Source organism: Phascolarctos cinereus, unplaced genomic scaffold, assembly GCF_003287225.1.
Source record: "Phascolarctos cinereus isolate Bilbo 61053 unplaced genomic scaffold, phaCin_HiC Scaffold_2;HRSCAF=192, whole genome shotgun sequence".
NCBI lineage: Eukaryota > Metazoa > Chordata > Mammalia > Diprotodontia > Phascolarctidae > Phascolarctos > Phascolarctos cinereus.
In genome coordinates, this window is record NW_027555625.1 from 256,363,789 (window position 1) to 256,435,877 (window position 72,089).

A 72,089-nucleotide genomic window follows, 5' to 3' on the forward strand; every position below is an offset into this window, starting at 1 on the left:
TAATACAAGAAAATTATAAAAAGAGAATTAACAGCTTGTAAAAGAAGCTCAAAAAATACTGAAGAAAATAATACCTTAAAAAATAAATTGGCCTAATGGTAAAAGAGGCACAAATATTCACTGAAGAAAGGAACTCTTTAAAAAGCAGAATAGGTTCCCCAATTGATAAATGGTCAAAGGATATGAACAGACAATTCTCAGATGAAGAAATTAAAGCCATCTATAGTCATATGAAAAAATGCTCTAAATCGTTATTGATTAGAGAAATGCAAATCAAAACAACTCTGAGGTACCACATCACACCTATCAGGTTGGCTAACATGACGAAACAGGAAAATGATAAATGTTGGAGAGATGTGGGAAAATTGGAATGCTAATACATTGTTGGTGGAGTTGTGAAATGATCCAACCATTTTGGAGAGCAATTTGGAACTATGCCCAAAGGGCTACAAAAATGTGCATACCCTTTGATCCAGCAATAGCACTTCTAGGGCTATATCCCAAAGAGATCAAACAAATGGGAAAAGGACCCACATGTACAAAAATATTCATAGCAGCTCTTTTTGTGGTGGCAGAGAATTGGAAATTGAGAGGATGCCCATCAATGGGGGAATGGCTAAGCAAGTTGTGGTATATGAATGTAATGGGATACTATTGTGCTATAAAAAATGATGAACAGGTTGACTTCAGAAAAACCTTGAAAGACTTATATGGTCTGATGCTGAGTGAAGTGAGCAGAACCAAGAGGACTTTGTACACAATAACAGCCATGTTATGCAATAACTAATATTGTTAAACTGAACCTTTCTCAGCATTACAAGGATCTAAGACATCTCCAGAGGCCTTGGGATGGAAAATGCTGTCCACATCCAAAGAAAGAACTATGGAAGTCGAATTGCTATCACTTATTTTTACCTTCTGTTGAGTTTTTTTTTTATCTTTCTGATGGTTCCTCCTATTGGTTTTAATTTTTACTTACAACTTCACTAATGTGAAAATGTGTTTAATGGGTATGTAAATGTAAAGTCTATATCAGATTGTGCACAGTCTTGGAGAGGTGGGGAGAAAAATTTTCAACTCAAAAGCATAAGGAAGTGATTGTTGATAAATCAAAATAAATTAATAAAATTAAAAAAAAATAAAAAGCAGAATAGGTCAAATGAAAAGGCGGCACAAAAATTCACTGAAAATAAAGAACTTAAAAAGAAGAATTGGCCGAATGGAAAAAGAGGTATAAGAGCTCATTGAAAAAATAATTCCTTAAAAATTATAATTAGGCAAGCGGAATGTCATGACCCCATGGAACAACCAGAAAAACAAAATGAGGTCAAAAGAATGGGAAAAAAAAAACAGAGGAAAATGTGAAACATCTCAATGGAAAAATGACCTGGAAAATTGGTCCAGAAGAGATAATTTTGGAATTATTGGACTACCTGAAAGCTATGAAAAAAAAAAAAGAGCCTACACATCATCTTTCAAGAAATTATCAATTTTGGAGCCGGGGAGGCCTGCTGGAAACAGGACTTCTAGAACAGCATAATGTCTGGAAGATTGTGGTCCAAGGCCATTTTTGCTGGCTACAAGCGAGGCCTATGAAACTGGAGGGAACATAGAGCTCTTCTGAAAATTGAAGGAGTCTGTGCTCTGGATGACACTGAATTCTATTTGGGCAAGAGATGTGCTTATGTATACAAAGCCAAAAACAACACATTGACTCCTGGTGGGAAACCAAACAGAACAAGAGTTATCTGGGGAAAAGTTACTTGAGCTCATGGAAATAGTGGAATGGTTCAAGCCAAGTTCTGAAGCAACCTTCCTTATAAGGCCATTGGACACAGGACTTGAGTGATGCTCTATCCCTCAAGGATCTAGCATATGAAAACTGATCAAATAAAATTACAAAATTTTTGCATAAAAAAAAAGAAATTATCAAGGAAAAATTCTGTGGTAACATATCCAGAGGGTAGAATAGAAATTGAAAGAATCTACCAATTTCTCCCAAAAGAGATCCCAAAACAAAAACTTCTGAGAATATTGTAGCCAAATTACAGAACTCCCAGGTTAAAGAGAAAATAATTCAAACAGCCAGAAAGAAATCACTCAAATATTGTGGAGCCACAGTCATGATCACACAAGATTTTGTGACCCCCACATTAAAGGAGTGCAGGGCTTGGAATATAATATTCTGGAAGGCAAAGGACCTACAATTACAACCAAGAATCACCTACCCAGCAAAATGGAGTGTAATCTTTCAGGGGAAACTTTCAAGAATTTCCAATGAAAAGAACAGAGTTGAATAGAGTATTTGACAGCCAAACAGAAGATTAGAGGAAAGTATAAAAAGACAAACATGACAGAGTAATCACAAGAGACTCAATAAAGTTAAAATTTTCACATTCCTATGTAGGAAGATGATATACATAACTCCTAGAGACTCTATTCTTATCAGGGCAATTAAAAGGTGTTAACATAGACAGAGGGTAAGAGTGTTAGTTGATTATGTAGAAATTATCTCCAAAAAAATATTAAGGGGAGGGAAAGAGGGATGCATTAGGAAAGGAACAGGTAGAATAGGGGAAATTTTCTCACACAAAAGAGGCATGCAAGAAAGAGCTTTTACAATGGAGGAGAAAGTGGGTGGTGGTGGCAGACAATGCTTGGATCTCACTCCCATCAGATTTGGTTCAAAGAAGGAATAACATACACACTCAGTTGGGTATAGAAATGTAATTTACACAATAGGGAAAAAGGAGGGGAAGGGGATAAGAGAAAGGGGGAGATTATAAAGAGGAGGGTGGATTAAGGGTGGCAGTGGTTAGAAGCAAAATAGACTTTCGAGGAGAAGGAGGAGGAGGAGAAGGAGGAGTAAAAGAAGGAGGAGGAGGAGGAAGAGGAAGACACAGAGAGAGAGAGAGAAGAGAGAGAGAGAGAGAGAGAGAAGAAACAGAAAAAAATGAGATAAAGGTAAATACAGAGTTAGTAATCATAACTATGAATATAAATGGAATGAGCTCACCCATAAAACAGAAGCAGATAACAGAATGGATTAGAAACTAGAAAACAACAGTATATACATATTTTTTTTTACAAGAGAAAGATTTGAAACAGAAAGACTCACACACAGAATTAAAATAAAGGGCGAGAGCAGAATCTAATATGCTTCAGCTGAAGTAAAAATGGTAGGGATAGCAATTATGATCTTGGACAATGCAAAAGCAAAAATAGACTTAATTAAAAGAGAAAATCAGGGAAACTACATTTTGCTAAATGGTACAATAGAAAATGAAGCAATATCAAAAAATTATACAGCAAGTTTCTCTGCTAAAGACCTCATTTCTCAAATATATACTGAGTAGAGAACTGAGTCAAATTTATAAAAATAATGCCATTCCCCAATTGATAAATGATCAAAAGATATGAATACATAATTTTCAGAAGAAGAAATCAAAGCTATCTGTAGTCATAGGAAAAAACACTCAATCACTCTTGATTAGAGAAATGCAAATTAAAACCACTCTGAGGGGGGCAGGCTAAGATGGTGAAGTAAAAGCAGTGACTTGCTTGAACTCTCCCTCAAACTCCAAATACCTGTAAAAAATGGCTCTAAACAAATTCTAGAGCAGCAGTACCCACAAAAAGACAGAGTGAAACAAATTTCCAGTCCAAGACAACCTGAATGGTTGATTGGAAAGGTCTATCAAGCAGGGCTGGGAGAGGAATGCAGTTTAGTGTGGGCATGCAGGCAAAACATGCCTCAGCTAAACTGGAGCAGGCCTCAGAGAAACTGAAGCAGGCCTTAGAGGACTATATCATGGGTAGCAGTGGTGGTTTCCAGACTTCTCACCCATGAACACCAAAGAGAACTTAGAAGGCCAGTAGGAAAAGTCTGTGACTGTGGTGAGAGAGAAGCTCAGTCCCCAGAGCTCTCAGCCCACAAATGGAGGGGGAATTGAGTGGCTGATCAGAGGGAGATTACAGGGATCTCTTTGCTGGTGCTGAGGCAGGATTCTCTTGTTTTGCCTGTGCTTGGATCTGGGTCACAGTTCTGGGTGGCGGTCTTGGGGCAAGGAGGAGTGCTGGCATGGTGGAGCTTGTAGTGGTGGTACAGAGAGAATCCTCCTCACAGTTCCAAGGCAGAAAAGAGTGCCTGTGGCCACTCATAGACTGGAGGCCAGGCCAGGAAAGGAGCAAACACCTCTCCCTTGATCCTACCACCTTGGAAGAACTGAAAATTTACAGGTCCCTAGAAGTATCCCTGAAAACAGCTGCACAAAACCCCTGAAGCTTGGGACAGTACATTCTCCACACTGGAAACAGACCCATACATACCTTAACAAAGAGTTTATAACTTAAGTAATTGCCTGGGATCATAAGCAAACTGCACAAAAAAAAAGTCAGAACACAGAATCTATCTTTGGTGACAAAGAAGATCAAAACATACAACCAGAAGAAGACAACAAACTCAAAGCTCCTACATCCAAAACCTCCAAGAAAAGTATGAATTGGTCCCAGGCCATGGAAGAGCTCAAAAAGGATTTTGAGAAGAAAGTAAGAGAAGTAGAGGAAAAACTGGGAAGAGAAATGAGAGCGATGCAAGAAAATCATGAAAAACAAATCAACAGCTTGCTAAAGGAGACCCAAAAAATACTGAAGAAAATAACACCTTAAAAAAATAACCTAACCCAAATGGCAAAAGAGGTCCAAAAAGCCAATGAGAAAAATGCCTTAAAAAGCAGAATTGGCCAAATGGAAAAGGAAGTCCAAAAGTTCACTGAAGAAAATACTTCCTTAAAAATTAGATTGGAGCAAATGGAATCTAGTGACTTTATGAGAAATGAAGACATTGTAAAACAAAGCCAAAAGAATGAAAAAAATAAAAGACAGTGTGAAATATCTCATTGGAAAAACAACCGACCTGGAAAATAGATCCAGGAGAAAGAATTTTAAAATTATTGGACTATCTGAAAGCCATGATCAAAAAAAAGAGCCTAGACATCATCTTTCAAGAAATTATCAAGGAAATCTACCCTGATATATTAGAACCAGAGGGCAAAATAGAAATTGAAAGAATCCACTGATCTCCTCCTGAAAGAGATCCCCAAAGGAAAACTCCTAGGGATATTGTAGCTAAATTCCAGAGTTCCCAGGTCAAGGAGAAAATATTGCAAGCAGCCAGAAAGAAACAATTCAAGTACTGTGGAAACACAATCAGATGGGGGAGGGGCGAGATGGGGTGAAAATTTGAAACTCAAAATCTTGTGGAAGTAAATGTTGAAAACTAAAAATAAATAAATGTATATAAATTAAAAAAACTGTATTGTAGTGTCTGAGCTTTTTGATAGTGGTTGTTCATCCCTCAAGAGGACCAATGACATCCTGGATGAGGAGGAAGCCACTTTGTGAGAGAAAGGGAATGAGAAGCAAAAAATTGTTCAGGAGGTCCTTTTAGGTGAGAAGATTGGTAGCAGCAGCACAGGAATTAGTGTCAGAGAATGGTTTCCCCAACTTTGAATTAATCTGCTGACATTAGTCTTCTTACATTAATCATGGCTTTACTGGGACTCATAAGTTTTCTCTGACTATCCCAGTTGTAAGGGCCACCATACTCCTTTGTCACTGCCACTGAAATAATTTCCTTGTTTCTCTTCTGCTCAAAGTATTTCATGGCTTGTAAGGTAAATTCACACCTCTTTGTCTGATATTTTGAGGCCCTCCACAATCTGGTGCTACCCTATCACAAAGAAGTTGCCAGTGACCCACTACTAATGACTTCTGTTTTGCTCTTTGAGTCCACTTGCACAGCTTCACTCCAACTACTGCATTCCTTCCCTCAAACACTTTCTCACACCATGTATTAACAACAGGAAGCTCAGAAATGTATTCACTTTCCCACTCACAAGTGGATTCCCCCTTAGACATGGTACTCATTATGTCTATGCCCACTCAAAACCATAGCTAAGAAACTCCCTTTGCTGGCTTAGTTAATAAGAAGATAGGATTGAGCAAGGGCATTTAGTGAAAGAGCATAATAAGAAAGGTTGCAATAGAACATTACCCTACATAACCTAGTATATACTCTCCACAAATGTGCACATCATTAGTGGGAAGAGTGTGTACATCTAAGGAACATGTATGGAGAAGCACACATTTTTTGGGGAGGAGGGAAAGGGATTACAAAGAAAAGAACATGTGGTACCAAGTGACTGGTGCCCCTTGCCTGGAGGGGCACAAATGAAACATGGTGAATACACATGAAAGGGTATACATGAATGGAACCCTTCTGGTTAGGGTGATTACATAGAATGGCCCATAGTAGATGCATACATAGGCAACACACGTAGGTAAGGCATATGTGGCAATAGGCAACACCTGCCTCTACCTGTTGTCTTCTGGTGATATTTCTTTGCTTCCCCTATGTAATTATCCTTGTTCTCTCTTGCTGTTTTATGGTGTATAGTCTTTGCCAGGTGTGTGTGTGTGTGTGTGTGTATACAGATGAGGAATGGATGTAATCTCCATAAACTCTTGGAAATTGGTCCATATTGGCTTGAGGGTCCTCAGCTGGATAGTACTCTTTTGGTCCTGGGTTGCTGTTGGTTACTCCTGGGTGTGGTTCTACTTGGCATAAAGTTGTGAAGCCTCACTCAGCTTCTAGCTTCTGGCTTCATCAAGAGTCCTCCAGGAAGGTACCACCTCTTCAAATAGCAGTACTCCAACCAAGGGGTCAAGATATTTTTGCAACCAGAGCAGTCATGTACCTAAGTAAAACTTCCATGTAGGAAGTTTTTGTTTTTTTTTTTAACTTTAAGTTCCCATTCACCTGTTCCCTTGTCACTTTCTGACTTAGGGTCAGAAATTCCTTATAATTTCTACTTAATGTCTGACTGCACACCTTAAGGTGCGTTTTAGGAACTTCTGACAAACTGCTAAGATCTGTAGGAATGTGGCTTTTCAACACTAGAACTATTTTTGTTCTTCCATACAAATAAATAGGAAGAGAAAAGGGAAAGGAACAGAAAACCCTTAGAGTGATCATCTTGAAAAAAGAAACCTAACTAAATTATTTATTTCAAATTCCTGTATTTATTGTATTGTGACTAGGACCAATCTTTTCTAGGATGAGGCATGCTCTCCATCAGGAAACATCTAATAAGGGCTTACTATGCTCAAGGCATTGTGTCAGAAGCTGAGGATAAAAAACAAATAGAAACAAAATTAATCATTCTTTGTCTTCAAAGTTACGTATCCTCTGATTACATTCTACTTGCAGATAAAGCAGTTCTACACATAAATCAAGACTGGGTAATACATAGCTTGCAGAAACAGCTTAAGGGTCAGAGGGAGTTTAAGTGGCAACTGAGTTGAATCTTGAAAAAAATATTCAGGTCCTGAAAGGGAAAGAAAAAGAAAGAATGCAATGCACACATGGTAGAGTGGCTCACATTAAAGCTTTGGAAAGGGAGATGAAATGTGAAATGCATGGAACATCTTGCAGTTCAGACTATGTGAAAGGCATAGTTTCTGAAAAGGAGAAATATGAAATAAAGGCTTCTTGACCTTTCTGTAGTTTTTAAAAAAATATTTGATGTCATCTCTCTTAGATATTTTTTCCCTTGGTTTCTGTGATACCAATCTCCCTTATTTTTTCTCCTAACTGTCTGACCACTCTTACTTACTTTTCTTTGTCAAATTGTTAGGTTTAGGCATTCCACAAGGCTGTGTTCTGGTCCCTCTATGGTTCTCTCTCTCTCCATTCTCTCCTTTGATGGTTTAATTAGTTCCCTTAAGTTAAAATATTAACTATGTAGATGTCTTTCAAATCTGTAGAAGGAGAATATAAAATATGTTGTGAAAATAGTATGGACAAAATTTGCAATGGATGGGTTATCAAAGGTGAAAGAGAAGAAAAAATCAGGGGTGATTTAAAGGTTGTGAACCTGAGTGACTTGAAATATAGCAGTGTCACCAGTAGAAAAAAAAAAGAAGTTTAAAGGATGAATGTGTTGGGGGAAAGGAGAAATAAAATGTAATGATTCCATCTTGAGTTTGATATGTATTCAGGGCATCTAGCTGGTGATATCCAGTAGGAGCTGATTAAAGGGAGTTCAGGAGATAGATTATAGCCTGAAATATAGATTTAGGCATCATTTCAAGGAAATATTTGAAGTGAAGGGAACTAACAAGATAAACAAAGGACAGAGTGTAGTGAGAAAACAGTAGAGAGATCCATTATCTCCACTAAATATCATCTACCATAGTATAGGATCTTATCATCTCTTGCTTACATTATTTCAATAGCTTCCCAATTGACCTTCCTAGTTCTAGTCTTTTTCTACTTCCATCCATCCTTTATAAAAGCTGCCCAACTTGTATTCAAACACACACACACACACACACACACACACACACACACACACACACCCCTCTAATCACATCAGTGCCCCCAGCCCTTCCAAGAATTTTCAGTGGCAACTAGAAATATAAAATATAGGTCTCCTATGTAGATTGACATTTAAAACATACACTCCTTTGACAGTCTGGCTGCAGCCATTTTTATTTCATAAAACTTACCATTACATACTCTGCATTTCAGTCAAATTGGCCTGTTAGCTGTTCTCTATACAAAATATCCTTCAACTCCCATGACTTCGTATAGGGTGTGTAGGTATCAACATTGCCTATGTAGGTTCTGTGTACACCCTCATAGGTTTCTCTAAATATGGCTCACAGGGAGGCAGGAATAGATATCTCTAGAATCTTGGTGAATTTTCTCAAAGAGAGACTTTGATTCCTTCCTGGAGGGAAGCAGAAGATTAGGATCATGAGACTGGTCTATTCTGGTTTCTTCAAACAGTAGGTACTGTACTAGAACTATGTCTATGTATTCCCCTAATAATTATAGTCTTGTCGTTAGTGGACGTGATTATTTTTTAGGTTCAAGCCACTTTCCTGGTTGCTGTATCTCAGTGGGGAGGGAATACTACAAGCTATAACTAAAGGCTTGGCTCCCTTCCCATCAAACGCTAGTGACACAAAGACTGCCACAAATACTGAGTAGTAGATAAACCCGCTTTTTCAAGCTATTTTTTAAAAATCAGAGAAGTTATACAGATTATAATACACAGAAAGAATAAACTCTTGAAGCAGGAGCAAGATATCTCATCTCAGCTGAGAAAGAGTCTCTCATCTCACACAAGGAGAAATTACCCAGATTCTCTAATGTGGTGAGCTAGAAGTCAGGAATATATCAAGGAAACAGCAACTCTCCCGCTCCTTCTCAAAGTCTTTCTTTCTATTCAGGAGCCTTTTTCTGAAGAGAATCTGGAATTGCATTGTGGTGTCTCAAAGCTGAAAGCCAGGACATCCCTATTCTCCCAACCTCTCACAACTTTGACCCTTACGAAGTCATGTAGCATCATGGCAGTATGTTCTATACCAATGATAAGAGTGTTTGTGTTTTTTTTTATTTTATTTTTAATTTATGGAATAAAACAAGCATTTTCACAACATAGTACAATCAAAAAGACAATTAAACATGAAACTCCAAATCTACTATGCGCAACTTGCTATTCCTTTCTTTACTTCTCTCTCTAAATTTATATAACTGTGTCTACATATGTACATGCATACAAAAATATACATATGCCACAAAATAGAAAAACATGGTAGCAAGGAATTCAGGGTGCAAGATATTGTATAGTTTGAACTGGCTAACGACAAGGTCAGTACTGTGATGGGGGAAAATTAAAACCAGAATAAGGTGATGAGAGAGCTAGACAACCTGGGACAGAAAGAAGAGTAAAGGAGGAGGGAGAGAAGTATATTCCAATCTGATATTGATTGGTCATGATATAAGCACATCAATAACAAGGGATTCATAGCTCTTTAGTAGGACCAGAAATCCTTGGCAGGTTTTATCCACACCAAAAAGGAAGGTATCAGTAAGTCAGTGTCCTTGAACACCTTGTCAGGGAGACAATCATAGGAGAAACTCTGGACTTAGGTTCAGTCTTTATATTCTCAGTAATTGTCTATGTGACTCTGATCAAGTCACTTAATCCTTTTTTCTTAGTTATACTTCTTCAGCTTTGGACAGTAATATCTGCTCTGTTCACCTTCTTTGGATGCTGGGAGGACAAAATGAACTAGTGATAATAATAGTTCACATTTGTATAGTGCTTTCAGGCTTACAGAATACTTTTTCCTCAATGATTTTATGAGGCAGGCAGTGCAAGAATTATCATCACCATTTTATCATGAAGAATATTGAGGCTTGAGAGTTGAAATGATTTATTCACACAAGTCACTATAGGGATATAGGAGTATGAAAGGGGAGTGGAGTGGGGGGGGAGGAAGGGAGAGAGAGAGAGAGAGAGAGAGAGAGAGAGAGAGAGAGAGAGAGAGAGAGAGAGAGAGAGAGAGAGAGATGTTAAGTACTGGGCAAACAGTGCTTGTCCCCAGGGCATTGACTTACCAGGAGGGGTGTGGATTTACTGGGAGATGTACTTCCTGATTGGAAGGGGGAGGTGTTGGAGTGAGTTTCCTCCCCCAGTAAGTTAAGGTTCAGCCTTGCTTGATTGAGTAATGCATCCCAGGTCATCACATTTGTTCTACTAAACCATGTTTGAAGACATACCAGATGACCTTCTCTGGCCATGGCTACTTACTTCCCCCTTGTTAAAATATGCCTACTTATGCCTATTAACCAGGGATGCAATACAGAGGTGCTAAGTTTTCCTGAATGTAAGAAGAGGGACAAAGTGTGATAACAATGAGGTGTGTGTGTGTGTGTGTGTGTGTGTGAAAATTCATGTTCATTTCTGAAGGTGGTGACTGTGGACCACAGGGATTAGGGGAACAGGAAAGTTTACTAGCTACTAACAGAAGTATCAGCTTGTTTGATACAAATCTGCTTTCTAATATCTTGTGATTATAGAAGACTATAATCAGTGTGGAGTTTGGAGGGGAAGATGGAAGATATGGAAGGTGTTTGCTATACAGTATGAAATCTCTCTCTAAACTCTGGAGAACAAGGCGTAAGCATGGTGGGAATTAGACATTTGTCAAGGTCAGACATCATGTTGGACTGTTATCATTGATCCCCTTATCTACTATAGTTTCTACTATATCTAGTTGTCTATCTATATAATTATCAAATATATCTATAGTTATCTATCTATCTATCTATCTATCTATCCATCTATCCATCTATCTATCTATAATTGTCTACTATAGCATTAGTACCCAGAGTCCAGATACAGTCTCATAGGTTTCAAGGTTCAGGATTGGGGATGTTCCCCTTGCATTAATTCCATCTATTAATCTATTATTTCACCCTGTATTAAGCTCTTCCTGCTCACAGTCTCTCTTGCACACCTCACTGGGGCTCCCAAGCAACTAGACTTTCTCATGATGCATCCAACACTATTTTGTCTCTTGATGCATATTCAGGAAGTAGTCCATATTTTTTAGACATAGCCAGGGGCACAGTAGATAGAATGCTGGGCCTTTTGTCAAGAAGGCCTGAGTTTAAATCTGGCTTCAGATATTTTCTAGTTGTGTGATCCTGGGCCAGTCACAATCTCTGTTTGCCTCAGTTTCCTCAACTATAATGTCAGGAAAATAATACCTACCTCCCAGGGTTTTTGTGAGGATCAAATGAAATATTCATTTTTTTTTAAAGTTTACATTTATTTATTTTTAATTTGTAGAATAAAACAAGCATTTATAAAAACATGTTGTACAATGTGTGCTAAATATAGTAGATGGCATGTTGTTCAGTTTGGTCTGACTCTTTGTGACCCCATTTGGGATTTTCTTTGCAAATATGCAGGAGTGGTTTGCCATTTCCTTTCTCCAGCTCATTTTACAGATGAGGAAATTGAGGCAAACAGGGTTAAGTGACATACCCAATGTTACACAGCTAGCAAGTGTCTGGATCTGGGCTTGAACTCAGGTCTTCTTGATTCCTAGCTGCCCAGGCACTATATGAATGCCTATTCTTTTCCTCCTCTCCTTCTTGCTATAGAACAGTAAATAGAGCATTGCTGTTCTCTCTATCAGCTCCTGAATTATTCCTTCAAAACAATCTTGCACTTGCTCCATCAGACTTTCTATTCTTCCTTGATACATATGGCCTAATTTCCCCAGCTGTGTGTCCTAGCTTACCAACGTCAGTGAAATAGGCCAACACTGATATGGGCCCTGGAAATTACTGACAGCTGGGAGCAGCAGATGCTGCTGTGGCTTCAGAGGAACTCAGATCTTCCCCATTTACCAGCATTTTCAGGGTCTAGTAATTCGTTGTGATTTTAAATTGCAAAATATTTGCCTTGGTAGAGAAAGTTTCATCTCTGACTGTTTTTTACACCTCTGAAATCATAGATCCCGACTAAAAAAAAAAATTGTCAGTGGATAGAGCACTGGCCCTGAAGTCAGGAAGACCTGAGTTCAAATCTGTCCTCAGACCAAACAGTTGACGTTACCTAGCTGTGTGACTCTGGGCAAGTCACTTAACCCTAATTGCCTAAAAAAAAATTTGACTTAGAATGCATTCTTGTGTACTAGACTGTCAACTCAATGAAGACATATATTATCAAGGCTTATCTGAAATTTGCATGTTACCAAGTACTGTGTGCATAGAAAGCATTTCATACATGTTTGATGAAATCATACAAATAGACTATCAGCTCCCTCACAGAGAGAACTCATCCTTCTTTGAGTAGTCCTTGTAAATTGCCTAGAGCAGAGTTTTGTAGTCAACCAGCATTTATTAAGGCTTACTATGTTTAGGCTGTGACCTAATAGAAAGAAAGGCAAAAATAGTCCCTGCCCTCAAGAAGCTCACATACTTACTGGGAAAATAAGTGATTATTAAGTCACTGAACTTCCCAGGGACCAAACACAGAAAGTGGACTATCTGGGCTCATGGGAGCTCTACAGTTGATTCCAGGAAGTTAGCCCTATGTGACACTGGTTCTTCTTAGAAATTCACATTTCAGAAATGTAAAAATTCTGAGATGTTCTTGGGATAACTGGATAGTGGTAATTATTGGTGAAAGACTCTGAATGAAGTATTATTCAGTATAGTAGGAGGAGTTACCGTAGTGCCACTGTGTCACAGGAACTGAGGCCCATGTCGGAGAATAAAAGGAAGTGACCTAGGAACTCATAACATTCACCAGAATCATTCTCACATTCTCAGCTTCTGCTACAGGCACAGAGACCATCCCCAGAAAGATGAAGCTTCTGCTGCTGAGTGTGGGCTTGGCCCTGGTCTGTGGCCTCCAACCTGAGTATAGCAGGTCAGAGGAAGACCTATCAGATGAAAAAGAACAAAAATGGGCACAGGTAGGTGGGTGGAATGGGTTGGGAGGGAAAGTGGGGTCAGGAATAACAGACAAAGAGAACAGAACCCGTCTGCCCAACAGGACTGGTGGAACCAGGACATAGGGCAAAACGGAAAAGATACGTGAATGTGTGTCTTCTAATAGCTAGCACTTTAGGGGCAGGTAGGTGGTACGGTGGATAGAGTGCCAGACTTGGAGTCAGGAAGGCTCATCTTCCTCAATTCAAATCTGGCCTCAGCTACTTACCAGGTGTATAACCCTGGGCAAGTCGCTTAACCTTGTTTGCCTCAGTTTTCTCATCTGTAAAATGAGCTAAAGCAGGAAATGGCAAACCACTCCAGCATCCTTGCCAAGAAAACCCCAAATGGGGTCACAAAGAGTCGAACATAACTGAAATAACTGAACAACAATAACAACAAATACAGAATTTTAAGGTTTACAAAGGACTTTATAGATATTATCTCATTTGATTCTCACAACAGCTCTGCAAGGTATTCTGACTCAAAGCTGTCCTTCCCAATAGTTGTGCTGTCTGCAAATCTGAGAATCTGAAATGATGCATGATTGTATATATATTTGCCTATGATTTGCATATCCTTTAAAAAAGAATAAGGAGAAATGTTTCAGCCTCTCCTTCCTGACCACACAATCCTATAGGAGAGCTTTCTGTACTTGTCAAATGAAGCGGATAGACCAGGCAACCTCTGAAGACCCTCCCGTTCTAAAATCTTGTCATTCAATTATACTGCTCTTTCTAAAGGCAAATCTAATCCCAGGGACCTTGATTGAAATCTATCCTCTCAGCTTCTTATTGTCATACAAAATGAGCTAATAGATATTAGAAAATCTCACAGAGGAGCCAGGCACTCCAAGGCATAGAGCCTGGAGGTTTCCTTCACTGAGCTGCCATTTAAAATGATTTTGTCAATAGGATGATAATGGTAACTTGGGGCTTTGTTTCCGCATTTGAGCTGATTTTGAATGCCACATGGATTCTGTCATGGTTTGGAGAATGATCTCAGACCCAGTCAGAGAAGAAGGGAAGAGGATTTCCCCAGGAGGCCTTACTGATTAGAGTTAGACAAAGGACCCAAGATTAGTCAAAGTCTTTTATAAGTGAATGTTTCTGTTAAGATCCCAATAAGGATACTCCCTACTCCTTATGAAAATTTTATGTTTCTTTCCCCCTCCAAATTTTTTTAAAAGAAAACTAATTGGTTAGTTGTATCTAAAGACAAGATGTATAATAACTGGCAGTGAAAAATCAGATATCTTGCCAAAGGTCACACAGCTAAGTAGTGTTAAAGCCAGGACTGGAAGTCAAATCTCCTAACAACTGATTCTAACAATCTTACTGCTTTTCCGTGGTGAAAATATACATGCTAAGGCAGAATTGAAGTAGGGAACCTCAATTTCTTCATCGATAAAATGAAGGGTTTGGGCTAAGGTCCCTTCCAAGTCTGAAATCCCATGATCTTGTGATCAGGGTGTTTTCTTTGCTTCCATTCTCACCCAGACCTTTTCCCACAGCTTTCTAGACACTGGCACACTGTTGCATTGGCCTCAAGTGACAGAGCTCTGATTGAGGAGGAAGGTCCCTTTAGGTATTTTATCCAAAATATCACCATAGAGCATGGCAACTTGAATGTATACTTTTTGACAAGGTAAGTACTGCTCATGTTAGCTGGGGGAAGTAACAGACTTCTGGGCCGCAGCACTGGACTCTCTCTCCCAACACAGGCTGAACTTGTTTGTCCTAGGTATCAGTCAGTGACAAAGCTTCTGTGTAGTCTTGTAAACAGGAAGGGCCAGCTTGGAATGGAAACAACATTAATGTAAGCTCTTTTCAAAAAGGAATTATTTCATTCTTATTTGTTTCCCAGTTCCTAGAACAGTGCTTGGTACATAATAGGTACTTAATAAATATTAAGGGATTGATTGATAAAAAGGCAAAATACAGACTTGAAGTGTGTGTGCAAGGGAAGGGCAATATTGATTGCAAATGAGGTCTTTTGAACTACCAGCTAGGGAAGCCAATTCTTTCTTTCTCTTCCACACTCCCTAAATCACTCCTCAGCCATCCACCATAATTTGGAGGCAGAATAGGTTCACAGATATAGCTCTGCTGAGAGAATAGAGAGAAGAGATAGAGGAGAGAAGCAAATGTCACTAGGACACAGTGATGTCATACCAGACAATATCAACAGACAATATCTTTCATCCATAAGGCCTGAAATGCCTGGCATGCTTTATCGACATCAAGAAGGAATGTGTGATTATCAGTCCTCCCAGACTCTTGATTCCAGGAAGAAAATCATAGAAGAGAAAACTCTGGCCTGAGTCCTATTCTTTATTCATTCACTGACTGTTAGTGCTTAAATGACTGTCTCTTTTCAAGTTTGTGTTTCAATTATATCTTTTAAATGGGGACTATGCTATTGTTATTACTCTACTCATCTTTTCTGGATATTGTGGAGATGAAATGAGATAGTAATGGCATCATTTCATATTTACACAGTGCTTTCAAGTTTACAGAAAATTCTTTGCATAATTACACAGGGGATTTTTATCCCCATTGTATAAGTGAAAACACTGAATCTCAGAGGAATAAAGTGACTTGCTCAAGGTCACTTTTTTGGGGCAAGGAGAGACAATTTTCTTTTTATCCCAGTGCTTTGCAAAGTGTCTGGAACATAGAGTGTGCTTAATAAATACTTGTTAATTGACTGACAGTGAGGTTCAAAGCCAGATCTGATTTCTGACAGCATTCACCTGGGTACTGTTCTTTCACAAATGAAATCAATATCCCAAAATCTGCTTATGCAGACTTTCTGCATGAATATTTTACTTAACTGGTACATGTATTCTATATACTGATCACAGATTTTCAAAAAATAAGAATTTAATAAAATATATTCTTACCAATTTTAAAAATAGTGAGCATAGTTTTGTTTTGAGCAATTAGAAGTCACTCAGGAGACTTCATTGTTTATAATTTTATATTAATGACTGAAGGCACATAAGTAGTTCAGTGGATACAGTGCGAGGCCTGGAGTTAGGAAGACCTGAGTTCAAATCTGGCCTCAGACATAAGCTGTGTGACCCTGGGCAAGTAACTTAACTCTGTTTGCCTCAGGTTCCTCATCTGTAAAATGAGGTGGAGAAGGCAATAAAAAACCACTGCAGCGTCTTTGTCAAGAAAACCTCAAAATGAGTCACAAAGAGTCAGATATGACTGAAATGACTAAACAATAACAACAAAAATGGGCTGAAAACAATTTTCATAAATTTCTGGATTAGATTTTGAAAACAAAGTTCACTATGCAAAAATGAAGTGTTATTATAATACTAATCTTTATTTCCAGGAAAAACAGCCAATGCATTCCATTATCTCTTACTGCTTTCAAGACTAAGGAAGCACGTCATTTTAAATTGAACTGTAAGTGTGAGCAAGAAAAGTTCCGTCTTATTCACTGAAATGAATTAATGGACCCATTGATTAACCAGAGTACACAAACTAATGCTATCCTTCATTCCCACTCCTGTCCCTCTGATAGCTGTAGAGGCCAGATAAGCCTTGATGGGATTAAAATGGGAACTAAATCATTGTGCAACCTTGCACAAGTCCTTTCCGAGCTTCAATTTCCCCATCTGTAAAGTGATATACCTGGACTACATGGCCTCCCAATGTCCCTTTCATCTCTACCATTCTGTGACTCAGGAAGCTCGGGTGAGGGGAGGTATACCTTGAAAAAGGTTTGTGAACAAAACCATAGTTTGTTTGGGATTTCCGAGATGGCTGAGAAATTCCTTTACCTAACATGCAACTATAGATAGATATCGAGATTTTTCCCTAGTTCTTGTAGCATCAGAAATTTCAATCCCTACCCTCTCCTGATTTCACAGATTATGGAACTAATGATGTCTACTATGAAAGCTCTAAGCCAAATGAATATGCCAAATTCACCTTGTATAACTACCATGATGGGAAAGTGAACATTGTGGCAAACCTCTTTGGTATGTATTCTATTACCCTTCCCTGACACTCATTCACCTCTTCATTCCTTGAAAAAGGATGTGCAATGAAAGGAAGCAAGTGACCAAAACTGAGTCCAGCAACAATGTGCAGCGTTTAAGACAAAGAAAGCATTTTCCAGAACAGCAAATTGATCACCCTGAGACCCCTGGAGGCAGCCAGTCTTAGAATTTAATAGAATATAAGCTTGTTGAGGGCAGGAGGTCTATTTTTTGTCATTATATTCAGACACTTAGCACAGAATTTGGCATATACTAAGTTATTAATAAATGCTTATTGAATGAATGAATAAATGACCAACCTTATTTAGCAAATCCTTACACTGCTTGGGAAAGAATACAGAGCAGAGAGACTATTTAATAAAGACCTTACTTTATAGCAGAAGAAAGATCTGTTGATTCATTCACTCATTAATGAATGAAATTAACACAAAAAGTGATAAGGTAAAATGGGAAAGTAAAAAATATGTCATGATAGTTCCTAGGAGGGAGAGATGATGTCTGGTGGGGGATTAGGTAGAGCTTCATAGAGATGATATTTGAGCTGAAGGGGAGAATTGGAGGGATAGGTCTGGAAGGTCATTCCAAGAGAAGGGCACCAGGTAAACAAATGATAGTGATCAGGTCAGGTGAGAGATACTGGGAAGAATCAAACTCTTATATTCATACTCACAAACTTGTTAACCTTAACTTTAATCCTGAATTTCAAAACAGCTTCAGGTTCCATCAGACAGGATTGGCCAAATATTCCTCATCTTCCTCCTCCCCACTCCTTACATCATCTGAAGGAATCACATTTTCTTCCTCTGTGAAGTTAGGGACTTGGACTTATGATTTTTTATGCCTTATGGTTCTCATGTTGTAATGACTGCAATGCAGTGATTATCTTCTAAGTGATGAGAGACAGAGAGAGTGAGGGAGGACCAGGGTGGGACCAGGATCTCTCTGACAGGGATTTTCATAGTTCCTCCAATCACTGCTATACTCGTGAAAGGTTTGGGTTGAATCCCAGATTCTTATATAGCAAGCATTCCTATAGCTACTATTCTATATATCTCTCTCTCTTTTTTTTCGTAGCCAAACTCTTGTGGAAAAAAAAATATTGTCTCCACTTCCACACTTCCCACTCAGTTCTCATCCTCTTTGCAGGATAATTTATCTATGTTCCATTCCTATGTGCAGACGTACCCCAGGGCTACCATCTCTCTCTCCTCTCTCTCTCTCTCTCTCTCTCTCTCTCTCTCTCTCTCTCTCTCTCATACACACCCAATCAGCAGTCACAGGTTCTCTGTAGATGACACCCAAATCAATATACTCAGTCATTATCTTTTGCCCTGGAGTTCCCAGGGATCTCTATAGATGTCCCATTGATATTTCAAACTCAGTAAGTATATTCATTATATTTTTCTCTAAAACCATTCTTCTTTCTAATTTCTCTTTTCTAGAAAATCACCACTCCTCCAATCACATAGTATCACATACAAGAAGTAATTCTTGACTCTTCCTTCTCTCTCACCCATATATTCCGTCAGCTGCCTCCAAAATATTCTACCCTCAAAGTCTCTCTCTCTTTCTCTGTCTTTCTGTCTCTGTCTCTCTCTTTCTCCCTCCCATTCTCTTCTGTCTATTCAAAGTATACTTACCCTAATTTTTGTCCTCTTTACCTATGACCTAGAGTATTGCAACGACCTACCAACCTAACTGTTCTCCCTGTAGTCTGCATCTCCCATCTCAAACCTATTTTCTACAGAGCCACCAAATGGATATTCCTAAAACACAGGCCTAACCAAGGTACTATGCCACTCAGAAAGCATCAGTGGTTTTCTGTTACCTTACCTCCAGCACAAAATAGAAACTCCTCTTTTTGGCATTTAAGGTGGTTGATTAGCTAGCTCCAAGCCTGTTTCTCTAGGCTGATTACATTTGGAATATTCTATGTTCCAGCCAAATTGGTCAACTTGCTGTTGCTCATAGAAGACATCTTTTGCCTCTGTGCTCCTGCACAGCTTGTTGCACTTGTCTGAGATGCTTTTCTTTCTCGTCTCTATTCCTTGGATCTCCAAGTTTCCCTCAAGGTTTGTGTCAAGTACCACATCTTTCAAAAAACCTTCCCCTGATTTTCCCAGTTGCTGGTGCACCACTCAACAAAATTACTATTGTATTTGTCGTATCATATCTATAGCTAGAAAACTATCTTGTATTTACTTATCTGTGAAGATATAATATCCTTTCTATACCCTTTAGACTGCAAACCTGTGGGCTTTGTCTTTCTCTCATCTTTCTATCCCCAGATTCTAGCACAACATCTGTATATAAAGTATAATGGGTGCTTTATAAATGCTTGTTGATTGATTTACCAAGTGATTAGGGGATCCTCTCTCCTTCTTTCTTCAAGGTATGAAATGGCATACCTCATACCAGGCAGCATGACAGCTCCAATCCCCAAATTTGTATAATGGGCATAAACTCCTTCTCCATGTCTCTCTACTTCTCTCATGCAGCTATTTCTTTCCTTGGTATCTGTAAATGATCAGTGAGAGAGACTCACTAACCATTCTCACTCTCACCCTGACTGCAGGCCGGACTCCATATCTGAGCAATGAAATCAAGAAAAAATTTGAGGAAGATTTTATAAGCAGAGGATTTAGGAAGGAAAACATTTTAGACATATCTGATGTTGGTAAGTTCTGTTTATTCCTGTCTCCTTGTTCTCAATTTCTCTTGATGACATTAAGAAAGATTCTGTGGGATGGAAACTCTCTCAGATTTGTTTCCTTATCATTATCCAAGAAAGTTCTATTCCTCTTCCTTCCCTTTGGCAAACAAAAGCTAAGTAGGTCTTGGGTATAAATACTATTGGCATCTTGCGTTTTCTCCACAGATCATTGCTAGAAGCTTGACCAATAAGGAAGCTGACTCTGTCTGTCAGGTCTGTGATATTTAACTTTGTTGTTATTCCCTGGGAATCATGCTTCTTTAGAAAACCAAAACAGGGTACCTCAGGAGACAGCCACAAAAAGGGGGACAAATATAGATCAGGTTGGTGAGACCCTGTTTTTTTTGTGAGTCCCCAATGTCTTGGCCAGCCTGACATATTCCTTTAACACAAGTGCTTAAAATGGAGAAGTGAAGGTGATTAACATTCTCTTTCTGATTATGGTTACTTTAATTACTCTATATTTATATACATTATTCAATATTCCTTTTCTCTTCCTCTCCTTTCCTTGTTCTATCCTTGTCTTCTCTACCTTCTCCTTCCCTTGAAACTGATGTGAGTTTAAGGAGAGTGTGGAAGGGGATTAGTGCTGAAGATTGATGAGGATTGGAATAAGCTCAAGGCTGGGGATTGGGAAATGCAAGTCTGGAGGGAGATCAGGGCTAGGAATTGGGGTGAGAGTGGAAGTGGCATTCACACCGTGTGATTGGGAAATATTCTTCATTTTAGCAATCCATTTAATTATATTTCACCTCTGATTCTCCTAAAAAATATCTGTCCCTGTTTCCCAGAGGGGGTTACAGGAACAAGAAATTGTATTTTCCTGGTTTTTTCTTTTCTGGCCTCATCTTCACAATTCCACTTCCATGGACCATCCATTTATCCCAGATAGTATTTGCTCAATCTGCCACAGTTTATCTCTTGCCTTCTCATGGACCAAATTTGCCTCCACTATGTATATTTCTCTCTCAGGTTCCAAGCTTCTCTCCTTCCATTCTTGATAACTATCATCTTATATCTCTTCCTCTTTTGTAGCTAAACTAAAACAAAGCCTTCTATGATATGTTCCTCCACATTCTCTCCTTTCATTCTCTTCTTAATTCTTTACAATATGGCTTTTGCCCTTTTTATTCTCCAGAAACTACTCTCTCCAAAGTTACTATTGATGTCTTAGTTACCAAATCCAATTACCTTTTTCTTAACCTTCGTTCTCCTTGACCTCTTTGCAGCCTTTGAAACTGTTGATCACTCTATCTTCCTTGATACTCTCTCCTTTCTAGGTTTTTAGAATATGACTCTCTCCTGGTTCTCCTCTTATCTATGTGACTGCTCCTTCTCTGTCTCTTTTGCTGGATGCCCCTTTAGATCATGTCCTGTAACCATAGGTATTCCTTAGGGTTCTATCCTGGATCTTCTATTCTCCTTCTATACTACTTCACTTTCTGATCTCATCAGTTCCCATATATTTAATTACTGTCTCTATGCTAATGATTCTCAGATCCACCTATCCTGCCCTCTCAAGGTTTCTGCTGACCTCCAACCTTATATCTCCAACTGCCTTTCAGACATGTTGAACTTGATGTCCAGTAGGCATCTTAAATGCAATATGTCCCAAACTGAACTAATTATCTTTTCACCTAAACTACCCCACCTCCTACTTTCCTTATTACTGTAGAGGGCAACACCACCACCACCCCCGAAGTCCATCAGGATCACAACGTAGGAGTTGTCTGGATCCCTCATGATCTCTCACTCCTCATGTCCAATCTGTTGCCAAAGCTTGCCAATTTTATCTTGGCAATATCTCTTGAATAGGACCCCTTTTCTCCTCTGACACTGCCACCACTCTAGTGCAGGCTCTTATCACCTTAAACCTTTATTATTGAAATGACCTGTTGGTGAGTCTGCCTACCTCAAGTCTCTCTAAACTCAGCCACTAACGTGATTTTTGTGAAGCACAGTTTTGACCATATTACTTCTCCTCCCCTAATGAAATCCAGTGGTTACCTATTACCTCTAGAATCAAACACAAAACATTCTGTTTGGCATTCAAAGCCCCCTTCTACCTTTCCAGTCTTCCCAAACCTTACTTCCCAACAGGTACTCTTCAGTCCCATGACACTATCCTTCTGGCTGTTCCACAAACAAGACACTACATCTCTTGGCTCTGAACATTTTTTTTTCTGGCTGTCCTCTATGCCTGGAATGCTCTTTCTCCTCCACTACAACTACTGACTTCCCTGACTTTTTTTAAAAATCCCAACTAAATTTGTAGCTTCTACAGGAAGGCTTCTGCAACCCGTCTTAATTCTAGTGCCTTACCTCTGTTAATTATTTCCTATTTATCTTGTATATAACTTGTTTTGTATATTGCCCCCCACTCCATTAGACTGTAAGCTTCTTGAGGGGAGGGATTGTCTTTTTTTGTATTCCTAGCACTTAACACAGTACCTACCTGACACATAGTAGGAACCTAACAAATGTTTATTAAGTGGAATTGTTTCCCACCAATTCAATCTGTGACTATATTTTATAATCAGATTCCTATCTTTGTTCTTTTAGGGATTCCCAGGAGACTGTAACCTTTTCTTGCTGGACTCCCCACCTGCTTTCTCCAAAGAATTGTCAGCATGATAATCACAAGTTCTGGAGGCCTCTTTGTCTCTTCTCCAAGTTTCAAGGGAATTGTATCCTTCTTTGAGCTCTGACTCTTTATAGGCAGTACTCTTGGGTGACACTATTCCTGCAAAGTCCAATAAATGATTTACTCTGTGCATCAGTTGTCCTAAGTCTGTTTGAGAAGCATGGGGGCTAGGGTAGAGGATAAGGAATGATATCTGAGCAACAGTAGCAGGACTCTTCAGGTCTATGAGAGTTTATCCAAACACTTCAATTGACTTTTTGCTTTTAAACTGATTAATTTGTCTAAAAGATAAAGACATATATAGAAGCTGGAATTCAGTCCCTCTGCTGCATTAATTGTAATAAGTTAGGCTTTGAGCAAGGGAAAGAAAAAGGTTGATATCCTATGAAGTTTCTAAGTATTTTAGGGAGTCATCTGTCTGCATTTGCCTCTTCCAGTACCACTAACTCTAGTTGCTGTGACCTCTCCAACTCTCTCTGTGTCTCTCTTCAGAGAGATTTTTCAAACTACCATAGTAGTTTGCCCTCCATTTCTGATCCTATTATGAGTCTCCTCTTCTCATGCTTGGAAAAACTACCACTCCTAGAAACTGTAGTGACTGAGACCTCCTCAGAGGTAGTCTTGTTGGAAGGACTATTGCACTCAATAAAAGATTTAGAAATAAACTTAAAATATGCACCAAAGAGGAAATCTGGAAAATTTAAGAAGCAATAGATAAATTGGAAAACAATTACATATCATAAAATTAAAAGCTGCTTCTTTGAAAAAAAAAACTAACAAAACTGATATATCTTTAGCCAATTGGATTTTTAAAAAAAGAGGGAACAAAATCAAGGGAACAAAATTTAAAATGAATGTGGAGAAGTCACAAGAAAGATAAACTTTTGAAAATAGCTAACAGGGTCTACAATACACAATTATATACCAGCAAAAATGAGAACTTAAAGAAAAAAGAGTAATGCCTACAAAAATATAAAAATACCAAAAATAGTAGTGCACCAAATAGAGAACTTAAAAGATTCAGTTTCAGAAAGGGAAATTAAATTGCTATAGAGGAGAAAGCAAAAACAATAAACTCATTCATGTGGATTTATAGGAAAATGCGGTAAGACTTTCTTTTAAACATTTGTTTTTAAAACGTTAAGTTCCAAATTCTGTCCCTTTCTCCCTCCCCACCCACCCTCATTGAGAAGACAAGCAATTCCATATAGGTTATATATGTGTAGTCATGCAAAACATATCCATAATAGTCATGTTGTGAAGCAAAACAGACAAAAAAACTCAAGAAAAATAAAGTGAAAAAAACAAACAAACCCAAAGTTGCTTCAATCTATGTTCAGACACCATCAGTTCTTTCTCAGCAGGTGGATAGCATTTTTCATTCTAAGTCCTTCAGAGTTGTCATGGATCATTGCATTGCTGAGAATAGCTAAGTCATTGACAGCTGATCATCTTGCAATATTGCTGTTACTTTGTACTCAGTACATTTCACTTTGCATCAACCCATGTAAGTCTTTTTAGGTTTTTCTGAGAGCATCCTGTTCATCATTTCTCATAGTACAATAGTATTCCATCATAATTACATACCACAACTTATTCAGCCATTCCCCAATTGATGTGTAGCCCCCTCAATTTCTAATTCTTTACCTCCAGAAAAGACCTGTTGTAAATAGTTTTGTACATATAGGTCCTTTTCCTTTTTTTAAATCTCTTTTGGGATACAGACCTAGTAGTGGCATTGCTATATCAAAGGACATTCATGTTTTTGTAGGCCTTTGTGCATAGTTCCAAATTGCTCTATAGAATGGTTTAATCAACTCACAATTCCATCAACAGTACATAAATGTCTCATTTTTACCACATGCCTCCAACATCTGTCATTTACTTTTTCTGACCTATTGTTTTATCTAATATGTATGAGGTAATACCTCAGAACTGTTTGTTTGTTTTTTTTTCTTTTTTTTTGTGAGGCAATAGGGGTTAAGTGACTTGCCCACGGTCACACAGCTAGTAAGCGTCATGGTCGGATTTGAATTTGAGGCCTCCTGACTTCAAGGCCAGAGATCTATGTTACTGTGCCATCTAGTTGCCCCATCAGAATTGTTTTAACTTGCATTATTTCAATCAATAGTTAGAATATTTTTCATATGGCTATAGATAGCTTTAATTATTTCATCAGGAAGCTAATTATATCTTTTGATCATTTATCAGTTGAGGAATGGCTCTTATTTCTATAAATTTGACACAGTTTTCTATGTGTTAGAGAAATGAAGTCTTTATCAGAGAAACTTGCTTCAATTTTTTTTCACAGTTAGTATTGCTATTTGTATTTCTCTCCAGCCTATTCCCCCTACCCCTGTTTATTCTATTCTCACTCTCCTTTCAAAAGTATTTTGCTTCTGATTACTCTTTCTCCCAATCTGCCCTCCCTTCTATCACCTTCCGCCCCCCCCCTTCTTATCCGTTTCTGGGTCTATTTTCCTGTAGGGCATGATAGATTTCCATTGCCTGTATATCGTATTTCCCAGTTATATGCAAAATAATTTTTAACATTCATTTTTAAAACTTTTAGTTTCAAATTCTCTTCCTTCCTCCCTCCCCACCCACCTTCATTGAGAAGACAAGCATTTAGATATAGGTTATACATGTGTAGTCATGCAAAACACTTCCATAATAGTCATGTTGTGAAAAACTAACTATATTTCCCTCCATCCTATCCCGCTGCCCATTTTCTCTCCTTTCACCCTGTCCCTCCTCAAAAGTGTTTGCTTCTGATTACCCCCTCCCCCAATCCACCCCTTCTTCTATCACCCCCCACCCCAGCCATCTCCTTTCTTTCTACTTTCACGTAGTGTAAGATAGATTTCTACACCCAATTGAGTGTGTATGTTATTCCCTCTTTAAGCCAATTCCAATGAGAATAAGGTTAACTCATTCCCTCTTGCTTCCTCCCCATTTCCTTTCCACTGTAAAAGCTGTTTCTTGACTCTTATGTGAGATAATTTATCTCTCCCTTTCTCCTTCTCCCAGTACATTACTCTCTTACCCCTTAATTTCTATTTTTAAGATATCATCCCTTTATATTCAACTCACTCTGTGCCTTCTGGCTATATATAGTCCCTCCAACTACTCTAATAATGAGAAAGGTCTCATGAGTTTCAAATATAATTTTCCCATGTAGGATGTAAACAATTCAACTTTAATAAGTCCCTTATGATTTCTTTTTCCTATTTACCTTTTCATGCTTCTCTTGAGTTTAGTATTTGAAAGCCAATTTTTCTATTTAGCTCTGTTTTTTTCTCAAGAATGCTTTACATTCCTCTATGTTATTTAATATCCTTTTTTTTGCCTCATTGATTGTGCTCAGTTTTGCTGAGTAGTTGATTCTTGCTTTTAATCCTAGTTCCTTTGACCTCCAGAATATCATACTCCAAGACCTCTGATCCCTTAATGTAGAAGCTTCTAAATCTTGTGGTTCCACAATACTTGAATTGTTTCTTTCCAGCTGCTTGTAATATTTTCTCCTTGATATGAAAACTCTGGAATTTGGTTATAATATTCTTGGGAGCTTTCCTTTTGGGATCTCTTTCAAGGAGTAATTGGTGGATTCTTTCAATTTCTATTTTGCCCTCTAGTTCTAGAATATCAGGGCAGTTTTCCTTGATAATTTCTTGAAAGATGATGTCTAGGCTCTTTTTTTGATCATGGCTTTCAGATGGTCCAATAATTTTTAAATTATCTCTCCTAGATCTATTTTCCAGGTCAGTTGTTTTTCCAATGAGATATTTCACATTATCTTCTATCTTTTTATTCTTTTGGCTTTGTTTTATAATTTCTTGATTTCTCATAGAGTCATTAGCTTCCATTTGCTCCATTCTGATTTTTGAGAAATTATTTTCTTCAGTAAATTTTTGGACCTCCTTTTCCATTTGGCTAATTGCTGCTTTTTAAGGCATTCTTCTTCTCATTGGCTTTTTGGACCTCTTTTGCCATTTGGCCTAGTCTATTTTTAAGGTGTTATTTTCTTCAATATTTTTTGGGTCTCCTTTAACAAGCTGTTGACTCATTATTTATGAGTTTCTTTCATCACTCTCATTTCTCTTCCCAATTTTTCCTCTCCTTCTCTTACTTGCATTTCAAAACCCTTTTTCAGCTCTTTCATTTCCTGACACCAATTCATATTTTTCTCGGAGGCTTTGAATGCAGGAGCTTTGAATTTGTTGTCTTCATCTGGTTGTATGTTTTGATCTTCTTTGTCACAAAAGTAAGATTCTATAGTCTGATTTTTTTCTGCAGTTTGTTCATGTTCACAGGTAGTTACTTGACTTTTTAACTCTTTGTTAAGGTAGGGTTCTGCTTCCAGTATTGAGGTTGTACTGTCCCAAGCTTCAGGGTTTTGTGCAGTTGTTTTTAGAGATATTTCTAGGGACCTGTAAATTTTCAGTTCTTCCAAGGTGGTATGATCTAAGGAAAGATATTTACTCCTCTCCTGGCCTGTGCTCTGGTCTGTGATTGACTACAAGCACTCTTTTCTGCCCTAGAACTGTGAGGAGGGCTCCCTCTACAATTCTGCCACAAGCTCTGCTATGCTGGTGCTCCTCCTTGCCCCAGAACTGCCACCCAGTACTGCAACTCAAATCTAAGTATGAGCAAAGCAATAGAATCCTGCAAAATAGAAATGTAAAGAATCCACTCATGACCTCCTGAAAGAGATCCCCAAATGAAAACTCTTAGCAATATTATAACCAAATTCCTGAGCTCCTGCTTCAAAGAGAAAATACTTTAAACCACCAGAAAGAAATCATTTAATGCTGTGGAACCACAGTCAGAATCACACAAGATTTAGCAGGTACCACATTAAAGAAGCAGAGATTGGTGCATGATATTCCAGAAGGCAAAAGAGCAAGGATAGTCACCAAGAATAACATACTCAGCAAAACTGAATATAATTCTTCAAGGGAAAAATATGGATATTTAATGAAATAGGGAACTTTCAAGCAGTCTCGATGAAAACGCCAGAGCTGAGTAGAAAATTTGACTTTGAAATATAAGACTCAAGAGAAACATAAAGATGTAAACATGAAAAAGAAATCATAAGCAACTCAATAAGGTCAAACTTTTTACCTTTCTATATGAGAGGATGATATATGTATCATAACAAATTTATCATTATTAGGATTCTATGTAGAAAGATGCTGTGGAAGTGAGTCAATCATATTGGAATGATGTAAAAAAATGAATAGATGAGAAAGAGATATGCCCTGGGAGAAGGGGAATGGGAGAGGAAGAATAGGGAAAATTATGTCTTATAAAAGAGGCATGGAAGGAAAAGCATTTACAGTGGAAGAGAATATGGTGGGAGAGTGGCAGGCAGCATGTGAACCTTACATCTAAATTTATTCAAAGGTTAAAAACACATATACATACTCAAATGACAGTAGAAATCTATCTCACCTAATAGGGAAATGGGAGGGGAAGGTAGGGTAATAAAGAGTAGGCCAGACAGAAGAAGACAGTGGTCAAAAGCAAAACAGACTTTAGAGAAGAAACAGGAAAAAGAGAGAGAGAAGGATGGGGGGAGGAGAGAGAAAAGAAAGAAGAAGGAGAAGGGAAGAAAAAGGAGGAAGAGGAGAAAGATAAATAGGAGAAAAGAGTACAGAGGAAGCTACATAGTTAGTAATCATACCTGTGAACGTGAATGAAGTGAACTCATCCATAAAATGAAAATGGACTACATAATTGATTAGAAACCAGAATCCAACAATATGTTATTTATAAGAAACACACTTGAAACAGAGAGACACACACTGAGTTGTAATAAAGGGCTAGAGCAGAATCTATTATTCTTGAGCTGAAGTAAAAAAAAGGCAGGTGTAGTAGTCATGATCTCAGACAACACAAAAACATAAATACAGCTAATTAAAAGGGGTTAGTAAGGAATCTGCATCTTGCTAAAAAGGAACCAGAGAAAGACAATGAAGTAATATCAATACTAAACATGTATACACCAAAAGGTTTAGCATCTAAATTCTTAAAAGAAAAGTTAAATGAATTACAGGAGGAAATAGTAAAACTATATTAGTGGGGGACTTTATAACATTCCCCTCTCAGAACCAAATAACCCCAATAAAATAAATAAGAAGTAAAGCAGGTGAATAGAATCTTAGAAAAGTTAGATATGATAGGCCTCTGAAGCAAACTAAATGGAAATAGAAAGGAGTGTGGCTGTATGTGGCACCTTCACAAAAGTTGACCTTGTATTAAAACACAAAAAACTCACAACTAATGGTAGAAAAGCAGAAACATTAACTGCATCCTTTTCAGATCTTAATGCAAAAAAATTTTCATTTAATTAAGGGCCATGGAAGCATAGATTGAAAGTTGGTTGAAAACTAAATAATATAATCCTAAAGAATGAATGGGTCAAAGAACAAAGCATAGAAACAATCAATGATTTCACTAAAGGGAATGACAACAAGAAGAAAAATTCAAAATTTGCGGGATATAGCCAAAGGAGTACTTAGGGGAAATGTGTAGGTCAGTAAAAGAGAGAAAGAACAAATCAATGAATTGCCCATGCAACAACAACAACAACAACAAAAAACAAGAAAAAGAACAAATTAAAAATCTCTAATTAAATAAGAAAATGGAAATCCTGAAAATTAAAGATCTTAATTAGAATTGAAAGTAAAAAAAACACATTGAACTAATAGATAAAACTAGGAGCTAGTTTTATGAAAAACAACAACAACAACAACAATAAAAGAGATGAACCGTTGCTAATTTTATTTTTTATTTTGATTTTTTTATTAATTTATTTTGATTTATCAATAATCATTTCCATATGCTTTTGAGTTTAAAATTTTTCTCCCCTTTCTTTCCAAAAACCCTTCCCAAGACAGTGCACAATGTGATATAGGCTATACATTTACATTTCTATTAAACATTTTCACATTAGTGATACTGTAAGTAAAAATTAAAACCAATAGGAGGAACTATCAGAAAGAGGAAACAAAACTCAAGAGAGGAGAAAAAAATTGCAATTCAACTTCCATAGTTCTTTCTTTGGATGTGGATAGCATTTTCCATCATAAGTCCTTTGGAGATGTCTTAGATCCTTTTATTGCTGGAAAGGGTAAAGTGTATCATCACACAACATGGCTGTTATTGTGTACAACATTCTCTTGGCTCTGCTCGTTTCACCCAGCATCAGACCATACATGTCTTTCCAGGTTTTTCTGAAGTCAGCCTGTTACTCATTTCTTATAGCACAATAGTTTTCCATTACATTCATATACCACAACTTGCTCAGCCATTCCCCAACTGATGGGCATCCTCTCAATTTCCAGTTCTTTGCCACCACAAAAAGAGCTGCTATGAATATTTTTGTACATATGCATCCTTTTCCCATTTGTGTGATCTCTTTGGGATATAGCCCTGGAAGTGCTATTGCTAGGTCAAAGGGTATGCACATTTTTATAGCTCTTTGGGCATAGTTCCAAATTGCTCTCCAAAATAGTTGGATCATTTCACAAATCCCCCAACAACATATTAATGTTCCAATTTTCCCACATCTTCTCCAATATTTATCATTTTCCTCTTTCATCATGTTGGTCAATCTAATAGGTGTGATGTGGTACCTCAGAGTTGTTTTGATTTGCATTCCTCTAATCAATACTGATTTAGAGCATTTTTTTCATATGACTATAGATGGCTTTAATTTCTTCATCTGAGAACTGCCTGTTCATATTGTTTGAACATTTATCAATTGGGGAATGACTTGTATTCTTATAAATTTGACTTAATTTTCTATATATTTTAGAAAGGAGGCCCTTATCAGAGAGACTGGTTGTAAAAATTCTTTCCCAATTTTCTACCTTCCTTCTAATCTTATTTGCATTGGCTTTGTTTGTGCAAAAACTTTTCAATTTAATATAATCAAAGTTATCCATTTTGCTTTTCATAATGTTCTCTATCTCCTGTTTGGTCATGAATTCTGTTCTCCATATATCTGATAGGTAAACTATTCCTAGCTCTCTCAGTTTGCTTATAGTATCAGCCTTTACATCTAAATCATGAACCCATTTTGACTTTATTTTGGTATATGGGGTGAGATTTGGGTCTATGCTTAGTTTCTGCCATACTCTTTTCCAGTTTTCCCAGCAGTTTTTTTTTTGAAAGAGTGGGTTCTTATCACAGAAACTGGGGGTCTTTGGGTTAATCAAATAATAGGTTATTATAGTCATTGACTGCTGTGTCTTGCATACTTAACCTATTTCACGGAGCCACTACTCTATTTCTTAGCCAGTTACAGGCAGTTTTGATGATTGCTACTTTATAATACAATTTAAGATCTGGAATGGCCAGGCCACCTTCCCCTGCACTTATTTTCATTAATTCCTTTGATATTATGGACCTTTTGTTCTTCCAAATGAATCTTGTTGTCATTTTTTCTAACTCTATAAAATAATGTTTTGTAGTTTCACTGGTATGGCACTGAATAAGCAAATTAGCTTAGGTAGAACTGTCATTTTTGTTGTATTAGCTCGGCCTATCCATGAGCAACTGATGTTTTTCCAATCATTTACATCTGACTTTATTTGTGTGAAAAGTGTTTTGTATTTGTGTTCATAGAGTTATTGGGTTTGTTTTGGGAGGTAGACTCCTAAATATTTTATAATGTCTACAGTAAGTTTAAATGGAATTTCTCTTTCTATCTCTTGCTGTTGGGCTTTGTTGGTAATATATAGAAACGCCCATGATTTGTGGGGGTTTATTCTATAGCCTGCAACTTTGCTAAAGTTGTTGATTATTTTGAGTAGTTTTTTACTTCATACTCTAGGATTCTCTAAGTATATCATCATGTCATCTGCAAAGAGTGATAGCTTTCTTTCTTTTTCACCTATTCTAATACCTTCAATTTCTTTTTCTTCTCCTATTGCTAGAGCTAATGTTTCCAGTATGAATAACAGCGATGATAATGGACATCTTTGTTTCACCCCTGATCTTATTGGAAATGCTTCCAGCTTGTCCCCATTACATGTTATGCTTGCTGAAGGATTTAGGTAGATGCTAGTTATTATTTTAAGGAAGACTTCATTTGTACCTATGCTCTCTAGTGTTTTTAATAGCAATGGGTGTTGTCTTTTATCAAAAATTTTTTTCTGCATCTATTGAGATGATCATGTGGTTTCTGTTGGTTTTGGTGTTGATATGCTCAATTATGCTGATAGTTTTCCCAGCATTGAACCAGCCCTGCATTCCTGGCACAAATCCTACCCAGTCATAGGGCATTACTGTTGTGATAAGTTGCTGTAATCTATTTGCTAATATTTTATTTAAAAATTTTGCATCTATATTCATTAGAGAAATTGGTCTATAATTTTCTTTCTCTGTTTTGACTCTTCATGGTTTAGGTGTCAGCATCCTATTTGTATCATAGAAAGCATTTGGCAAGACTCCTTCTTCACCTATTTTCCCAAACATTCTATATAATATTGGAATTAATTGTTCTTTAAATGTTTGATAGAATTTGCATGTAAATCCATCTGGCCCTGGAGATTTTTTTCCTAGGGAGTTCATCAATGGTTTGTTCAAGTTCTTTTTCTGAGATGGAGTTATTTAAGTATTTTACTTCCTTTTCTGTTAATCTGGGCAATTTATATTTTTGTAAATATGTTTCCGCTTCACTAAGATTATCAAATTTGTTGGCATACATGTAGGGAGCTGCCCTTGTGGAAAATCTCTAAGCCCTTATAGACTTAAGGGGTCAGTACATATAGAGGCTTGCCTCGGGATAATGCTCCCACAAGTCTTGCCCTAATTCCATTTGTTATAGTTTGTTGATTCTAAATTCTCATTCATGACCAGCCTTGAGGCCAGGTGGCTGACTGGGGCAGATAATACTAAGAACTGGGCAGGGAAACAATAGCTATGAAATTTGGCATTGAAACTATTTTCTCATGAGAAAATGAGGATTGTTAGCTGCTTAGATTGTTAATGTTATTAATTAGCACTTGTAGATCATTTCTCATGGTACAAAGCTGTTTTTATGAGTATATAATCATTAAATACCTGAAATAAACTAGTCTTTGAGCATTAATCTCAGACTCGCCTAGCCCGACTTTTCTTTCTCCATTTCCTCTTCCCCATTTTTCTTTCACCGCTCTGTCTTGCACCATGCTGGCTGCTGGCACACACAGTTAGGCAAAATAGTTCCTAATTATTGTTTAATTTCCTCTTCCTTGGTGGTAGCTTCACCCTTTTCATTCTTGATACCAGTAATTTGGTTTTCTTCCTTTTCTTTTAATTAAATTAACCAAAGGTTTATCTATTTTATTGTGTTTTTGTTTTTTTATACAACCAGCTCTTGGTTTGATTTATTAGTTCAATGGTTTGCTTAACTTCAATTTTATTAATTTTTCCTTTGGTTTTCAATATTTCTAATTTGGTGTTTAATTGAGGATTTTAAATTTGTACTTTTTCTAGTTTTTTTTAGTTGTATGCCCAATTCATTCATCTCCTCTTTATCTATTTTATTTATGTAAGCATTTAGAGATCTAAAACTTCCCCTAGGAACTGCTTTCGCTGCATCCCATAAGTTTTGGTATGTTGTTTCATTATTGTCATTCCCCTGAATGAAGTTATTGATTGTTTATATGATTTGTTTTCTGACACAATCATTTTTTAGGATTAGATTATTTAGTTTCCAATTATTTTCTAGTATATCTTTCCATGGCTCTTTATTACATATAATTTTTATTGCATCATGATATGAATAGGAAGCATTTAATATTTCTGCTTTTCTGCATTGGACTGTGAGGTTTTTATGCTCTAGTACATGGTCAGTTTTTGTGTATGTGCAATGTACTGCCGAGAAAAAGTATATTCCTCTCTATCCCCATTCAGTTTTCTCCACAGGTGTATCATACCTATTTTTTATACTAGTATAGTTTTGCTGTCTGTTTCTTACTCTAACTCCCTGAAACTCCCCCTCTCAGCACTAGATAAATCTAACCACAAAATAAACAAGAAAGAAGTTAAGGAGGTGAACAGAACATTAGAAAATTAAGTATGATAGAACTCTGGAGAAGACTGAATGGGGATAAAAAGGAATGTACTTTTTTCTCGGCAGTACATGGCACATACACAAAAATGACCATGTACTGGGCATAAAAACCTCACAATCCAATGCAGAAAGGCAGAAATGTTGAATGCATCCTTTGCAGATCACGATGCAATAAAAATTATATGTAATAAACGGCCATGGAAAGATAGACTCAAAAAAAAATTGGAAACTAAATAATCTAATCCCTAAAAATTATTGGGTTAAGGAACAAATCATGGAAACAATCAACAATTTCATTCAAGAGAATGACAATAATGAGACAACATACCAAAACTTATGGGATGCAGTGAAAGCAGTTCTTAGGGGAAGTTTTATATCTCTAAATGCTTACATAAATAAAATAGAAAAAGAAGATTAATGAATTGGGCATACAACTAAAAAAACTAGAAAAGAATAACTTAAAAATCCTCAACTAAACACCAAATTAGAAATATTGAAAACCAAAGGAAAAATTAATAAAATTGAAATTAAGAAAACTATTGAACTAATAAATAAAACTAAGAGCTGGTTTTATGAAAAAAAAAAAAAATAGATAAACCTTTGGTTAATTTAATTTAAAAAAAGAAAGAAGAAAACCAAATTACTAGTATCAAGAATGAAAAGGTGAAGCTACCACCAAGGAAGAGGAAATTAAAACAAAATTAGGAATTATTTTGCCCAACTATATGCCAACAAATTTGACAATCTTAGTGAAATGGATACATATTTACAAAAATATAAATTGCCCAGATTAACAGAAGAGGAAGTAAAATACTTAAATAACCCCATCTCAGAAAAAGAAATTGAACAAGCCATTGATGAACTCCCTAGGAAAAAATCTCCAGGGCCAGATGGATTTACATGCGAATTCTATCAAACATTTAAAGAACAATTAATTCCAATACTATATAGACTATTTGGGAAAATAGGTGAAGAAGGAGTCTTACCAAATTCTTTTTATGATACAAATATGGTGTTGATACCTAAACCAGGAAGAGTCAAAATAGAGAAAGAAAATTATAGACCAATTTCTCTAATGAATATAGATGCAAAAATTTTAAAAAAATACTAGCAAATAGATTGCAGCAACTTATCACAAGAATAATACACTATGACCAGGTAGGATTTATACCAGGAATGCAGGGTTGGTTCAATATTAGGAAAACTATCAGCATCATTGAGCATATCAACACAAAACCAACAGAAACCACATGAGCATCTCAATAGATGCAGAAAAAGCTTTTGATGAAATACAACACCCATTCCTATTAAAAACACTAGAAAGCATAGGTATAAATGGAGTCTTCCTTAAAATAATAAATAGCATATATCTAAAACCTTCAGCAAGCATTATATGTAATGGGGACAGGCTAGAAGCATTTCCAATAAGATCGGGGTGAAACAAGGATGTCCATTATCACCACTGTTATTCAATATTGTACTGGAAACCTTAGCTTTAGCAATAAGAGAAGAAAAAGAAATTGAAGGCATTAGAATAGGCGAAGAAAAAAAGCTATCACTCTTTGCAGATGACATGATGATATACTTAGAGAATCCTAGAGAATCAAGTAAAAAACTACTTGAAATAATAAACAACTTTAGCAAAGTTGCAGGCTATAAAATAAACCCACATAAATCATCAGCATTTCTATATATTACCAACAAAGCCCAACAGCAAGAGATAGAAAGAGAAATCCCATTTAAACTTACTGTAGACATTATAAAATATTTAGGAGTCTACCTCCCAAAACAAACCCAGGAACTCTATGAACACAATTACAAAACACTTTTCACACAAATAAAATCAGATCTAAATAATTGGAAAAACATCAGTTGCTCATGGGTAGGCCGAGCTAATATAATAAAAATGACAATCCTACCTAAGCTAATTTACTTATTCAGTGCCATACCAATCAAACTACCAAAAAATTATTTTATAGAGTTAGAAAAAATAATACAAGACTTATTTGGAAAACAAAAGGTCCAGAATATCAAAGGAACTAATGAAAAAAATGCAGGGGAAGGTGGCCTAGCAATTCCAGATCTTAAATTGTATTATAAAGCAGCAATCATCAAAACTGCTTGGTACTGGCTAAGAAATAGGGAGGTGGATCAGTGGAATAGGTTAAATATGCAAGACACAGTAGTCAATGACTATAATAATCTATTATTTGATAAACCCAAAGACCCCAGCTTCTGGGATAAGAACCCACTCTTTGAAAAAAACTGCTGGGAAAACTGGAAAAGAGTATGGCAGAAACTAGGCATAGACCCAAATCTCACACCATATACCAAAATAAAGTCAAAATGGGTTCATGACTTAGATATAAAGGCTGATACCATAAGTAAACTGGAGAACAAGGAATAGTTTACCTATCAGATCTATGGAGAACAGAAGAATTCATGACCAAACAGGAGATAGAGAACATTATGAAAAGCAAAATGGATAATTTTGATTACATTAAATTGAAAAGTTTTTGCACAAACAAAGCCAATGCAACTAAGATTAGAAGGAAGGTAGAAAATTGGGAAAGAATTTTTACAACCAGTCTCTCTGATAAAGGCCTCATTTCTAAAATATATAGAGAATTAAGACAAATTTATAAGAACACAAGCCATTCCCCAATTGATAAATGGTCAAAGGATATGAACAGACAGTTCTCAGATGAAGAAATTAAAGCCATCTATAGTCATATGAAAAAATGCTCTAAATCATTATTGATTAGAGAAATGCAAATCAAAACAACTCTGAGGTACCACATCACACCTATCAGATTGGCCAACATGACAAAACAGGAAAATGATAAATGTTGGAGAAGATGTGGGAAAATTGGAACACTAATACATTGTTGGTGGAGTTGTGAAATGATCCAACCATTTTGGAGAACAATTTGGAACTATGCCCAAAGGGCTACAAAAATGTGCATACCCTTTGATCCAGCAATAGCACTTCTAGGGCTATATCCCAAAGAGATCAACAAATGGGAAAAGGACCCACATGTACAAAAATATTCATAGCAGCTCTTTTTGTGGTGGCAAAGAATTGGAAATTGAGAGGATGCCCATCAATTGGGGAATGGCTGAGCAAGTTGTGGTATATGAATGTAATGGAATACTATTGTGCTATAAGAAATGATGAACAGGCTGACTTCAGAAAAACCTGGAAAGACTGTATGGTCTGATGCTGGGTGAAATGAGCAGAGCCAAGAGAATATTGTACACAATAACAACCACATTGTGGAATGACAAATTGATAAACTTTACCCTTCCCAGTGATACAAGGATCTAAGACATCTCCAAAGGCCTCATGATGGAAAATGCTATCCACATCCACAAAAAAACTATGGAATTTGAATTCAGATTGAAGCATGCTATTTGCTATTTTTTTCTCTTCTATTGAGTTTTCTTTCCTCTTTCTGATGGTTCCTCCTATTGGTTCTAATTCTTACTTACAACATCACTAATGTGAAAATATGTTTAATAGGAATGTATATGTATAGCCTATATCAGATTGTGTGCCATCTTGGGGAGGGTGGTGCACAGGAAGGGGGAGAAAAATTTTAAACTCAAAAGCATATGGAAGTGACTGTTGATAAATGAAAATAAATTAATAAAAATAAATATCAAAGGGAGCAATGAAAACAATGTGAAGGATGGTGGCTTAACAGTTCCAGATTTCAAACTATATTACAAAGCAGTAATCATCAAAACAATCTGGTACTGGCTAAAAATAAGGTGGTGGATCAATGGAATAGATTAGGTACACTTAGGTAAAAGGGGAGTACATTCTAGGACAGGAAGTGTCCCAGCAAGCCAGCAGCAAGCCCCACCTCATCAAAGTAGTGGAAGATCCTGTGCCTCAGTGTGGTGGAGGAGGCAAATACCAATATTAGGACCTGCCATGTGCCATAGCATAGCAAGAGGAACTGGTAGACTCCAGCTCTGAGAACTTCCATGTGTTCCAGCCCAATTCTGGACAAACAGGCATCCTCCAGCAGCCAGACTTCCATGTGCTTCAGTGTAGCCACAGAGAAATGCAGAAACACACTACTGCACCTCCACACACACCAGACACCACCACTGGGATCCCAGCACAGCAGCAGATAAGCTGCCAGGCCCCTACTACCTCCACCCCACCCCTTCAGTAAGGCATTAGACAACAGGGTCCTTCAGGGGCCTCAGGGAAACATCAATGCTGTACCAGGTAAACAACCAGGGCTTGCAGCCACTGGCACAAGAAGCCTGAGACAGTGCCCTTTCTACCCTGGGTGCAGATCTCAAATTGAAAAGAATGGAAAAAATCTCTCGCCCACCAAAAAAAGATGAGCAAAAAAGCAACAACAACAACAAAAAAGAATTTGGCCATAGAAAGTTATTATGGTGAGGAAAGACCAAGACACAAACTCAGAAGAGGACAACAATGTCAAAACACCTATGGGCAAAACCCCAAAGAAAAAGAAGTGGTCTCAAGTCCAGAAAGAACTCATAGAAGAGCTTAAAAAGGAGCTTAAACATCATATAAGAAAGGTAGAAGAAAAATGTGAAAAGAAATGAGAGTGATGCAAGAGAATTATGAAAAAAAGTTTCAAAATCTTTGAAAACTGCTGTAGAATTGGCCAAATGGAAAAAGGAGATACAAAAATCCACTGAAGAAAACGACCCCTTTAAGAGTATAATTGGCCAAATGGAAAAGAAAGTACAAAAGCTAATTAAGGAATCCAACACTTTAAAAGTTAGAATTGGGCAAAGTGGAAGCTAAGCACTCTATGAGACATCAAGAATCAATCAAACAAATTAAAAGGAATGAAAAAAGTGGAAGAAAATGTAAAATACCTCATGGGGAAAACAAATGACCTGGGGGAATAGATCCAGGAAAGACAATATCAGAATCATTGGAAAGCCACAATCAAAAGGAAGACCTGGACAGCATCTTTAAAGAAATTATCAAGGAAAATTTCCCTAATATCCTAGAACTACAGGGCAAAATAGGCATTGAAAGAATCCACTGATCACCTCAGGAAAGAGATCTCAAAATAAAAACTCCAAGCATCATTAATTACCAATGGCTGGAAAGAAACAACTGAAATATCAAGGAATCACAACCAGGATCACATAGGACTTGGCAGTTGCAACATTAAAGGATTAGAGGTCATGAAACATGATATTCCAGAAGGGAAAGGAGCTAGAACTACAACCAAGAATCGCTTACCTGGCAAAGTTAAGCATAATACAGCAAGGGAAAAAAATAATCATTCAATGAAATAGAAGATATTTCAAGCTTTCATAAGGAGAAGACCAGAACTAAACTGAAAAACTGGCCTCCAATATCAAGACCCAAGAGATTCATAAGCAGGTGAAAAGGGAAAATAAAACATAAGGGATTCAATAGAGCTAAACTACTTACATACCTTCATGAGATGATACTTGCTATTCTTAAAATATCACTAATAGTACATCAAGAAGGGATATACATAGACAGAGGTCACAGGTATAAGGTGAATATGAAGGAATGACATCAAAAAATTAAAGGATGAGAAAGAAGAATACAATGGGTACAGAAGGAAGGGAGAGGTAGAATAGAGTAAATTATTTTACATGAAGAGATACAAGACTTATTACAGTGGAGGGGAAGATGAGAGGGTAGGTGACAACAATCACTTGATCCTTACTCTCATCAGCATTTGCTCAAAGAGCCAATATACATAATCAGTTAAATATAGAAATCTATCTTGCCCAACAGAGAAATAGGAGGGGAGGCTATCAACTAAAGGAAAAGTGGGGACTGACAGAAGGGAGAGCAGACCAGGGGAGATGGTAGACAGAAGCAAAACACTGGTGAGGAGGGAAAGAGGGAAAGGAGAGAGAGGACAAAGAGGAGGAAGACTGGGATGGAGGGAAATACACAGTTAGTAATTATAACTGTGAATATGAATGGGATGAACTCTCCCATAAAACAGACGCAGATAGCAGAGTGGATCACAAACCAGAATCCTAAAATATGTTGTTTACAAGAAACACACTTGAAGTAAAGAGACACACACTGAATAAAGGTAAGGGGCTGGAGCAGAATCTATTGTGATTTAGCTGAAGTAAAAAAAAAAAGCAGGGGTAACAATCTTGATCTTGGACAAAATAAAAGCAAAAATAGACCTAATTAAAAGAGATAAGGGAGGAAACTACATCTTGATAAAAGGTATCATAGAAAATGAAGCAATATTAATGCTAAAGATATATGCACTGAGTGGTATAACATCCAAATTCTTAAAGAAGTTAAATGAATTACAGGGAGAAATAGACAGCAAAGCTATACTAGTGGGGGCCTCAACTGTCCCCTCTCAAAACTCAATAATTCCAACCAAAAAATAAATAAGAAGGAAACAAAGAGGTAAATAAAATATTAGAAAAGTTATGTATGACAGACTTTTTGCATGATTTAGACACAAAGGGTGACACCATAAGCAAATTAGAAGACCAAGGAATAGTCTACCTGTCAGGTCTATGGGGAGTGGAAGAATTCATGACCAAAGAAAAGATAGAGAGCATTAGAAAATGTAAAATAGGTAATTTGATTTTATTAAATTAAAAAGCTTTTGTACAAAAAACCAATGCAACTAAGATTAGAAGGAAAGCAGAAAGTTGGGAAACAATATTTACAGCAAGTGTCTCTGATAAAGGTCTCATTTCTAAAATAAATAGAGAACTGAGTCAAATTTATAAGAATACAAGTGATTCCCCAATTGATACATGAGAAAGGATATGAATAGGCAGTTTTCAGATGAAGAAATCAAAGCTATCTATAGGCATATGAAGAAGTGCTCTCAATCACTTTTGGTTAGAGAAATGTAAATGAAATCAACTCTGAGGTACCATCTCACACCTACCAGATTGTGTAATATGACAAAAAACGAAAATGATAAATGTTGGAGAGGTTGTGGGAAAATTGCGGCACTGATGCGCTTTTGGTGGAGTTGTGAACTGCCCAAAGGGCTATAAAACTGTGCATACCTTCTGATCCAGAAATATCACTACTAGGTATACATCCAAAAGAGATCATAAAAATGGGAAAAGGACCTATATCTTCAAAAATATTTATAGCAGCTCTTTTTGTGTGGCAAAATATTGGAAATTGAAAGGATGCGCATCATTTGGGAGTGACTGAACAAGCTGTGGTATATGAATGTAATGGAATACTATTGTGCAATAAGAAATGATTAACAGATAGATTTCAGAAAAATCTGGAAAGACTTGTACAAACTGATGCAAAGTGAAATGAGTAGAACCAGAAAAACATTGCACACAGTATCAACAACACTGTGTGATGATCACCTCAGCTCTTCTCAGCAACACAATTGTCCAAGACAAGTACAAAGACTCACAAATGAAAATGCTATCCATATCCAGATAAAGAACTGATGGATTCTGAATGCAGATTGAAGGATATTTTTTCTTTTTTTTTGGTGAGGCAATTGGGGTCAAGTGACTTGCCCAGAGTCACACAGCTAGTGAGTGTTATGTGTCCTAATCCGGATTTGAACTCAGGTCCTCTTGATTTCATGGCTGGTGCTCTATCCACTGTATATTTTTCACTGTATTCTTTTTCATGTTTTTTTTTCTTCCTTTTGATCTGTTTCTTTTTCATGACTGTGACTAATATGGAAATATTTTTGTGTGATAGCACATGTATAAACTATTATTAAATTGCCTACCATTTTCAGAAAGGGGAAGGGGAGGTAGATAGGTAAAAAAGTTTGGAACTCAAAATCTTGTAAAAATGAATACTAAAAATTTTTCTTGATGTGTAACTGGGGAAAAATAAAATACTATTAAAAAAGAAAAACAACGCTGAAGGTTAATTAAGGTTTAAGAATTCTGATTGAAGCAATCACCAACCAGACTTCTAGAGGACAGATGATGAAGCAGATTACCTTTCTCCTGACAGCGAGGTCCAGAACAAGACACATGTTTTTGGACATGGACAATGCAAGGATTTATTTTACTTAATGTATATGTGTTATAAGAATTTCTTTTTATTTTCTCAAGTGGTGGGGATATACAATTTATATAATGACTACAATAATGTAAAGGAAAATAATGTTATAAGCCTTAAGAATTCCAAGTAATGCAATCTCTAATCATGGTTTCAGAAAACCAAAAGTGAAACATGCTTCTCACTTCTTGGCAGACAAGCAATGAGACTAGAGTTGTACAAAAAGACATCCATTTCTATACATGGCCAATGTATTATTTGTTTTGCTTAACTACACCTATGTGTTATAGTGGAAGGTTTCTATTTGGATTAAGCAGCAAAGGTGGCAATGCTTGGAGGGTGGTTACAGTGATACAAAAGAAAAGAAAGAAAAGAATGTCAATGGAACATTTAAAAAGTACATTGAAGAGAGTAGGAGGATATTCAGAAGGGCTATAGGAGCTCAATATCTTAAAGATTTATCCTATGCAGATTAGGCTACATATTATTTTAAAATTATACATGTTGGGATAATGATAGAACTTCTTGGAAAGTAAGTACAAAAAAAAAATCAAGAAATCAGAAACCTGTTCCTCTCTCAGGCTTCTGACCAGTGGACTAACAAGAAAGACAGAGGCAGGGAAGGAGGCACAGTGCCAAGTACATAGTAAACACTAAATAAATTCTCATTGATTGACTGATCCACTGAGTGATAATCATTAGACTGACAATGTTCAATTGTATTAATGGTGTGTCCTTGATGAATATCCTTTCCCAAGTCTGAATATAATTTTGTCGCTAATTGTTTCTAATTACTACATATTCCATGAGTATCTCATTTCATTCCAATCTTGAATCTCAGCTAGACTTCCTGAATCAGGAATACTACAGGAAGACAATCTTGTTGCTAATATGCTAAATGTTATATGTACTTTTAAAGAAGTACCAAGTGAAGTTCCTAAAGTTCATAGTTTCATGTACAATTCTTTGTTTATAGAATATTGAAAAATCTGTTCGTTGAATTACTGTAAAGAATAAACTTTAAAGTATAAAAATGAGGTGAAAAAAGATCCAAGAATAATAAGAACTTACATTGACATTATAATGCTTTCCTTAAAGAAACTCTTAGCATATTCTAATACTAATTAACATTTATCTATCAATTTAAGGTTTGCAAAATGCTTTACAAATATCATCTCATTTGATTCTCTCAATGACTCTAACAGGTAAGTGTTATTATTCCCATTTTATAGATGAGGAAACTGAGTCTCAGAGAAATTAAATGACTTGCCCTGGGTTACATACCACAATCATTGGCTGTTTTTTGAGGGAGCACTCTTTCACTAAATTCCTACTCTGTTGTTTCATCATCAGATAGAAGATACTCTAGGTCCTCAAAGTCTCAGCCATATAATCCTAAATTCTGGCACATTCTACCAAGAAGGAACAGCTTGGAGAAAAGGTTGAAGTTACTCAAGGCCCAAGCTTAGTTTATTTCAAAAAGGCCCATCAGTAGATTGTCCACAGGATGATGAATTTTTCCAGTCACACCAAGTCTCAAAGACCTGGTTAGTTAGGAAGAAGTTGGTGGAATGAGAACACATGAAATAACAGGGTATTATAGTGAAGTACTAGTATAAATTGAGCCAGAACCCTGTATAAGGCACCGTAGTAAGATACTAAATAATAAATTGAAGACACAGTCTTTTTCTTTCGGAGTTTTCTGTCTAATAGACAGGGTAGTTACATAGATGCACACACTCAGAGATGTACATCTCTTATGAGTTGTGACACAGTGATATATCACTAAACACAGAGAAACAGTGCAAATGGAGACCTGAAATCTGAGAAGATACAATAGAAAGAAATGATAATTCAAGTGGATTCAAGAAAGACTTCCCACTTTTTCCTTCCTTTAGTTCAGAAAGGCCTCAGGGATGGATCAGAGATTTAATCCAACCTCCTCAAATACAACGTGTGATTGAGCACAAATAATTATTTGGAAGTCAGCCCATTACAAAGTGTTCTGTTGGTCTTGGAAATGAACTTTGGAGAAAGAGAACAGTAGGTTCCGCAGGGGATGGACAGCTGCTGTCCTTGGAATTATTGAAGAATAGCTAATGATTGGCAAATTTCCAATGAAGGAAAAGCCATTATGGGGAATGAGAGGTCTTTCTGGGTTAATTTAGTGGGGAACCCAAGTCTCAGAGGGGATATAAAAGCAGAGGTGAGAGATAGCCGGGAACATGCACAGGATCCATATTTTATTCTTCCTTGGAGATAAAGAAATAAAGGCTCTAAGGATGAGACTTCTGCTATTGACTATGGGCCTGGCCCTGGTCTGTACCCTCCAGGTCAAGGCCACTGGTTCAGTAAATGACATCAATTTCAACAAGGTACAAGAGGGTAAAAAGAATTGCATAGATTGACATGGGATTGAAGAGGGGGTTTAGAGACATGAAACAAAGCAAGGCAGTACTAGAGTTAGTACCGAAAGCACGATCTGGGCTTTGGTTAGCATTTCAAAACCACAAAACATTTAAAGTCTGAACTTGTGTGTGAGTGCATGTGTCTTTGTATATATTTCAGTTACTGTGATTTAACCTTCTGAGGTACAAATGGATTCTTTCTCTTTGGAAAGGATGATTCATAATTTTTTTGTGTTTACTTCCAATTAATCCATCTTAAATGCAGCTGCTCCAAGATACTGAATGTTAAGTCTCCTTGACCTTGTTTAGTCATTTAAACCAGCCGTCTGCGTGTATGTCTATGCATATGTGTATGTGACCATAGCATATTTATAAACTTTGAGAATAATTTCTAATATCAACAGGTCAGTTCTCTGTCTTGGAGATTGACTGGAAGCTATGGTGATGTAAATCAACCTAGATAAATCATTTTTTAGCATTTTTTTCAGGGGGAGGAGAAGGGAAGAAGGGGATGTGAAGGTGATAATAGGTAAGAGAAGTTGTTGGCTACTGCTAAGGCCCCTTTGTGGATTATTTGTTTACAATTTTTAAACCTTGGGTAGTATTTTACATAATTCTACCGTTGTCTGCTCAAAGAATTGAGAGTAATTATACAAAATCGTAGGCAGCATGACGGAAAGAAAAGAACACTATTAGAGAAAGGCAATGTTATGAATTGGATAGAGAAGGAGAGTCCAGAAGACCTGGGTTTGAATTCTGACTAATACACTTGTCAGCATGATGAACCTGGGTAGTTCACTTAACCTCTGGACCTCCTTTTCCTCATTTGCACTTGATTGATGTTTGTAAATAAGAGCTTAATAAAGATTTCAACTTAAAGAAGGCCAGGTAAAAATAGCTTTTGCTCTGTTAGAGAGACCCAAAATGTCAGGGCAAGAAGGCATATCAAAGACCATATGGGTCAACCCTCCCATTTTATAGCTAAAAAACCATGAAGTCCAAGTTGGGGAATTGAGTTGCATTGTTAGATACATGACAGATCTAAGAATTGCTTTATGTCTCCTGGTGCCCAGATGAGTTTTCTTCCCACACTACAACACTAGCTAGTTTTTTAAAAAAATAAGGAAATTAAAAACAGTGTAGAACAAGACTTTTTTGCCCCTAGAACCATGGACGATGATGATGACCTTGGAAGTGACCTGGTGCAACACCCTGGTTTACAGCTGGTGCAGTGGATATAACATTGAACTAAGAGTTAGGATAACCCAGGTTCAACTCCAGACTCAGACATATACCAACTGTTGGACCCTGGGCAAGGCACTTTAAGCCTGTTTCCTCATCTGTAAAATGGGGACAACAATGGAATATGTTGTTACAAATCAATTGTGGCAAAATATGTAAAATAATGGGCAAAATTGTAAGCAATATAGAAATGTCAGTTATTATCATCATCATTATTTTTGTTATTATAATTATTATTATTATGGAAGCTGCCTACTGTGGTAGATAGAGAGCTGGGCTTCTAAGTTGAAGTATAGTCTCTGGAATATATTTATTCTTGACCCTAATGAAGTCACTATACTCTTCATCACCCAAAACAGGCAAGATGTTGGTCTGCCTTGAAAGAGGAAGTGACTTACATGGAGTACCTTCCACCAATAAAATTATTCTTTCTTGACCCAATGAGAGACTCTGGCACCTTAAAATAACATCAATTGGTTGCATCTCATTAACACTACAATTTCATTGTGGGCCCTTGTTTTTGGACTATCTCCACTGAGGTACATATGAGGAGAAATCCCTCTCTGACAAACAAAACATTTCCCCAGCCCCTGTACACTCAGAGGGCATACCTACCTGTACAGACAGCACTTCAGAGTGGGCAGAATCACTTAATAGGAAAATGAGGTTCCAGCTCCCATGTTGGCATGAGATCCTGCTGGTGCACAATGTCAGGGGACCTCAGAAACCATACGAGGAAATCTAGCTCTGTCTCTCTGTATCAGGCAAAGAATGTAGCATCCCTTGAATTCACCATACTGTATTTCTCCTTGGGGCCGTAAAGCCAATAGACATACCTGCCCTCAGAGATCACAAGAAGCAGGGTTCCTTCTAACTGGGTCAGAGCCTTATCTCTTCTTCTCAGACCCCTGCCACATTAGGGTAAGTCCACACAAAGCCTTCTCCCCCACTCCCAGCCTGGTGACTTTCTTCTCTGTTCATCCTTCCTTTCCACTCCTTTTACTAAAATATTTCTCCATAGCTTGTAGGAAGGTGGTATCCTTTATTCTTGGCCTCCAGTGAGGTGGGAAGCAACATTGCAGCTTTTATCCACAGTATTGACATGAAAGCAAACAATCTGATATTTTACTTCACCCTCAGGTATGTCTGATGAGAGAGTGATGACAAGCTGCTGGGTCATAGTTCTGGGCTTCCCTACACAAAGGCTAGTTCAGGGCTGAAGATGGGAAATCCCTTATCAACATTCCCAGGATTATAATGGGGCTGTAATATAAAGAGAATAAGTTACCTTGGGGGCTGGCATTGACTGATGACAGGGTAATTATGAGGAAGGGGAGAAGAATCACCAAAATAAGCGATAGCTTTCTTCCCAAGGCACGCTGGTCAGCAGGGTATCCCCAAGGCCCCTGACTTAAGTCTAAGCTCAAAGTGTTTTTTTTCCCTTTTCTAGGAGAAATGGTGAATGTAGTCAAGTGCCAGTGCTTGCTTACAAGTTGGAAAACAATAAATACAAACTCCGATGTATGTATCAATAACTCTTATTGTTGTTTTAGGCTCATGAATGTGTTCTTTTACTAAGTTCTAATCTTGTTCTTGGATCAAATGAGGTAACAAACTAAAAGTACTTTGTGTTTGAAAATATGAGCTATTATTATCATCCAAGAGAATTAAAAATAACACTTAGATACCATTTTATAGTTTACTAAATGCTTTACAAAAATTAATGTTTAATTCTCAAAACCATCCTGTGAGGTAGGTTTTATATTATTATATTTTTTCAGATTCATTTTTCAGATAAGAAAACAGGTTTAGAGAAGGAAAGTATCTTGCCTGAGATCATGCAGTTTGTAAATTGAAGAAGAATTGGAATGTCAATCCTAACCTTGTCTTCAAGTCTAGTACTCGTCCAACTAGATGCCAGGGTGTATTCATTAAATAGGCACATTTATTAATTTAATCTTGAAAAATTAATTTACAACAGAATAGAGAAACAGAAGACAGAACAATATTTTTCTATAGCTCAAATAGACACAAACAGCAACAGTACACCAGTATAGGAATGCTGGGAAAGCCTCTATCTTCTAAGGAAGATCTTTCCATTTCTTGACAATACAGATTGTTAGAATATGTTTCATTATGTAAGTCTAAATATGTCCCTCTGCAAATTTCACCCATTATTCTCAGTTCTGCCCCTTGGAGGAAAGCAGAATAATCTAATCCTTCTTCCTGGAAAAACCTTGGAAAAAATTCTCTAAGTTATACATCGTCAGGTCCATCAACCAATTCTTGATGGGTACAGACAAGTCTCCTCACTATCTTATCTGCTCTAATTTGTCAATGGCCTACTTAAAATGTTTCACTGATAAATGATCATAATAACTCTGAATGCAAGGTCCTTGTCATGGTGTAGGGCAGCGGTATTATCTTCCCCACTGATGAGGGGAATCAGGCCATACCCTAGCGAAGGGGCAGTTATTGAATATAGAACTTGTTTGTTCTCACTTCCGGTACTATCAAGGGGATTTTGATCTCACCCCATTACAGATCCAGGCAATAATGTAATCTATCTGGAAGCTGCTGATCCAAATGACTATTTCCTGATTTATACAACTAATGAGATTCATGGGATGGAAAGCAAAGGTGTGGAGCTCTACAGTAAGTGTCCTCTAGTCTCTCTCCCTGGAATTCTGTCCACAGCAGCAAATCCAGGTTTGCTTTCTCATTAATCCCACAATTCTCATCCTCACTCAGGGGATGATTTTTTGTCTCCTGCTTTACTGAAAATACCAAGACCTGTTATTTTCATAGTCTTTCTGGGATGTAAGACAGGGCCCATCTGTAGTCACCATTCCATCCTTGCTTTCTTTCCTTATTCCATTCCTTCCTTTATCCTATCTAACCACTATTAAAACATGCATCTGATATTAGAAGAAAAAGAAAGAGGAGTAGGTAAAATTTTTCCTAGATTTTTAGGCAAAAAGCAATGGAAAACCTGGTGTTTCTGCTTGGTGTTCTTTGTTTAAGGTGAAAGAAATGCCCACTGTTTGGCTTCACTGGTCCTTGAATGAGATGAGAAACATAAACTCTATTCCCTCTGGTAACATGGAGAACTATCAAGTCTTACCTTGCACTCTGTCTTTGCATCCTAAAACCTTCTAGATCTTAACATTGACCTTGTTTCTATTCCTTGCAGATCTCTAACACACCTATCTTTTCTTCTGACATAACCTTGGGCCTTGACATCTAATGAAATGTTATACCCTAAGGATTTCTGGGCTTTTCTATTCTCTCTGCTAAGAACTTTCTTTTTATGTTCTCTCTTTCCTAACTACAGCATAAGGAGTTCCTTGAAAGCAAAGACTGTATTTTCCTATTTTTATTGAAAGTACTCAGAGGACTGGTTGGAAAATATTAAGTGCTTAATTTGTTTTTCCATTCACTTATTAATTCATGACCTGTAGTAACAGATAATATTCTTCAAATACAGGCCGACAGAAAGGAGGGGATTTGAATCAAATCATAAAAAGTAAATTTGAAGAAATTTATACATTACATGGACTTAAAAAAGAAAATGTCATTGACTTGATAAAAACTGGTAAGTCTTTCTGATATTTGTCCCCCTTTGTTTCCAATTTCCCTGTAACGATGGAGATAATTCATTGGAAAATAAATATCTACAGATCAAAATATCATCCTAACAGACAGCTCTCTATTTATTTTTCATGCAGGATGGTGGCATACTGAATATTTGTGGGAGTTTGTGTTAGAGAATCATTGATATTTTGCTTTTTCTCCACAGATCCATGTAGCCGCCTCTTAGAGTAGGGAAGTTGGCACCAGCATGCAGGTTTGTGACATCTGATTTTAGGGCTATACTCTAAGAGTGGTGGTTTGTGCTCTGAAATCCAGCTGTGGCATTGGATGACATTATTGAATCATGGAAGACCTTGTTTAGTTCCAAGGCCATTGTAGTGCTTGCTGCTCTATCCTTCACTCCTCCCCAAAAACTAGAACTGAAAATAGGAATGGTAGTGCTTCTAGTATCGTTATTTCACCTCTAGTTCTTCTGAGCATCATTTTCTTCTTCCCTTCTATTTTTCCTCTTCTATTCACCTGGTTCAATCCTGTTCTTGGGTGCTCTTCCCCTTCTTCCTTCCTTCTCTCTATCTTCTACCAGACACCAAGAGGCAGCTGCCTTGGGGAGAGAAGACCATTGTCTGGATGTGGCTCAGGAATCCATCATTGTTTGATTTTCCATCTCAAAACGTGAATAAAGTGTCAGTTTAAGGGATGAAAACTTCTATTTTGCTCTTTTTTAGACATTCCCATTGCATTTCTCTCCTTTATAGTTACTATTACTCCCCTTTACAATTAGTATTATTATTATCATTATTATTATCCTGAAGAATCAGGTTAATCATCTGTCACAAATTCTTCCTCACTGAAAGGATTCTTACCTATATTGGATGGGAGATTGAACAAGGTGAAAGTCACCTTCCAAAGTCTCTTCCAGTTTTAAATTCCCAAGTTCTATATCTTTCTTGCTCTCTTCCTCTCCAGGTCAAACACCTGAAGGCTTTTTAACATTTCTTATAGAGCATGGTTTTTGGACTCCTTACAAATAAGTCATCACCCTCTCGTTAAAGAACTCCTTTAAATCAACATCCCCTTTAAAAGGTGGTGCCCAGAACTGAAAAAGTATCCAAATGTAGTATGTGCAAAGAAGAACCAAATGGAAAAACTAACACCAATGATCTGTATAACATTAGTATAACCACAATTGTATATATGTGTCTTATTTGTGTGTATATACATACACACAGACATTACAAGTTACATCATACTATTGATTTATATTAATTTTTGATCAACCAAGACCTAGAATGGAATTTGAAGTTAGATATCTTGTGTCCCCCTCCCCATATGTGTTTCTGCTATGCTCAATTTCCCTTGTACTTATGTAATTAATTATTTGAATCTTAATGTAAAGAATAAAAAATACATAATGCAAGATTTCCAGTTTGTATCTATACAATTTCTTTAAAAATGAATTCCTATTGACATCTTTTATTTTTGAATCACTTACATATAAACACATAATTCAGTTTCATTGTTTTGCTGCTGTTGTTATTTTGCTTATTTCACATTGCATCATTTCAGATGTCTTCCAATGCTTCTTTGAATCCACCATTTTCATTATTTCTTACAGAGCAATAATATTTCATTGCATTTATATACTACAACTTGTTCAGCCATTCCCAAATTGACAGCCATCTACTTTGTTTTTAGTTCTTTGCTACCACAAAAAAGTACTACTGTAAATATTTTGATACACATAGGACTTTTTCTTTTTGGTATATGCCTCATAATGAGATCTCTAGGACACAGAGTATAAATATTTTAGTCATTTTCTTAGTTTAATTTCAAATGATTTTGCAGATTAATTACACTGATTCCTAACTTTATCAACAATGAATTAGTGCTCTACGAACTTTATAATATTGACTAATCCTAGCATTCAATTATGAAGTGAAATTTCAGAGTTCTTTTGATTTGTACTTTCCTCATAGTTAGTGATTTAGAATATTCTCTTATAAGGTATTAATGGTTTGCAATTCTCCTTTTGAGAGCAGTTTGTTCATATCTTCAACCACATATCTATTGGGAAACAGGAATTGTTGTTATATCTTTCCATTAATTGTCTATCTATCTTAGTCATCATGCTCCTGTCAGGGATGTAATGCAATGGTTTTCCTCCATTAGTTGCTTTTCCTTATTTCTCCTGTTTGTGTTCATTTTATTTATGTAAAAGCTTTTCAATTTCATGAAATTAAAATTATCCATTTTTGTTTTCTATGATTATCTCTATATCTTGTTTAAGAATTCACCCTTTCCAGTCATAGCTGCAAAAGCTTTCTGATCAAGTTGCCTTCTAATTTTTATATGACCTTTAATATTCAGGTTATATCCATTTTGAGTTTGTTGTGGCAAATGATGCAAAATGTTGGTCTAAACTTAATTTCTATTAGATACTTGTCTAGTTTTCTCAGCAAATCTCAACAAATAGAGAAGTTATCCATAGCTAATAAGTTTGCAGGTGTATTGAATACTAGATTATTGCCATTGTTTCTGGTTCAATCTTGTCTAATCTATTCCATATTTCTACCTTCCTATTTTTAAACTTGTATCAGATAATTTTCACAAATACTGCTTTATAATTTAGTCTGAGATCTGGGTGTGCTATTCTTTCGTCATTTCTAGTTTCCTAAATTATTTTTTATATTCTATATATTTTATTCCTCCAAATAAATTCTAATATTATTTTATTTAGATCTATAAAGTGCCACTTGGCAATTTGATTGTTGTAGCATTAATTCTAGAAATTTATATAGGTGATAATATCATTTTTATTATATTGGCATTACCTGGTGATGAATACTGGATATTCCTCCAGTTACTTAAGTTATTCTTAATTTAAAGTGTTTTGCAATTTTATTTCTATGAGTCTTAGGTCTATGTTGTTATATTGGCTGTAAGATATTTTATACATTTTATAGTTATTGGTAATGGGACTTCTTATTTTTTGCTCCTAGATTTATTATTTCTTTATAGAAATCCTAGTGATTAAGGGGAGGCAGTTATTTTGTGGTCTTATGCTTTATCCTGTTGATTATCTCAATTAGTTTTCTTACTTCTTCCTTAGGATTTTCTAAGAAAAAAATCATCAGGAAATTGTGATGGTTTTTGTCTTCTATTTACCGCTCTTTATTCTTTTTACTTTTTTCTTTTGTGTTATTCCTTTTGCTAGAACCTCTAGTGCTATGAAGTATCCTGGTAACTACTAGATATTATCTGGCTTAGTTTGAGCCTAGTATACCAGCCTTTTGGAATGATTTTGAATATTTTTTTTCTTAGTTATGCCTCGAGATGAAATTTGGGATTCATCAGAGAACTTTCTCTGAAACCTTTGGCCTCAACTGAAGAAGTGGCCAAAAAAGGGTGGGTTTTGATAGGGTAACATAGGTGATACCAAGAAAGCATTTTACATGAGCTTCTAATGAACATCTTCATGGTGCATATACAATTTTAAATTCAACAAATATTTATTAAACATCTGTTATATACAAACAGTGTGTTATAGTTAAAATATGGTCCCTGCCTTCACAAAGTTTATAGTCTATAGCCTTATACAGGACCAAGGCACAAAGCCAAAATAAACAGAAATACTTGGAGACACTATCTTCAACTTGTATGTGGATTCTCCCAGAATATTATCACAGATTCAAAGTATTCCAGGCCCAAATTTATTGGAAAATCTTACCACTCCCAACCCCCATTTTTAGCTTTTTTGGGGGTCAGATTACACATTCAGTTCAAGCCAAGGTTTTTTTTTCCTAAATAGATAATATTGATTACATGAAATTGAAAAGATTATGCTTGAACAAAATTAATACAACTAGGATAGGAAGGGAAGTGATCCAATGGGAGAGAGGAATCAAATATCCCTGAGAACAGTCTTATAGCCAAGATATATAGGGATCTAATAGAAATTTGTAAAACCAATAGATAAGTGGTTGAAGGATGTGATCAAACAGTTTTCAAGGGAAGAATTGTAAACTACTAACAAAGAATTCTTTACATGACTAAATTAACCAGGAACCAACAAGTGCCACTATAGAGAAAAGAGTGTGGCTGAAGTAGGTATTCTTTCTTACCAATTTAGAATGGGAAGAGGCTGATTCCTCTCATACTGGACTGCTTCAAGGCTATAACCTTCCCTTTAGTCAGTATTCTCTCCAAAGGGTCCTCTCTGTTCTTTTCACACAGAAGGCTTAAGATTTGTATGGAAATCCAATGTTCAAGACCACCTGGTGATAGCCACAGAAAAGGAGCTCTTACAGTGTTAACCAAGGGAAAATGATGCAGCTCTATGTAGATTTCTTTCTTTACCACATTAGAATGCTTATTAAAATGAACCACAAGCATAAAATACTCTCAAACCTACCCAGCTTGTCAAGCCACCAGGTAGAAAAACCCCCCGCATATTTGGCCAGAACTGTAGATTTCCAACTAGGTTACATTATGTGTATTCAAAAAAGGAATTCTCCTTTTCCCAGCATGGAATAAGGATACACAGTTTGAAGCATATGTGATCAACCATGGATTTTATGAGAAGCAAGAAAGAAAAGGATAAATAAACAACTTTGGAGAGATAGAAAAATATCATATAACAATGCAAGTTAACAAATAAGAAGAAGAGAAGTCAAAGCCAAGATGGCAAAGTAGAGCAGCACTTGACCAATTTCTTCGAAATTTTCCTCCAAACAAATTGAAAATAACACTGCAAATCAAATTTTGGAGTGCCAGGACCAACAAAAGATAAGGTGAAACAATTTTTCCAGCCCAAGACAATTTAGGAGATTAGGAAAGATCTGTCTCACCAGGATGGTGGCAAGACTTGGGCATACAATGCAGGCAGCACAGACTACACCTGGGGGGCAATTGCATTGGCAGCATCACGTCAAAAGTTCTCAGTCCAAAGAATGTAGGGGTGGGACAACTGGTTGCAGAGGACCTTTGGCTGACAGTACATTTAGGACCCTGTTGCATTGCCATTAAGTGCTAGTTCATAGTCCTAGGGCCAAAAGGAGTGAGAGCACTCGTGGGAGTAGGGGCTTTGCAGTAACAGCGAAGAAAGGAATGTTTTTGGTAGCTCATGGGGAAATAGAGACTCTTGTCTCAATTCCAAGACAAAAAGGAGCACTAGCAATTGTAACTGGAGGACAGCAGGGGATCTGGTCGCAGTCCCAGGGCCAAGAGGAGTGCTAACATTTGGTGGCTACTGGGAAACAAAGTCTCTTCCTGGATAAGGACCAGACCAAAGAAAGCAATGACCACAACTCTCCTTGGTGTGGTTATAGCACATCATACCACACCATACCATACCATACTGCCTTGGAAATGCTTAAAATGTACAGATACTCAGTGCAAGCTCTGAAAACAGAGGCAAGAAAGGCCTGAAATAAAAAAAAAATTACAGAGTAAAATGAGCAAAAAAACAAACAAAAAAGAACCTGACTATAACAAGTTATTATAGCAAGAAGAAAGATTATGACATAAACCAGAAAAAGATAATGATGTCAAAAAAGCTACAAAGTCTGAAATAAAAATATGAATTGGATACAAACCCAATGAAAATTCCTGAAAGAGTTCAAAAAGAATTTTAAAAGTCAAATATGAGAGGTAAATTAAGAAAAATATGAGAGTGGTCCAAGGAAATTATGGAAAGAAAATTAGTAGCTTTGTAAAAGAGGCATCAAAAACACTGAAGAAAATAACACTTTAAAAAAGAGAATTGGCTGGGGCAGCTAGGTGGCACAGTGGATATAGCATCTGAAGTCAGAAGGACCTGAGTTCAAATCTGGCCTCAGACAAAACACTTGACACTTACTTAGCTGTGTGACCCTGGGCAAGTCACTTAACCCCAATTACCTAAAAACAAAACAAAACAAAAAAGAGAATTGGCCAAATGGTAAAGGAGGCACAAAAATCCATTAAAGAGAAGAATGCCTTAAGAAGCAAAATTGGTCAAATGCAAAAAAAGGTACAAAAATTCACTGAAGAAAACAACTTGGACAAATGGGAAAAAAAGAGGTACACTCTTCACTGAAGTAAACAATTCATTAAAAGTTAGAATTGGGAAAGCAAAAACTAATGACTCCATGAGACACCAAGAAATAGTAAAAGAAAATCAAAAGAATAAAAAAATAAGAAAAAATGAAATATTTCATTAGAAAAACAACTGACCTGGAAAAGAGATTGGGGAGAATGAATTTAAGAATTATTAGACTACTTGATAACATAATATTTCAAGAAATTATCAAGGAAAATTTCCTTAGTATTTGAGAACCAGATGGTAAAATAGAAATTGAGTGAATCTACCCAAAATTTAAACTCTGAAATATTATAACCAAATTCTAGAGGTCCCAGGTCAAAGAGAAAATATTGCAAGTAGCCAGAAAGAAACAATTCAAATATTGTAGAGCCATAGTCAGGATCACACAAGATTTAGCAGCTTCCATATTAAAGTATTGGGGGGCTTAGAATATATTCCAGGAAGCAAAGGAACTAAGATTATAATCAAGAATAAGCTATCCAATAAACTGGGTGTAATTCTTCAGGATAAAAATGGGTATTTAGGGCTGCTAGGTGGTGCAGTGGATAGAGTGTCAGCCCTGGATTCAGGAGGACCTGAGTTCAAATCTGGCCTCAGACACATAATACTTATTAGCTGTGTGACTCTGGGCAAGTCACTTAACCCCAATTGCTCTCAAGAAAAAAAAAATAATAATAATAAAAATAAATTAATAATAAATAAAATAAAAATTCTGTCCATAAGAAATGGGTATTTAATGAAATAGAGGACTTTTTTTTTTGGTTGGGCAATGGGGTTAAGTGACTTGCCCTGGGTCACACAGCTAGTAAGCGTTATATGTCTGGAGCTGGATTTGAACTCAGGTCCTCTTGAGTTCTGGGCTGGTGCTCTATCCACTGAGCTACCTAGCTGCCCCTTTAAATTATTATTATTATTATTATTATTGCTATTATTATTATTATTATTATTATTATTATTATTATTATTTTGGTTAAGCAATGGGGTTAAGTGACTTGCCCAGGGTCACACAGTTATTAAGTGTTATGTGTCTAAGACCAGATTTGAACTCAGGTCCTCCTGAATCCAGTGTTCTATCCACTGTGCCACCTAGCTGCTCCCTAAAATAGAGGACTTTCAAGCATTCCTGATGTTAGTAGAGCCAAATAGAAAATATAGAAATACAAGACTCGAAAGAAACATAAAAAGGTGAGCATGAAAGAGAATCAATAAGGTTAAAATATATGAATTCCTATATGGAAAGAAAATAATCTTAACTCATAAGAAATTTATCAATATTAGGGCAGATAGAAGGAGTAGACATGGAAAGGGGGCACAGGTGTGGTATATTATGATGAGATGATTTCAAAAATATTAAAGTAGCAGAAAATGAGGAAAGATGGCTACGTGATGTGAAATGAGGAGGTTGGGGAGACAGACAAACTGAAAGCAAGAAATGGTGGGGAACCATAAAAGATGAACCAGAAAGAATGTGTGGCATAGGGGCAATAGGCAAAAAGAGAAAGTAGCTGCAGCAGACAAGTGAAAACTGGAGAAGGCCACACATCTTGGAGTAAAAGATCTGAGCTAACGGTACTGGTTATGCTTCAACCTGGTCATAATATATAATCTTTTCAATTTTATGCTGTAACCTACTTACTAACATTTTATTTTAAACTTCTGTACTTATATTCATTAGGTATATTGCATTCTAGTTTTATTCTGGTTTTTTTTTTCTGTCTCTATCTCTTTCTGATTTAGGTATTAACTAAAGACTTCCATTTGAATTATAGAAGATAAAGAAATATGTTCCCAGATTTCAAGAATAATAGTGCTTAGTGAAGCCTGATGCTTATAATAATGACTCTCAGTCATTTTAAGGTCCTGATGACATAGGGCATATGTGGAAACTTTCTATGAGCCAGAATATCGGACTACTTATAACCCATTCATTCCATGTCAGTTCTGGATTACAAAGAGTTTAATGCTGTTGTTCAGGGACTTCACCAATGCATGAAATACTGTCAATATTTGGTCAACAAGTCTTACTAAGTCCCTTTATCAGAATATAGTTATCTCTATCCCTGTAATGAGAATGATGCAAAGATAATCCCTTTATGATGGTCCTTATAACAAATGAAACTTCTTCTGAGTTGGTCCATTGAGGTTACAGAATAGGGCCAGCTACAAAATCAGCATCAGAAATTTCATGTCCCTGGGATTTTCTCTGTGGTTTCAGTAGGGTAGGGGAGCCAAGAAGGGTTCTGATTTATTGAACCCAGTTGCCTCTATACTCCATTATGAGGCAGGTTTCCTGATAATGTGACATTTCAGAGATACCTCAAAATCCACCAAAAACACCCATTAAAAATTCTGATATATATATTATATGCATATATATATGTAATGCATATATATATATATATAAATTTTCATTTTATTGGATTATATCTTGTAAAAGGTTATCTTAAAACTAATTTCTAGAAGATATTTTTTCTAGCTTTCCCAGCAGTTCTTTTCAAATAGTGATCTCAACTACAGCTAATTTATATTTTCTAGTTTATTGAATACTGAGTTACTGAAATAAGATGGTTCTTCTTCTTCTTCTTCTAGTTTATTCCATTGATCTATTTAAAAAACAATACCCAATAGTTTCAGTGACTACTGCTTTACAATAAAATTTGGGGTCTGAAGGTGCTATATCTTCTTCATTCCTTCATTCTTCAATTTTTTTCCCTTTTATATTGTAATTTTTCCCCCTCTAAATAAATTTTGTTAGTATTTTATTTAGAGTTAAAAAATGTCTCTCTGGTAATTTGATTATTAGAACTCTCTAAACTGAGAAAGTATTGTCATTTTTTGTTATATTGGCATGGCTGAATTTTTGAGTTTTCTTAATTTCTTTTCCTTTTCTTTTCTTGTCTTTTCTTTTTTTTTTTTTTTTTTTTTTTTGGTAAGGCAATTGGGGTTAAGTGACTTGCCCAGAGTTGCACAGCTGAGTGTTATGTGTCTGAGGCTGGATTTGAACTCAGGTTCTCCTGACTCCAGGGCTGGCGCTCTATTCACTGTGCCACCTAGCTGCCCCTTCTTAATTTCTTTAAGGGCAGGTAGGTGGTGCAGTTGATAAAGTCCTGGGCCTAGAGTCAGGAAGATTCATTTTCCTGCATTCAATTCAGGCCTTAGACACTTACTAGCTGTGTAAACCTGGGCAAGTGACTTAACTCTGTTTGCTCCAGTTTCCTCATCTGTAAAATGATCTGGAGAAAGAAATGGCAAACCACCAAAATAACTCTGACAAGAAAACCTTAAACAGGGGCAGTAGAGAGCACTGTGTCAGACCAAACACTTGACACTTACTGGCTGTGTGACTCTAGGCAAGTAACTTAACTACAATTGCCAAAAAAAAAAAAACAACAAACGAACAAAAAAACACAAAACCGTAAACAGGATCATGAAGAGTTGGACACAACTGAAAAATAGCTGAACAGCAACAACAAAAACTTCTTTAATAAATATTTTGTAAGAGTGTCACTACAGATCTTGAAGATGCTTTGATTAATTAGTTGCTAGGTATTTTATAATTTTTGGAATCATTTGTAATGAGTCTTATCTTTTTATTTTTTCCTCCTCCTGGATATTGTGATAGCTATATAGAAATGTGATTAATTCATGTGGGTTTATTGTGTATTCTGCCACTTTGTTTTTCGATTGTTTCAATTAATTTCGTTGCTTATTCTGTAGGATTTTCTAAGTAAAACATCATGTTATCAGGAAACAGTGATGCTTGTCTTCTCTTTGCCTATCTTTATTCTTCTTAATTCTTTCTTGTGTATTATTCTTACTGTTAGTGTTTCTAGTCCAGTAACATTGGGGAAAAGGCGTTATTTTTGTTTTGTTTTTGTTTTTACTTCTAGCAGCTGTTGCATATCATTTGGTTTAGTTTCAGCCCACAATTCCCGCCTCTTGGAATCATTTTGAATCTTGATTCTTCTAATATCAGCTGAGGTTGAAAAGTGGTTTCTGGGAATCATAATACATACTTAGGGTATGCCATTCCAACTTGTACATGAATCCCTCTAGACAAACTAATGCAGGTTCAAGTTATACTGTGTGCTTAATGATACCAAAAACCTCACAAATCTTGAGCCTTTTCAAATATGCCAGAAAAAAATATTAAAAAATACATTTAATAAAATAATATAGGTTAAATGTATGCTCTCAATTACAAGAAACTGAAAACTTTTTGTGCAAACAAAATTGCATGATTAAGATTTTTAAAAAGCAGAAATGGGGGGAGGGAAGGGGAAACTGTATCAAATCTGCGTATCAAATACTGCTGAAGAGATTCTAAGCTCTAAGGAACGAAAATATATAAAATCAACATTATTTCCCAAAAGAAAATACTTAAAGAACATGAGCTAAAAGTCTTCAAAAGAAAAATTGCAAGCTGTCAACAACCATAGGAAGGAATGCTCCAAATCATAAATGTAACCAGCAAATGTCATTTTGGAGGGCAATGGTGGCTAAGCAGACTTTCTCTCCTCTGAACTGGAAAGAAGAGATGGTTTCTCCCAGAGCCAGATTATGATTTTTTCTCTCCCCTGAGTTGGTTCAGGACTTTAACTTTGCCTTTAGGCACAGTTCTCTCCAAAACCCTTCTCTCTTCAGTGAAGGATGAAGGTCTGGGACTCCCATGTTCAAGATGACTAGACATTGACTATAGACAAAGAGCTTATGTGGCTTTTGTTTCCTCCCTCAATGGCACAGACCCACCTGCATTCCCTTTCTCTACTATTTTACAGAACTTATTAATGTGGGCTATTAATAACAATTGCTACCACAAGATCCTCTCAAACCCATATAGCTAAAGCCCTCAGTTAGGGAAACCCGTAACATTTGGCCAGAGATATAGATAACCACCTGTTTTAAATTCTGTGTATTTGATTGGGGTTTTTTTTGTTTGGTTGGTTTTTAGATAATTGGGGTTAAGTGACTTGCCCAGGGTCACCCAGCTAGTAAGTGTCAAGTGTTTGGTCTGAGGTCAGATTTGAACTCAGATCCTCCTGACTTCAGGGCTGGCACTCTATCCACTGCACCACCTAGCTGCCTCCCTAAATTCTATGTATTTGAGCTAGCCACTGGAATCCAGCATTCCTCCTTTTCAACATGAAAGAAATAAATGTGAAGCAAACCCTCACCTCTTCTGAACATTCCTATTACTGTCAAGAACACCAACACTGCCTGGTGATCAAGGCTCACAATCTAGGTGTCATCCTTGCCTCTTTAACAGTCTCTATAGCCTGTCCAGTCCCAAAGCTAATCTGTTGCCACAGCCTCTTAATGTTACCTTTGTAACATTTCTTATATACGCCCCCTTCCTTGCTTTGATCCAACCTTGGTCACTTCACACCTGGACTTTTACCATAGCTCGCTGATTGTTCTGCCTCCCAGGAGTCTCCCCTCCCTTCCGTCCATTTTCTACTCAGTTATTAAATTAAAAAGTAGTTCTGACCACATCATCCTCCTACTCAATTAACTGTAGTAGTTCCCTATCACTTCTAGGACAAAATGTAAAATCCAATATTTCATGTTTGAAGCCCTCCATATCCACACTCTTCCCCATACCTTTTTTGTTCTTTTACGTTTCACTCACTGTTACATATTCCCTATTCCAGTGATAGTGATTTTCTTGCTGTCCCTCACACAAGATTTTCCATCTCCTGACATGGCATTTTTAGTGGCTCTTCCACATGCACGAAATATTCTCCATCTTTATCTATGCCTACCGATGTTCTTCAAGTTCCAGAAAAATCCTACGTTCTGTAGGAAACTTCCTGATTTCCTTTGATGTTAGTACTCACCACCTTTTGATTTTTTTCAAATTTATCCTGTACGAATTTTCTTTGTATATATTCACATTCCCTCATTAGACTGTGAGGTCTTTAAGTGCAAGTGCATGTTTTTGATCTTTTTTTTTTATGTTCCCAGAATGCCTGACACATAACAGCTGCTTAAGAAATATTTGTTAGTGACTGATAAACAATTTGGAGGAATAGTGCAAAATACAATATGAGCATCAGTTAAAAAATTAGGGCTTGTAGGGAGCTGTTAGAATGCATTGTAGACAATAAACCTTTTTCATAGCTTTTCCCAATTATTAAAGGAATGATCATCTAGCAGCTACAGCCCATTTCTTTGTTCCATTAAGGAGGGACTGGGTAGATGAAGACAACATGTACATCGGGTCTTCAGTAAAGAAACTGATGGCCCATTAAGATGGCTTCCTTTACTTCACTATCTTTTCTACAGATTCAACTAATTCATCCCCAACTGGAGCTGTTGTTACAAATTGCCAAATGAGCATACCCAATAGTCTTTTTATTTTCTAGGACAGGTAAAATGACAGCATCTCTTGCAGACACACTACTTTCTTGCTCAAGGTAAAAACTTCTAGGACTTCTGCTTCTGGGAGCCAAGATGGTGGAATAAGAGGTGAGTCTTACCCCTCCCTTATTAACCCCTGAAATCCCAGAAAATATCACCCCAGGAGAAACCCTGGAACAGCTACACCAGAAGAAAGATGGGGTGCATCAGTCCAGTAGCCTAGGTAACTTGAGGAATTAACTGGAAAGGCCCCTCTTACCTTGGGGGAAGGGGAGCAGTACAGAACAGGAGGCATCCCAGCAAGCTAGTAGAAAGCCCCACCTGAAGATCCTGAAGCCCAGATGGTGGAGCAGGCAAACACCAACACCTGGACCCCTGAGTGCCTCATCGTGGGAGAGGGAACTGGTGGAAACCAGCTCAGAAAACCACCAGCTGCTTCAGCATTCTACAGCAACTGGCTCTCCCAGTGCCTCAGCAAAACTAAGGGAAGCAGCACTCCAAGGGGACCCAGGTGGATAAACACCCTACAATATCCATCTGAAAGGAGCTGAAGAAAGCAAAAGGAAGGAAAGTCCTGGGTGAGCAGGAAATCTCCAGGAGCCACACTACCCAATCCTACCCCTAGAGTTCCAGTATTACTGATTGCAGCCCAACACTAGGTAAGCTGCCAGAATCCTACAGCCTCCAACTGCCAACATTGAAGGCCCCAGCACACAAACAAGAAGCTTGGGTCAGTGCCCTCTGCTCCCCAGCAGAAGAGTCCAATCTCTTTAAAGGTCAGGAAATAAGCAAATGCTATGAACAAAAAGAAATGTGATTCTTATTATGGGAAGAGTGAAGATCAAGGCAGAAATTCTAAAGAGGGCAACATTGTCAACAAACCCACATCTGGAGCCTCAAAAGGGAATATAAACTGGTGTGTGAAGACCAAAAAGCCTTCTTAGAAGAGCTCAAGAAGGGTTTTAAAAGTCAAATGAGAGAGGTAGAAGAAAAACTGGGAAAAGAAATGAGAGATTCATTCTTTTGGTTTTGTTTTACAGTGTCTTGATTTCTCATAAAGTCACTAGCTTCCAATTGCTCTATTCTAATTATTAAGGAAGTATTTTCTTTAGTAATATTTTGGAATTCCTTTTCCATTTGGCCAATTTTTCTTTTTAAGGCATTTTTCTCCTCATTGGCTTTTTGAACCTCTTTTGCCATTTGAGTTAGGCTATTTTTGATTTTTTTTTTTTTGGCTAGGCAGTGGGGTTAAGTGACTTGCCCAAGGTCACACAGCTAGTAAGTGTTACGTATGTGAGGCTGGATTTGAACTCAGGTACTCCTGACTTCAAGGCTGGTATTCTATCAACTGCGCCACCTAGCTGCCCCTGAGTTAGGCTATTTTTTAAGGTGTTATTTTCTTCAGTATTTTTTTGGGTCTCCTTTAGCAATCTGTTGACTTGTGTTTCATGATTTTCTTGCGTCACTCTCATTTCTCTTCCCAGTTTTTCCTCTACTTCCCTTACTTGCTTCTCAAAATCCCTTTTGAACTCTTCCAAGGCCTGGGACTGGTTCATATTTTTCTTGGAGGTTTTGGATGTAGGAGCTTTGACTTTGTTGTCTTCTTCTGCTTGTATGTTTTGATCTTCTTTGTCACCAAAGTAAGATACTATAGTCTGACTCTTACTCATGATCCTGGCCAATTACTTGAGTTTTAAACTCTTTGTTAAGGTAAGAGTCTGCTTCCAATGTGGAAAATGTACTGTCCCAAGCTTCAGGGGTTTGTACAGCTGTTTTCAGAGATATTTGTAGGGACCTGTAAATTTTCACTTCTTCCAGGGTGGCATGATAAGAGGTGAGGTGTTTGCTCCTTTCCTGTCCTGTGACCACAAGTATTCCTTTCTGTCCTGTCACTGTGAGAAAGGTTTCCTGTCCACAGCCACTACAAGCTCCACCATGCTAGCGCTCCTCCTCACCCCTGGACCCCCTTCCTCAACTGTGACCCAGATCCAAGCAGGGGCAAAACAAGAGATTCCTGCTTCAGCACTGGCAAAGAGATCCCTGCAATCCCTCTTTGATCAGCCACTGGATTCCCCCTCAGTCTGTGGGCCGGAAGCTCAGGAAGCAGGTGCCCCCCCCCAGGACCAAGCTCTTGGGGAATGGATCTGAGACCCTGCCTTCCTTTCTCAGCACCGACAGAAATAGATTTTTCCCACTGTCCTCCTAAGTTGTTTTTGGCATTCGTGGATTGAGGAGTCTGGAAACCTCCCCTGCTGCCCATGATTCAGTCCTCTGAGGCCTGCTCCGGGTTCGATGCGGCTTGTGCGCCCATGCCACGCTGCACTCCCAGCCCTGCATAATACACCTTTCTGATCAATCATCCAGGTTGTCTTAGGCTGGAAACTTGTCTTGCTCTGCCTTTTTGTGGGTTCTGCTGCTTCAGAATTTGTTTAGAGCCATTTTTTATGAGTATTTGGTGGGGTTTGGGGGAGAGCTCAAACAAGTCACTGTTTTCACTCCACCATCTTGGCTCCACCCCCCAACTGTTTACATTCCTACAAGGAAAGATGACACTCGTAACTCTTGAGAACTGTATTGTTATTACACCATGTTAAAGGGGTATACATAAAGGGGGTGAGCATACTTTGACTTTGATGTAATGATGTAATGAGGTAATAATGAAAAATCTAATCAAGTGGGTTAAATGGACCAAGTTAGTGAATTAATCTGATCTAACCAAGAAAATGTACTGAGAGAAAAGGAAAGGAGGAGGCAGACAAGGGTAAATTACATCACAGGAAAAAGCACAAAAACCTATTACAGCAGAGGGAAAGAAGGGAGAGAGATGAGCATTGTTTGAACCTTACTCTTATCAGATTTGGCTCAAGAAGGGAATAACATAATCAGTTAGGTATAGAAATCTAACATGCCCTATAGGCAGTAAGAAGGAAAAAGGAAAAGAAAAGGGAGGGGGCTAATAGAAGGGAGGTGGGACTGAGGGAGGCAGTGGTGAGGAGGGAAAAGGAGAAAGAAAAGCATAAAGGGGGGGAGGGATGGAGAGAAAGACACAGATAGTAATCATAATTGTGAATGTGACATATGAATGTAATGGAATACTATTGTGCTATGAGAAATAATGAACAGACCAACTTCAGAATAACCTGGAAAGACTTCTATGGTTTGATACTGAGCGAAGTGAGCAGAACCAGGAGAATGTTGTAGACAGTAAGAGCCACATTGAGTGATGACTGACTTTGATAGACTTAACCCCTTTCAGCAATACAAAGATCTAAGACATCTCCAAAAGCCTTATGATGGAAAATGCTATCCACATCCAAAGAAAGAACTATGGAGTTTGAATGCAGATTGAAGCATACTATGTGCTTTTTTTTTCCTCTTCTGTTGAGTTTTGTTTCCTCATTCTGGTGGTTCCTTCTATTAGTTCTAATTCTTACTTACAACATTACTAATGTGAAAATATGTTTAATAGAAATGTATATGAATAGCCTATATTAGATTGCACATCATCTTGGGGACAGAGGTAAGGAGGGAGGGGGAGAAAAATTTAAAACTCAAAAGCTTATGGAAGTGATTGTTGATAAATTAAAATAAATTAATAAAAAAATTTTAAAAAAAGAAATGAGCAAGTGGTCTTCAGAAAAAGCCTGGAGAGACTTACATGAACTAATGCTGAGTGAAGTCAGCAGAATCAGGAGAACATTGTGCACAGTAAAAGCCACATTATACAATGACTAATTTTGATAGACTTAGCTCTTCTTAGCAATGCAAAGCTCTAAGACAACCCCAAAAGACTCACAATGGCAAATGCTATCCACATCAGAAAAAGAACTATGGAATTTGAATGCAGATGAAAGCATATTGTTTGTTCGCCTTTTGTTGTTGTTTTTGTTGTTTCTTCTTTCTCTTGATTCCTCCCATTGGTTCTAATTTTTCTTTACAAAATGACTAATGTGAAAATATGTTTAATATGAATGTATGTATAGAGCCTATATCAGATTGCATGCTGTCTTTATGTGAGGAGGGGAGAGATTGGGAGAAAATTTGGAGCTCAAAATCTTATGGAAGTGACTTTTGAAAACTAAAAATAAATTAATGAATGAATAAAATATAAATTAAGTCTATAAAGCAAAAAAACAACAAAAAAACCAAACTAGTGTCCACACCAAACTACAAACTTCCTTTTGGCCAGATATCATTGCCATGTGACATCTGGGGTAATATCTCTTTGGCAGAGATTATTGCCTTGGGATATCTTGGTTGTTAATAATAATAAGAGAGATTCAAATCAAAATAAATATTGTTTCACCTCTTACCCAGTAAATTGAGGAAGATAACAAAAAACAGGAATAGTTAATGTTGTATGGATTGTGGAATGACATGTACTTTGTTGGTGGAGCCGCGAACCATTTTGAAGGGCACTTTGGAATTATGTGTGGAGAATGATAAATATATCCATACCCTCTTTACTAATAGATATTGCTGCTAGATATATACAACAGGGAGGTTAATAACAAAAACAAATGCCCCAAATAGTGGAAGATATTTACAATAGTTTCCTTTTGTAATATCAAAAAACTGGAAAGAAAGTAGTTGCCTCTAGATTTAGGAATAACTAAACAAGGTATGGATCATCAATATAATGGGATGCTTTAAGAATGATGAATGTGATGAATACAGAGAAATATGGGTAGACCTAGAAATTGATTATAAATAAAATATTCATGGAGGAAGGGGTAAAATGGCAGTGTGAGAGGAGACATTTTTTGCCTAGTTATATTTATTCAACTCCTCTGTGATAACATAAGCAAATATGCCAAACTGAATTCTGATTAAAAAAAAGAAATGCCACAGTGAGTCATTTTTCCAGCCCAGGGCAGACTAAGAAGACAGACATACAGTTCTGTGGACATTGGGGTGGGGGCTGACCAGGAACACAGCAAGGTGTCAGTGGCAACCATGGCAGGACCTAGAGTGGTAAGGAAACTGAGATCGAACACCAAGGGAAGGAAGCACTGGGGCAAATGGAGAACACAGGGCACTTTTGAACTAGTGCTGAGAGTAAGAACATATGCCATCTGGAAGTTCTGCCCCCAGTTACCCAGTTCCAGGTTACAGTTTTAGGGCACAGAGGAATGAACAAAAGGCATGGGGCTCTAACTGAGTACTGAAAACAAAGCAAGTTCCAGAAACTTACCTGCATGACTGTGAGCCCTGGAGCAGAATGGCAGCTCAGTTGTAACCCTTAGCAGAGCATGTAAGACTGCAGTACAATAACTAGAGTAAGAGATAAAGATTAAAGGGGAACCAGAAGTTCAGTCACTCTGAGATTGCAGAAAGTCCCAGTAGGCTAGCAATGACTGAGTTTAGTGGAATCTTTTGAAACCCAACAATGCACAACGCAATAGAACCAAACCTGGATCAGGCACTTACAAAGGTCAGACCGTAAGTCATACATACAGAAAATAATTTCTTGAAAGCACTTACAAAATCTGAAAGAACAATGCAGACACAACCCCAATAAAAATTCCTAGGAGAACTAAGGAAGAATTTTTTTAAAAAGCAAAACATGACTTTAAAAACTAAAAAAGCAGTAGAGAATAAATGAAAAAAATGAGAAAAGGAATGAGATCAATGCAATAAAGTAATAAAAAGGGAATTAATTAATAGGCTAAGTGGAATATTAAAAAATTACTTAACTAACTTCTTCAACTACTCCTTACATTTGCCAAAGGAAGTTAATAACTTCATGAGATATCAAGAAATAATAAAACAAAGCAAAAGACAGAAAAATAGAAGAAAATGTGAAATATCTGACAGGAAAAACAACTGACTTGGAACAAAGATCAAGGAGAGATAATTTAAGAATAACTGGAATACCTAAAAGGCATTAACAGAAAGTGAAGCAATCAGAACCTAAAATAAATAATTTCCATAATAAGTAAAACTCTGTAAATAAAAAGGAAAACAAAAGGAAACTAAATGTTCCAAAATTATAATGATCAATTTTGGCTGCAAAGAAGACATATGTGAAGGGAACTCCTGATTTCTTTGCAGTAGAGGGCTTCTATGAGTGTGGAACATCATAGGTATTGGTCCTCAATAAGAAGGATGGCTCTCATGGTGGTGGAGTGGGGAGATGGAGGACAGGGATACATTGGAAAATAGTAACATTTTGTGATACAAAACCAAAGTATATCAATGAGCTATACTGGTAGAATGATTTTCATATCTGGGAGCACTCTACACCCTTAAATTCAAAGATAAAGACTAAAAAAAGAATGTCCTTAGAATGTTTTATCGTGTACTACAAAGCACTACAAAGGAGATTGTGTCCAAATATTTCAGTTTCTCCAGTGCCTGGAACTGTACTCTGCAAACAGTAGATACTTAACAAATGTTTATTGAATTTCTAAAACTACACAGAAAGCTTTGAGATAGTGATGAGAAATATTTCTTCATTTGGACACTCTTTCCACATTACCTAAGACAAGACTGCATGTACTTTAGGTGCTTTGGCAAGTTTCAACACTTTTTAAAATGGTGAACTCAGTGTAATCCTTTCTGAGAAGTTAATTGCCTGATGGCCACAAGGACAAAAAAAAATAGGAACTGTATGCTCCAGACAGACATAGGTTTGATCCAAAGAAGCTGGCCAAACCTGACAGTGGCTGTTGATCTTGGAAATTTGCATTTCAGAACTATTAATTTTTTGTTGGCAAAAACGGCTTTACTAATCTGTCCTTGGAATCTTTGGCTAGCAGTTACTCACTGGCTTGTGACTCTGAATAAAGTATACTTTGAAGGATTAGCGTCCCCTCGGTGCCACATCATCAGGAGCCCGCCCCAGAATAAGGTATAAAGGCAGCTGACCAGAGGGCCAGAGAATCCTCAGACATTCAGGTACTGCTGAAACATCAAAGACAAACCCTTCAGAATATGAAGATTCTGCTGCTGACTGTGGGGCTGGCCCTGGTCTGTGGCCTCCAGGCCCTCGATAATAATACAGAAGGCTCACCAAAGGTAAGTGAGCAAGACTGAGCACTAGTTGATAGAGTGGTCCAGCAATGGTATGAGGATAACGCGTAAGGAAAACAGAGTATCTTTGGGTAGAACAAAGCACAAATAAGGCTTGCAGGTGAAAGGAAAAGATGTGCATTTGTGTCTTCTCACTCAAAACTGTCCTTCCCAATAGTTGTCACATTGACCAGAGATTAGTCAGAAGAAAATATGAAATTACACATGAATATGTGCCCACGTCCTATTTCTTTTATATATCTAGTATAAAAAATGGCCCCAAACTCTCATTCATCACAGCATAAACCCATAGAACAGATTCTGCATCTAACAAACAAAGGGTTACACAGGATTATCTATAAAAAGTTTTCTCTCTCTAAGATGCTGAAATCCTGAGATGTCATTCCTTAAAAAACAAACAAAAAAACTGCAGTTGAAATCTATGACCTCTGCTTCTGATTGCATTGGTAAATGAGATGATAAATCCCAGGAAGTCTCCTTTTCTGTGACCTGCCATTTAAACCAATTTTGCCATTAGGATTCAGATGGTAGTTTGAGGGCTTTTGTTCTGCACAAATTCTGGGATTTGATGCCACATAAATTCTGTGATGGGGTACTCACATCCAGGTAGAGTAGAGGGAAAGAGAATCCTGAAGGACCATGAGTGATTAGAATCACAGAATGAACACAAGTCTTTCATAAGTAATAAGGGAGAATTATCATTAAGACCCCAGTAGAAATCTTGTGTGTTCTTGTGGCAATCTCTCTCCTTAATCCCCAAATAACTGAAGAAATTACTAGTCATACCTAAGTCCAAGAAACATAGTAAGAGGAGAGGAAAATAATGGTATCACTAGAATAATGCCATGAACCGCACAGTGCAGATATAATTAGATCCATTGGACAAATGAGCAAACCAGGATTCTAAAAAATTAAATAACTTGCCAGAAGTCACAGAATGAGTTAGTATCAGAGCCAGACCAGAACTCAAAATTTCCTAACTCCTAGTCTCATTGACTTTCTGCTATACTATGAATATAAAGTGTATACTAGGTAGAATTTGGATAAAGATACACTTTACCATTCAGGCTTCAGTTTCCTCGCTTCTAAAATGAGGGATTTGGGCTATGGTCCTTCCCAGCTTAAAAAGACTTTGAGCCTTATGTGACCAGGGATATCTTTTTTCAATTCTCATCACACTTGTTTTCCACAGATTGATGAAGAGTGGTTCACTGTTGCATTGGCCTCAAATGTGACATCTAAGATTGAAAAAGGAGGTAGCTTCAGAAAGTATATAAAAAGTGTCAGTGATCATCATGTTTTTCTTAGCTCAGAGTTCTTGAAAAGGTAAGTGCTACCTGTGTTAGTGGATATTGAAATGGAGAGAAAAACCTAGGTAATAGTTCTGGGATCCTTAACCCTCATAGGCTGAGCCAGGAGTCAATTAGACTCAAAGAAAAAGAAATTAAGAGGCTACATACATATTTGAAGCTTGGGTGCAGTGGTGAAGGACGGTGCTGATTAATAGTATTTTTATATGAAGCTGGGTTTTTTAATCATCCCGTGGGAGAACTACCATTTCCTTTCTGTTCCAAACCTCCCTGAGTCACCAGTCTCCATTTTGTAGTAGAGATGGGATACCTGAGGCCCCTCTGCTAAGAAGATAGAAAGCAGAGTGAGAGGGAAGAAAGATATGCACTTAATTCACATATTTGCAGTGCCTTATTTAGCCATTCCCCAATTGATGGGAATCAACTTTGCTTACAATTCTTTGCTACTCCAAAAAGTACTATCAATATTTCTTTTAATAAAGGATCTTTCTTTTACTCATTTACATTCTTGAGATATATAGTTAGCCTTGGGATCTCTGGGTCAAAGGGTTTGGACATTTTAATCCTTTTCTTAGCAAAATTTCAAATGGTTTTCCAAACCAATTGGACCAATTTACAGCTCCAAAAATAATTCACTTGCTCTATCTTTGTCCAGACATTATAAAATAGACTATTCTTATATTTTGTCATCTTTGTCAATTAGCTAAAAAAGCAGTAAATCCTCACAGTTTTTTTTAATTGCATTTCTCATTTTATTAGTCATTCGGAGCATGCATTCCTTGGTTGTTAATGGTTTGTAGTTTTTTTTCTGATAATTTTTATTTATATTTACACTTAGGCCAATTAAGTACCTCGTGGATAGAGCACTGGGCCTCTGGTCAGGAAAACCTGAGTGCAAATTTGGCCTGAAACACTTACTAGCTATGTGATACCAGTCAAGTCATTTCACCTCTGTTTGGGTCAGTTTCCTTATCTGTCAAATGGTAATAATAATAGCACCTATTTATCATAGTTGTTATAGTGATCAAATGAGGTAATATATGTAAATTGCTCAGCACAATATTTGGCACATAATAAACACTTTATAACTGTTATTGTTGTTATTATTATTATTACATCCTTCAAATGTTTTTCTATTGGGAAACAGTTTTGGGTCTTATATATTATTATTAGTTACCTCTATATTTTGAGTATTTTAAACTTAAATGTATTTGATTCAAAGGTTTTTTCCTTCCCACATGACTGCTTTCTTCCTCATTTTAATTATTTTATTTTGTTTGAGCAAAAGCTTTTCTTTTTCATTTAGTAGAAAATGTCCTCCTAGATATAGTTATGAAATGTACTTAATATGATTTTCTGCTTATTTTTATGACCATTAATATTCAACCATATATCTCTTTGAGTTGTGGTATAAACTTACAGTATAACATTGTCTTAAACCTAATCCCTGCCAGACCACTTTCCTATTTTCCCAGAAATTCTTATCTAATAAAAAGTTCTTTTCCAGGTAATTTATATTTTCAGGTATGCCAAAAGCTGATTCTTCCTTGTCCTGTCTTTTTTTCCTGATCTACTTTTCTATCTTTTAAAAAATGAATATGTGAAGATCGAAGCATACTATTTGCTATTTTTTTTCTTCTGTTTTGTTTTGTTTTCTCTTTCCTGTGGATGCCCTTGTTGATTCTAATTCTTCTTTACAACATCACTAATGTGAAAATATGTTTAATAGGAATGTATATGTATAACACATACCAGATTCCATACCATCTTGGGGAAGGAAGCTGGGAGGGAAGAGGAGAAAAATTGAAAACTCAAAAGCTTATGGAAGTAATTGTTGATATATTAAAATGAATTAATAAAAAATTATCCATTTTGTATTTCATAATGTTCTCTATCTCTTGTTTGGTTGCAAATTCTTCCCTTCTCCATAGATCTGACAGGTAAACTATTCCTTGCTCTCCTACTTTGCTTATAGTATCAGTCTATATTGTGTATATATTGTATAAAATACAATAACAAGTTTATATTTATATATAGTTTTTTAAAGAAGTTATAGGTTTTATTCAACATGAGCTTATGAGGTAAAAAAAGAACATTAATATCCCTATTTTGCAGATGAGTTCCCTAATTCTCAGAAAGGTAAAAAAGACTTGCTTTCTCTAGGTCACACAGTTAGTAAGTTAGTACAGTTAGTAAGTTAGTAAGGGGAAGAGACTGGAT

At 36.9% G+C, this 72,089-nt stretch overlaps 2 protein-coding genes and 1 pseudogene across 2 annotated transcripts; all 3 read left to right on the plus strand.

The window, feature by feature from the left end:
- Window positions 1–1,498: 1,498 nt before the first annotated feature.
- On the plus strand, window positions 1,499–1,872 carry LOC110205075 (large ribosomal subunit protein eL33 pseudogene; annotated as a pseudogene).
- Window positions 1,873–13,155: 11,283 nt separating this feature from the next.
- On the plus strand, window positions 13,156–22,874 carry LOC110205321 (trichosurin). The gene is made up of 7 exons (XM_020981850.2): window positions 13,156–13,350; window positions 14,880–15,013; window positions 16,715–16,788; window positions 17,256–17,366; window positions 19,963–20,064; window positions 20,266–20,313; window positions 22,663–22,874. The coding sequence occupies exons 1-6, from the start codon at window positions 13,240–13,242 to the stop codon at window positions 20,274–20,276; spliced, it is 543 nt and encodes a 180-aa protein (XP_020837509.1). The 5' UTR covers window positions 13,156–13,239; the 3' UTR covers window positions 20,277–20,313; window positions 22,663–22,874.
- A 21,170-nt stretch (window positions 22,875–44,044) lies between these two features.
- LCN1 (lipocalin 1) lies at window positions 44,045–50,501 on the plus strand. Its single transcript, XM_020981851.2, has 6 exons — window positions 44,045–44,213; window positions 46,510–46,628; window positions 46,939–47,009; window positions 48,033–48,143; window positions 48,976–49,083; window positions 49,288–50,501. Exons 1-6 carry the CDS (start codon window positions 44,064–44,066, stop codon window positions 49,311–49,313), a joined length of 585 nt encoding a protein of 194 aa, XP_020837510.2. The 5' UTR covers window positions 44,045–44,063; the 3' UTR covers window positions 49,314–50,501.
- Window positions 50,502–72,089: the final 21,588 nt, after the last annotated feature.

Bases quoted from the DNA above. Each gene is read 5' to 3' on its own strand.
- LCN1 (XM_020981851.2), top strand. From the start codon at position 44,064: ATGCACAGGATCCATATTTTATTCTTCCTTGGAGATAAAGAAATAAAG. The intron at 47,010-48,032 runs GTATGTATCAAT...ACCCCATTACAG, and splicing joins CAATAAATACAAACTCCGAT to ATCCAGGCAATAATGTAATC. The intron at 48,144-48,975 runs GTAAGTGTCCTC...CTTCAAATACAG, and splicing joins CAAAGGTGTGGAGCTCTACA to GCCGACAGAAAGGAGGGGAT.
- LOC110205321 (XM_020981850.2), top strand. From the start codon at position 13,240: ATGAAGCTTCTGCTGCTGAGTGTGGGCTTGGCCCTGGTCTGTGGCCTC. The intron at 13,351-14,879 runs GTAGGTGGGTGG...CTTTTCCCACAG, and splicing joins AAGAACAAAAATGGGCACAG to CTTTCTAGACACTGGCACAC. The intron at 15,014-16,714 runs GTAAGTACTGCT...CTTTATTTCCAG, and splicing joins AATGTATACTTTTTGACAAG to GAAAAACAGCCAATGCATTC.